This window comes from Amphibalanus amphitrite, unplaced genomic scaffold (genome assembly GCF_019059575.1).
Source record: "Amphibalanus amphitrite isolate SeventyFive unplaced genomic scaffold, NRLGWU_Aamphi_draft 002050F_arrow, whole genome shotgun sequence".
NCBI lineage: Eukaryota > Metazoa > Arthropoda > Thecostraca > Balanomorpha > Balanidae > Amphibalanus > Amphibalanus amphitrite.
In genome coordinates, this window is record NW_024883543.1 from 1 (window position 1) to 71,391 (window position 71,391).

At 49.1% G+C, this 71,391-nt stretch overlaps 1 protein-coding gene and 1 long non-coding RNA gene across 2 annotated transcripts; one reads left to right on the forward strand and one right to left on the reverse strand.

Moving 5' to 3' along the window:
- Window positions 1-119: 119 nt before the first annotated feature.
- LOC122376197 lies at window positions 120-51,864 on the reverse strand (the record flags this gene model as incomplete). The annotated part of the gene is made up of 5 exons (XM_043355971.1): window positions 51,735-51,864; window positions 46,711-46,719; window positions 43,049-46,470; window positions 37,337-37,685; window positions 120-268 (listed from the first exon to the last, which is right to left on the reverse strand). Coding segments are annotated over exons 1-5 (4,059 nt in total), but the record flags the coding sequence as incomplete, so codon positions are not given.
- Window positions 11,573-15,465, forward strand: LOC122376198. Its single transcript, XR_006255553.1, has 2 exons — window positions 11,573-11,642; window positions 15,350-15,465. It is a non-coding gene; the product is annotated as an uncharacterized LOC122376198 (long non-coding RNA).
- Window positions 51,865-71,391: the final 19,527 nt, after the last annotated feature.

Consider the following 71,391-nt stretch of genomic DNA (forward strand, 5'->3'; position numbering starts at 1 on the left):
CGCAGATGCCCGAGCAGGTGCCTTTTAGTGCATGTGAATGTCTGCGGTGTTTGCGAGTATTGTTTTGTACGTTTGCGTCTTTGCGTGTGTTTATTTCTTTCTTTGAGGAGAGGACTAACCTGACAGTGTTGGGGACCCGAGGAACGCGGAGGACTCAGTGGCTTGTTGGGAGTCTGCTGCTGCTGCTGCTGATGTGGGCTGTGTTGTTGCTGCTGCTGCTGCTGCTGTTGTCGTTGGCAGTCGATCTTGGTAAGCTCATCCAGGTCCTCTGTAACAGACAGCAAAAGGAGCCGTCATCAACATAGCGAATTTAGAGTCTCTCGTGCAGAAGTATCCATCACCATTCACCTACGCATTGGTTCACTTTTCCGTGTTTTGTAATCCTCTTATACACACGACACGATCGTCGGTCTAAAGGTACCGTCAAAAAACTAGCAAATGAAAAAACAAGACTAATTCTACGCATATTTGCCGCTTCGCTAACATTTCTGCTTCTTTATACTTGCTCAGCAGAAGCCTACAGTTTTCCCAGCTCAGTGCGGGCCAACAAAGCTCACTCAGAAGGTGAACCTTCCTAACAGCGGCCCGCGGCCGCCGGCTAAACAATGCCCCAGCCACTAACAACGTTAGCATCGACCGGCGAGCATTCAGAGTGGTTAAACCCAAGGAACTTCCCAGCGTGTCTCGTCCTCCAGCACACGAGTGTGTCGCAGATCAACTGGGGGGTCAAAGGTCAGCCTTGGGTCACGGGATAGCTGGAGGTCACAAGCCGCAGAGCGTTTTCGGTCACGGCTAAGGGTCGTTATCAATCCACGTTCAAAGATCGCAGACGTCTCTCTCTAGTCCTGACTATACTCAAGGACGCATCAAAACGTAGGAAGACCTCTAGTTTTCCAGGAATAAATCGCAGTAAATCGTTGTATCTTCAGCGGAGGAGCGCTGCTAGTCCCGAGAAATGGAGCAATTAAGTGAGCCGAATAGCGGTCCGACAGGGGGTAGCAATAGCAGCACAACACAGCCATTTGGGGAGGTGTGGATCGGCCCGGGAGCGATTACAGTGGCTCGGACGGAGTGGCGGGACCCGACGGCCCCGCGGTGGTGAGACGGCGCCCCTGGTCTGCTCCAGTGCCGATCTGGCGGCCGGACTGGCACACTGATGGCCCCAGTCCCACACGCCAGCATGGATTTGATGGGTCATGATAAATACAAATGCCACATTTTTTATGAAACAATATTGGAATTAGTCAGATTAGCTACAACGTAAAAATAAAAATGCCAAGTTCCAAGCAAGATAGTGAAACTTATCAATGTCTCGTTTCAAAAAGTACAGCTTATAGCGAATATGTAAGTGCAAAAAATGTCCTAGTATGCGCAATGCATGAAATTGTCCATTATTCAAGATTGCTAATCAAACAAGTGACAAATTCAATTATCATATCATTCGCCCTCAAGAAGACTCACAAATAGAACAGTCTTTAGTCATGAAGTCGTGATTTTGAATATGAAAAGCATACCACCCAGTCGCATAGTATCGCGCTGGTAGCTGCGGATCGTTATTCCATCAGCGAAACGAAGTTTGATTTGTTTGAGTTCGAGCAAATGGAGGAATGATATTGACCGTGCCCGCATTGGAGTTGTAGAAGTTTACAGTGCGACGCAAATAGTGGTTCTGAAACCCTCGTCGGCGAACAATTCCAAGTGTTCAAACATTCTTACAGTTGGCATCGACTTGTCTGTCTGCATCTGTTTCTATCCCTTTCTTTCTCCTGCTCTCTCTCTCTCTCTCTCTCTCTCTCTCTCTCTCTCTCTCTCTCTCTCTCTCTCTCTCTCTCTCTCTCTCTCTCTCTCTCTCTCTCTCTCTCTCTCTCTCTCTTTCTCTCTCTCTCTCTCTCTCTCTCTCTCTCTCTCTCTCTCTCTCTCTCTCTCTCTCTCTCTCTCTCTCTCTCTCTCTCTCTCCCTCTCTCTCTCTCTCTCTCTCCCCCTCCCTCCCTCCCTGCCCCTTTCATTCACTTTCTCCTTTAACTCTCCTTATTCACGTATAGTATAAGGCTGTGCTATTTAGACTGCTAACGCACAAAAAAAGACCTGTTGCACTCACGCCCTGACCTAGGCCTGTAATTTATCGTGCAGTGGGTGTTCGGATTTGGGCTGTCGCCACTTGTGACAAACCGGCATACCCACAACAGATGTAGCGGGAAATCCTTCGGTCTCTATACTGAGCTCACTACAGAAACCGCCCTAATCCCCGGGCTTCCCGCTAGTGATGTCAATTACGGAAAATCGGAATACCGATACCAAACCAAATACCAACCAAAACCACGGGAAAATACCGAAACCAAACCAACTTGGGAAGCTGAGGGAAATACCAACTTTTTACCGATTTCTTAGCCTCTTATACATTTGTGAGGGCTTATGATACCAACAAAATACCAAACACATTACGATTGAAATACCAAATACCAAGTTGGTATCGGTTTGGTATCGGTATACCAAAAAGTTGGTATCCGATTGACATCTCTACTTCCCGCCAACCGTGCCCCTCGGAAGTGGTAAGCCACACCGGGGGGAGCTACTAGAGTCATCGTTTGCGCCACCGCGGTGTCGAGTCAAATCGGTCGTACCCGTGATCAAACGTCCTTTCAGCCGGAGCGGCGGTGACATGGGAGGTCTTGGCCTGATATCAGATCCGGTCCCGGTATTGGTCGCAATTTCAATATCGTTCTCGAAATTTTGGTCTACGTATCTGTCTCAGATCTCTACGCCAGTTTTCATATTGGTCTCGGTCTCCATGTCAAGTCTCCCAGGTCCAGGCACGGGCGTGGTTTGTCGAACAATTTACTTACGTTTCTTTCCTGGTCGCGCGTTCCTTGGCAGCTGGGTCAGCCTCTATCCCTTCCCATCCGCCACTGGTCTAGCCTCTGCCCCATCCTATCCGCCGCTGGTCTAGCCTCTATCTCATCCTATCCGCCGCTGGTCTAGCCTCTATCCCATCCCATCCACCGCTGGTCTATCCTCTATCCAATTCTATCCGCCGCTGGTCTAGTCTCTATCCCATCCTATCCACCGCTGGTCTAGCCTCTATTCCATCCTATCCGCAGATGGTCTAGCCTCTATCCCGTCCTCTCCGAGCAGCACCGTGGCGGGGTGAGGCCCGGCGTCTTCTATCAGCCGTTGGCCGAGCGGCCAGTCCAGTTACTTTATCATCAAATGGCCTCGCTAAACCATGGCACAGGGCCGATACAAAGTCCGTAACTGGCTATATAGATGGCGGCTGACAAAATGAGACGTCAAGCGGTGCCGTTTTGCCGGAGCAGAGGAGCAAGTGGTGGTGGTGGTGGTGGTGGTGGTGGTGGTGGTGGTGGTGGTGGATTCACGTGCCATGTGATGAGGGTAAGCAACTACACATGCACTCGTTCATTTAATTAAATACTTTCGTATTTCCATGTCTTCAAAAAGGTTTTTAGAAGTGAGCTTTTTCAAAAGAGACTTGAAGTGGCACATGTAAGACTTCTCATTTTATCGAACTTGAGATGCATGTCTCGGTCCGGCAGACGCTGAACATGACGATAAAATGGGAGACGAACGCTGTAAAACGGTTTATGTCTCATTCTGTCTCGAGCTTCATAGGATCCTCTTTCTTACGTAATGTTTTCTGTGCTTTCGCAGTCCAAAAGTGCCCTCGGCCAATCGTAAAAAGTATTTTGAACAGAAGGAGCACGATGTTTGGGAAAGAGTTTCAAAGCAACAAAGAAATTGGCTTTGATTGTTGTGCTACGTGTTTTCAGATGAGCAAATTATTAGATGGTATTGGTTGTTACCCCTGCGGCGAGCTTTGTGCCGCATGATGCGAACTAATTCGCTGCGCTAGATGCACCAGTTCCCAAGATTCGGTGCTGCTTACGTTTGCGATGCGACGAAGGCCATCTATAGAGTTGGGACCTTGTTTTATGTCGTATGCAGCCAAATCTTAAATCGCAAGCATAACACATACAACAAATAAGGAGCAGAGAGTAGTTGAAAAGTTTGCGATGCGTTTGTGATGCGACGAAGGCCATCTATAGAGTTGGGACCTTGTTTTATGTCGTATGCAGCCAAATCTTAAATCGCAAGCATAACACATACAACAAATAAGGAGCAGAGAGTAGTTGAAAAGTCCTTGAAACTACAGAGCTCGTCCCAGCAAGTGTCCTAAATTTCCCCATAATGCCCACCAAGCGCTGTCTTTCCCCGTCTCAGACCACCATGGGTGTTCTCGACCCCACTGGCTCAACGGACAGCCCCTCCGCGATCAATAACACCTATCCGGCCGCTTCAAACGGACCCCGACAGCGCAATCAACGCACAAACGTGTCGACGGGGCCTCTTCTCGGCATGGTGTGAGGGGGTATGGGAAATGTCACACAAGAAGGTCAACGGCAACTGGGTTGTGATTTCTCGGAACAATAATTTGACTGCAGAGTTTCACGACGAATGATTTGTCTTTGCCTGTTGTCTTTACTTTACCTTTGTTATACACCACTTCTTGATATGCCTGCTTTCGGGCTCAGCTGTACATATATTCCAGCATCTGGTTATGATACAAACGGCCGATTTAGTTACGAGGCGCACCATGCAGCATCTCTTATTGCAGAACGCACTGGCGGCTCTCACAGGTCACGGCAACCACGAACAAACATCCCTATATTTCTCCGTACTCAGGAGACACTGGCCGAGAAATCATTCGGCAATCGCTGCCAGTAAATCTCAATAGAGCGCGGTTATCAGTCATAGGTGTCCTCTGGGACAGACCATCGCTGCGCAGACTCCCTTAGCCAGCTAGCCACTCGAGCTAAAGATGAATTGATATAAACTTCGAACGTCATAAATTGTGAACGGGTGGCGAGCTGCATGACCAAATTGCCCGCCTCAAGCACTGTGATAATTGAAGCCAGAATTATGAGTTGGAGGCTGGAGGGAATGCCCTCGGATCCGAAGTGAGTCTTTTCAATTTGATGTTGTCAAGCAGTTTAGTTTTCAGTCGCACAAGCGAGCACGAAAAGCGAGCCAGCTAAAGCAACAAGAAATATGTAGATGCTTGCGGAGGAATGGAGAAGCGGACGCTGATTTACTGATCATGACGCACGTAAATACGTACGGCATGTGTAGAAAAGATACGGGAATGCGTAAACTTATATAAAGTAACATAGCAGATAAACTAATAATCAAAGCAATGAGCATCAACGGTATTTTTACGGATATGGAAATTAAATTGTATAGGGACGGAAAAGTGCCACAATGAAGCGTATTTTATACCATCAAACTTGATGATTCGTTCCTAGACGATATCTTAATGTCTAAGTGGTTGCAATAGTTTATTGAAAATGCCGTTTGGGTATGCGTAGCAAATAGAAACTGTCTATTTCAATATCAGACCGTCAAGAACCGTGGCACGAATTCCTTCCTCAAATACTAACCCGGAAGCGTCGTCCGCCATTACGCGACAGCTCCATTAAGGAGCCCCAAGCAAAATTAATTATTCGCGTCACAGTGGAATCAATGCCTTTCCAGGGGAGAATACATTCCTGATTGCGCAATTACATTTGCCCTGATTGCATTCAGCGCGCGCCCTTTTGGTCCCAGGGCGGTTGTAACAGATGAGACGGTGCCGTGGGGGGAGTGGTGAGGGAAGAACCTGCCTATCTGGTGTCTGCCCTGGTGTCTGATGCCGTCATCACCAGCCTGCACACGTCTTGTGTCAGGTGATGGGACGGATAGTGATTCTGGTGACGAGTGGTGATTGACGGTGACTGTCTTCTGGTAATGGTTGCCGTTTGGGAAGCAAAGGTGGCGATTGGTGATGGTTGGCGATCTGTGGAGACTTGGTGACAGCTAAAAGTGACCCATAGAAACGTGTGATGACGGTTGGGGACATGTGGTGACGGCTGGTGATGGCTGATGACGTGTGGTGTTATGTTGTGACAACATTCGGCTACGTATTGTGACCGTATGTGATTAATTGTGGTAGACGGATTAAAGGTAGTGTGCCAGCTTTCCTGGACCGTATGGAGTTAATGGCCCAGGTAAGGAGAACCGGATTTTTAGAACTATCCATGCCTTCAAAACTCATGGAAACGTCTTAAATTCTTCAAATTTTGAGTACCCCAGTGCGAAATTCGCCCCGACGGGTTGTCGGTCGTACCCCAACCACATTTCACACCACTATGAACAATAAATGCACACACTGAAATCGCTATTACCGATATGCTCATCCAATCAAGTTTCGATAAACTCGTTCATCATCATCTCCTGCGGTTTCGAACACGCCTGTTAGGTGGTGCGGTAGACCGCGCCCAAAGCCAGGGCCCCGGTAACGTGAGGTAGCCGAGTCGGGGCAGCGTGCGCTGACCCAAGCCGGGGCCGCGCGTCCTCCCGGTGTCATGTGATAGCCTGGGGCTGCCCGCGGGGATGCGGTAGACCGCGCCCAAAGCTGCGGCCCCGGCTTGGGTCAGCGCACGCTGCCCCGACTCGGCTACCTCACGTTACCGGGGCCCTGGCTTTGGGCGCGGCTTCTGCTCATACTTTGTGGTGCGGTGGTGGTGCGTCGGGCCGCGCGCTCTGACTTCGGCCAAGAAAAATGCGTCAGCTGATCATTGTCATTTCTGCCACTTTCATGTGGTGAGATGGGGTCATAACTTTAGAGACGGCTGTTTCATATCAATTATTTTACATAAAATAATATTTCAAATCATAAATTAATGTTCGACGGCCAAATTAAAGAAACAATACCAATACAGGCTTACAGTTTTAATTCGACATTGTGTTGTCTACGATTAGACAGCTGATAACTCATTCCCGTACGTCGTAACTCTATAATGACCTTTGCTTATTGTCACATGTGCGCCGCATTCGCGATTGTTGCCGACGCCTGTTTGCAGGTCAGCCCACTACAGTTGGTATACATATCGAAAAACCGATAAACTTTTAGGCGAAAAAGGCACTATTCCAGGCCCATTTTTGATTTTTTTTGCGATATTAGGTAAAAACAGAAGCTTCTTATCCTAGGAAAAATAAAATGGGAAATCTTTCAAAGGTGGCACACTACCTTTAAATTATGTCTGGTTGAATCTGCTGATTGTTGTTTGGATGTAGTTACCACGGCGGCCGTAGTGCGAGCCGTGATACCACCGGTAGAACTGCGGAAGTTAGTGCATCTTGATGAGTTGCATTAAGTTGGGATAAGTGGAGCGTCCACGTAGGGTGATTTAAAACATCGTTTGCGGTATACAAGTTGTCTGGTGCTTTGATGCTGTCTGCTTGTGGATTTGTACGTCAGCAGTGCTGATCTTCTGTGGTGACAGCTGATGCCACCGACTGTCACCGACTGTCAACAGCTGTCAACAGCTGTCACCGGCTGTCACGCACAGGCAGCGGTCAGTGGATAAGACCGACAAATGCCGCATCTCCGAAAGCCGACTGATCCACTTTACACACACATGTCCCCGACCTTGCCCGGCGATTAGACCGAACTGCGGACTGTTCCACTACGTCTCTGATCGATTCGACGTCTGCTCTCTGTTGAGGGAAGCAGCGCCAAGGTGGGGATGGTGTGGGGTGAGAGGGACCGGGGTGGGTCCGGTGGTCCGGGGTCGAAATCAACAGTCGGAGCACACAGCGACTTCCCGGAGGGGAAGGGGAGGGCAGCGCGCAGTCTGCATATCTCCCAGTCAAGAAAAACGGACCGAGAATCGGTGAATACGGCCTTCCCGGTGAAGAAGTTCAGGACGAATCCTCCATATCACAAAAAAAAGATTATTGATATGGTATTGCAGCAGAATTAAATTGAAACTTGATAGCCACAGACTAGGTACATTCTTCTTCAATATCAAGCATCAATGACTCGTATAACTTGTGTTTCATAACTTGTTAGCATAAAACGACCATCCAAGGTTTAACCCTCGCCGGACCTATTGGTTTTCTACATACGCGCCGGCCGAGGGGGGGGGGGGCGGGTACGACCCCCCTCGCCGTTTCGCCCCTGGTGGAGCTAGCGCGTCGCGGAAAAAACGAGCGTGTGCGCCGTTACGAGACGCAGAGATTGGTACCCGATTTTAAGGTCCTAGGTCAACCAGTGACCTCTGAGGTCAGGTCAAGTGCCACAAGGTACGGTTCAGTTTTTGGTGAATAACTTCGCAAAAAACGGCCGCAGAGCGCCGATTTTGGCAGCATCGTGTTCGTCTCGCTCAGGCGCGTCGAATGATATACTTTTTGTCCGGGTCAGGTCAACTTGGGGTGTTGACCTCAGGTCAAGGTCAGGTCAGCACCCCCAGGTCACGAAGTTGGTCGAAAGAGGTCATGTCGCATATCATTCGATTCGGCAGGTCTTCCTGAGTCCATTGGTGCCTTTCCCGACTCGCTAGCTCAATTTGATCAAGAGTTATTGACGAAAAACTAATATGACCTTGATGACGTCATAAATGACGTCACGCAAGGTCAACATTGCAAAAGTGACGCATCTAACCTTGCAAGGAGTGCATAAAATCACGATTCTGTGTGCTTGAGATAGTTGGAGATCGTTCCCGGCGCCAGAATAGCAGTTTTCATTTTTCCCCATTGACTTATAATGGTGAGGTCACGAAAATGACCTGACCTCATATGACCTTTAGGAAAAATCCGAGATATACAAGTTGTGGGACTCATAATGGATACTAGATCCTGCAAGTTTCATTTCCCTGTGACATCTCCTCTGGCAGTGAGGGCGTTGCGAAGTTGCGACATCTGAAGACCGTGCAGAGGTTCACTTATGACGTCATAGGTCAGTGACCTGACCTGACTCAAAAATGCGGTTGGTGTCAAAAGATGCGGCTTGGATCAAAGGTCAGGTATGCCAAGTTTCAGCTCTCTATCGCCAGCGTGTTCGGAGCTATCGCGAAAAAACCCTATGGGGGGGGGCGGCACCCGCCCCCCCCTCGGCCGGCGAGGGTTAATATCAAACCTTGACTTTGTCTCACGAAACCTGAGCTCTCTTGTCTCATAACTGACGACTCTGTTTTTATTTGTTTGCTCCGCCACGGTCTTACCTAAATGTAATTTTGTTTTTGTTCTTATTTAGCGGATGACTGACTCCTTGTGCCCGGTGCTCAGTGCGCTCTCATTGGAGCAGCGAGACCGTTTTTACCACCGACCGCGACCGTTCTTGTGCCGGTAGCATTAGCGTCGTGTCGTCTGACTCGCGTTCGTTCAGCTTTGATCAATACTGCTAACTCTAATGGCGCACAAATCGGTGGCGTCAACGCCTCAAACCACATCCAAAACACGCCGCTCGCTGCGACACGATAATGGCAAAGCTCGACACCGCCCGAGCGCGTGCCGGGGACAATCAATATCACTCACGGCACACGGCACAGAGCGCACACGGCCAGCTTCGAGCCGTGTTTGTTACTGCACTTCAAGACACACGTGCCGTCAGGTGTGTGCCGAGAATCGCTCAGGATCTTCCCGAGTGTCTTGGAAAAATAGCGCAGGCACGGTCTGTCTCTCACGGTGACAGAGAGCACGGAAAGATTCATTGTTTCGCTCAGAGGAGTTGAGGGATTCTTTCATAACTGAGGGTGATGTAGATGGTTAACGAGTTCAGTAAGTTTTCTCATGAGTGCCAGGTCATTTGTCAAGTATGAAGCCGATCACGGTTCAAAGAACGCATTCTTCATCGTAATAAGAAAGAAGCAGTCAAGCATCACACTTTGGAACTTGAAATGCAGACTAATAAGCCCAAGAGAGTGTCATTCCTGGATCGTATACCTAAGGAGAACCAATAAAGTTGATCCGTTTCCCTACTAGAGATCCTTTGTTCAAATTATAGTGATATGGCATTCCGCAGAACCGCTGGAATGCAACGAATAAAGGTTCATGGGCTTAGAAATACTTTCTTGTACAGTACTCAATGCATACCTATTGTTCAATACAGGATGCAGGTATTTGCCAGAATAGTCGCTGCATGACGAAGGAGAATAGGTGAAAGTTTTCGTTCCATGACTTCTACTTTTTTAGAATAGCTTGGCACTAACTTCTTCGACGCTAGTTTTTCTTCCTGCGTGGCAAAGAAAATATGCGATCACACTTTACAGGCCAGATGTAGTTTTATCACTTCGTGCCCACCGTATGTGAGCAGGCTAAGTTCTCAATCAGGCGGTATACACCATTTTCGAACCAAGTTAAGACAAATGAAGCCCAATTTAAAACTGTTGATTTTTGAATTAAAACAATCGAAAAGTGGGTAAAAACACGTGCCATTCAGCTTAACCCTAGAACGCCTAGGGGGGGGTTGTATCAACCCCCCCCCTGAGGTTTTTTCGAAGTGCACGCTAAACGGCTTGTCGTAGCGGGCTGAAATTTTCAATACCCTCTGGGGCAACCTTTGCGCATCTTTTGCCGAAAAAAAATTGATCGGGTCATGTCAGGTCACGGAGTTATGACGTCATAAGAGGTACAGCCTCCGGCCGGATTTTCACAAACTGAGTGCCAACGCCCGAGGTTTCCTGCCGGTGGTACGGACATCGGTTGATGGATCGTGATGAAACTTCCCATGCATGTTGGGGCAAGTATTGGCTATCATATGGTATAAGAAATTTGACCGGGTCAGGTCAGGTCACGGAGCTATGACGTCACAAGAGGAACAGCGTCCGGTACTATTTTTGAAAAGCGCCCGAACCACTATTTTGCTAATTCTTGTCACCTCAATGGGAATATGCAGCAATATTAGCTTCTATAGGGAGCAAATGGACCTCCCAAATCCAAAAATACAATCAGATTTCAAAAATTTAACTTTTGATTTTTCGAATTTCTGCCGCCGACTGTGACCTTGCCGACTTCCGGCGCTCCCAACGCGCCATTTTTAGAGCTAGGGAAACGAAATACATACCAAACGATAGAGAATTGATCAAGGAACACGATAGTGAAGGTTTCAAGTCGATATCTCCCACCGTTTTGCCGCAATCGCCGCCGAAAGTTGAAAAAAGTCTATTTTTCCGAAAATTTGACCTTTGACCGGTCAAAAGTAGGTCAAATGTTGACCTAGGACCAAAAAATATACCACCAATCGCGAGATCTCGTTGAGAGCAATCCGTTGGTTTTTTCCGCTAAGCTCTACGACCTTCCGTTTCGAAACGCCAAGGGGGGGGGGTCGTAACAACCCCCCCCCCTGGTCGTTCGTGTTATGAGAAATGGCCTGGTCGTGCGAGGGTTAAAACAACTGACACGCGAAACCACGTGTTGGTCGTTTTAAGCTGAATGTCACGTGTTTAAAAAAAAATCGATTGTTTTAATTAAAAAATCAACAGTTTTAAATTGGGCTTCATTTGTCTTAACTTGGTTCGAAAATCGTTAGGGTGCAGGCCCCGTGTAAAGGCGGACATTTGGCCAGATGGGGATTAGAAGAAAAAAAAACATGTTCTTGATATTATCAAGAGCTTTGGAAACTGCATACGTTCCATGCGCTTATGAGACATTTGTTGCGCAGTGTGTCCTCCCTGTACAGTGTATATTGCCGCCAATTTCTCGGCATTTCCAGCGGTTCAAACGTTTCTTCTGAGTTTTCGTTATTTGAAAAAGGTGTTTAATCGCCCGATCAATGTAGTGGAAGGGGTGAGTCGGCCAGTGATGTCGAGGTAAGCCACCAATTAAGTGCAGCCTGCTCTTCAGTCTTCATGGACTAGACTGAGATGCTTTTTATTTCTGAGTATAATTATAGCCCGACTGGTGTGACATCATTCCTCACTTGTTGCAACAAAATTTGTTACTTCTTTATCCATTCATATTCTTTTCCTAAAGCTGCTGTTATTTTTTCGCAACTTGTTAGGTCACAACCCTTTCACTAAGCCTTTACGCAAGCCCTTCGTAACCCTTTCGCAGCCTTTTTATAACTTATTCGAAACAACCCTTTCGTAAACTCATGGTAACCCTTTCTCAGCCTTTTATTAGTTTATTCACAGTAACCCTTCATAACTTATTTTTAACTATGTGCAATATTTTCATAGCTCATTCAAAATAACCCTTTCGTAAATTATTTGCAACCCTTTCGCGACATTTTCCTGACTCATTCGAAAGAGGCTTTTCATTAACTTATTGTAACCCTTTCACAGCCCTTTCATAATTCATTCAAAGCAAATTTCTCATAGATTATTTGTGACCCTCTGACAACTTTTTCATATCTCATTCATAAAATCTCTTCATTAACTCATTGTAACTCTTTCGGAACCTTTTCGTAACTCTTTTGAAGGAACCCTTTTGCAAATTCTTCATAACTCTTTCACAGCCTTTACATAACTCATTTCAAACAACACTTTTGTTAACTTGTTGGAACCCTTTGGCAAAATTTTCATATGAGTCATTCGACACTGCCCTTTTGTAAAATATTTGGAACCCTTTCACAACATTTTTATAACTTGTTTGAAGTGATCTTTCATAACTACCTTTGACATCAGCTTCCCAAGTATGTATTGATCTTCCCTATTTAACATTGATGTAACAAGCAGTGCCTACTAAATTTATTAGTATGCCATTACCACCCAATGTCATTACAACATGCTGCTGAAATCAGAACATGTGTCACTCATGTGCAGTTTCAAGAATTGTTGTGGTGGCTCTGCAGTCTGCAACCCACTTCATTAAACGGCTGCTTGTTAACTCCTCAGATAGTAGGCACATGCTTCTAAGTCTAACCTGCATATATTAATTCAGGCTGCTTTGAAAAATTGACTTACTTTCTTTGAAATTGGTATCCCATTTGTCAAGTACCTAGGTAATATGCTCTTTTTTCTGGGCTGATTCATAGTAGTGGCAGTGTCAGTTATCAGTTTGTATTTATTGTTTTACAAATTAGAATATTACCATCAGGCTGCTCAGTGCTCACGCATGAATGTGAAGTTTCACTGGTGGGGACCGAAATTCCTCATAATATCTATTTACTAGGGTGGCACTAAAACGGGGCTAAAATTTCGTTTTGAGAATTTTCAACAGGACGGGCAGCCAATCTGTTCTACCACCCGAGAAAACGTTGTGTGTAAAATATTTTTGAAAAATATGTTTATTTAGTGGTAGCTCAACCAGGTCAAAGTTCACATTTTTGTGAAAAAACACAACTTTGCCGAAATTTTAATTTCCACGTGTATTTCTGATGTTCACAATGACATTGGACGCTGCCAAGACTTTATCGAAACGTTTCAGCATCTAAAGCTCAGATATATAGGTACATATGAGGCACATAATTCTTTTGAAGGTATGCATAACTTACTGCATAACTCCATGAAAAGAGAAAGCGGTATCATCCGAAATCAGCCAACACTTGTACACATCATTCGTCGGCTAGTCTTGCCTACTTAGAAGCTACGATCGCCTTGCGTATGTCAGAATGCTTGCGTCTTTGCTCCTCGACGACCTACAAGAGGAGCTGCTGTTAGTCTTTATCCTTCGTGGGGGTCAGATCGATTTCCTGGCCATCAACAAAATGCCTCGTTCCGCGAAGTCGTAGAGGCGTGAAGAGACCTCATGTAGCGCATGGCGGCGTTGTAGAATGGCTTGACCTCCAACTCCAAGGAATCAGATCCTTCAAGAGGAAGTCGGTGTCCATACCGAGGATGCTGAAGAAGCTTGTGAAGCCAGTTGTGATATGACGAAGTCTGCCGTGGACTTGCTAGAGACTGAAGCTAAAGTAAGTTCAACGTGGGCTCGACGGGGGGGGGGAAGGGTTACTCGGCCCTCTCCTTCTCTCGTAACGATGCAGCCATCTCACGTTTAGTAGCAGCGATCGTTATCTCCTTCATTAGAAGTTGAGGGCGACCAGCCTCTCATTTAGATACCAGAGGTGACGGCTGAAGGCAATGGCTATCGTCTTGGACACCAATTCGAACACCAATTCGTCCAATTCGTACTCCAGGAGGGACTTGAGGAAGTCGAAATCTTGCGCTGGTGCAGACGCCAGAAGCGGTGCATTGAATCGAGCCGAAAACTACGTTATTCCTACAAAGGTCACGATTTGTTGGAGGCTCTTCTTCTTAGACGTAGTGAGCCGGGATTGTGCTCGGAAGAGGTAAAACTTCATAGCGTAAATGGCATTGGTCAACCAGCACACAAGGAGCATATCGAGGCGAGCGATCTTCATACCTCGTTTCGGAGCACCACCGAGGACAGTGATGGCCAGCTCCAGCATCTCACGGTACGACCGAACTGTGCAAGAGCATCACGCGGGTTGTGGAGGTGGGACATGTCACAGTTTTTGAAGGTTTATGGCTTCGTTCTATCTAGACGCCCACTTTTTATGGAAGCGCTTAAACAAAACAACGTCTAGGCCGCTGGACGGGCCGAGGCAGGCTGAAAATGTCTTTATAGAACAAACTCGTAAATGTCGTGGCAGGTCAGGTGGAGCAAGTCCTGCTCAAGCCGCTGCTTGATGATCGTGCAGGCTCCTACATTGAGACCGGTATTCGATGCACTTGTGTCAAAACTGAGCGCTTTCACTCAATCATTCAACTCTCACTCATCGAGGGATTCTTGAACAGCGTTTGCTGTGGCCTGTCAATTTGAGCCTGGCTAGCGAAAAATGTTCTGAAAAGGCTTAGCAAAACAGTCAACTTATCTTTTTCACGTGCACGTCTTCTCCCTGACATCACGAAGACACGGAGACCTGCCCTGTGGCCGTACACTGGCAGTGTCCCCTGCGCATCAGTAACCGGGGATATACATCAGCAGAGTAAATGCGTATTACAAACGGATCACAATACTCAGCAAAGAAAAACCATTCCTGATACGCATTTATTTGCTCATGTAACCCCGGTAAGTGCCAGCAGTCTTGTGACCCTTCCCAACCATCGTAATACGAAAGAAGAGCTGAGGTTGCACGCCTGGCAGCGGGCTACCGTCACCGAACAAAATAAGCTAAACTACGCTGAACGGTCATTGGTTGAATCACGCATTGCGTCACAGCGCGTTTGCGGCGAGAAACACTGTGGTTATGAAACAAATAGAAAGGCATCTATCATTCATTTAAACGTATTACAGCTCAAATATGACAATACTTGGAATGGCGCGGCACACATCTGAATCCCCGTTCACAATATACGTTTTCTCAATATGTACTAAGTATGACCCCATTGAGCTACCTCTAAATATAAATATTTTTTTATAAAATTTCATACAGATCATTTTTTTCGTGAGGTAGAACAATATGGCTACCCGTCCCGGTCGAAATTAAAAAAGTCGAAATTAAGTGCCACCCTACTATTTACCTAGGGCTAAGGGGTTTTAAATATGAGCCTTCTGGTGAATGACAGTGACACTGAAGAAAATGTTTTTGTGACAATTTGGCTTTTCTTTCCAGATGAGTGCGATGCCTACGTGCATCAACGTTTAGTGGACCTAAAGGACATCGTCAGCACCGAGATTTGCCAGCTGGAAACGCAGTGGGGCTACACGCAATGGAGGCACGCGTACCACTCGTCCTAGACAAAGAAACGTCCTCCGTGCTTCCGACGAACTTCAATCGGCGCGAAATTCCTAAACCTGGAGTCACGAGTTCATTCAGAGTAAAATAGCATGGCGAGGAAAAATCACTGTTCGGGACGAAAAGTGGAGTTCAGCAATTTAGATAAAGCCGGCCGTCACAAAATCATATTGTTCTTGTTTTTGCCCTCCTGCCATGGATTTCCTCGGCCTCCAAAGCGGGATGCAGCTGCGACTGCTACTTCTAAAAGTGTGTAAAAGTCATGAACCTATCGGACGATAAGTCGTGATCTCGATTAACTTCGCCACGAGGTTGCGAACTTAACCCTAGAACGCCTAGGGGGGGGGGGGTTGTATCAACCCCCCCCCCCCTGAGGTTTTTTCGAAGTGCACGCTAAACGGCTTGTCGTAGCGGGCTGAAATTTTCAATACCCTCTGGGGCAACCTTTGCGCATCTTTTGCCGAAAAAAATTGATCGGGTCATGTCAGGTCACGGAGTTATGACGTCATAAGAGGTACAGCCTCCGGCCGGATTTTCACAAACTGAGTGCCAACGCCCGAGGTTTCCTGCCGGTGGTACGGACATCGGTTGATGGATCGTGATGAAACTTCCCATGCATGTTGGGGCAAGTATTGGCTATCATATGGTATAAGACATTTGACCGGGTCAGGTCAGGTCACGGAGCTATGACGTCACAAGAGGAACAGCGTCCGGTACTATTTTTGAAAAGCGCCCGAACCACTATTTTGCTAATTCTTGTCACCTTAATGGGAATATGCAGCAATATTAGCTTCTATAGGGAGCAAATGGACCTCCCAAATCCAAAAATACAATCAGATTTCAAAAATTTGAATTTTGATTTTTCGAATTTCTGCCGCCGACTGTGACCTTGCCGACTTCCGGCGCTCCCAACGCGCCATTTTTAGAGCTAGGGAAACGAAATACATACCAAACGATAGAGAATTGATCAAGGAACACGATAGTGAAGGTTTCAAGTCGATATCTCCCACCGTTTTGCCGCAATCGCCGCCGAAAGTTGAAAAAAGACTATTTTTCCGAAAATTTGACCTTTGACCGGTCAAAAGTAGGTCAAATGTTGACCTAGGACCAAAAAATATACCACCAATCGCGAGATCTCGTTGAGAGCAATCCGTTGGTTTTTTCCGCTAAGCTCTACGAGTCTCTACGAGCCGCTAAGTCGTTCGTGTTATGAGAAATGGCCTGGTCGTGCGAGGGTTAATGAAAATGTTCCTGTCGGTGTTCTTGTCCATGATCGGTCCGTTGTTTCTTCGTATTGTGATTTAACTACTGGGCGGGCAGAATCTATGCAAGTGTTTACCCAACAACCTGTTGAAAAACAGGACGGAATGCGACATGCCTTGACGCAGGACGGCCGGCGACTGTTGAAGGCAGCTAAAAATTGTTATGCGACTTGAATTGCGAGCGAATGTGCACCTATCAAAATGTTGGCGCATCAGAATCTGGTGCGTGAGCGTGCGTGTCAAAATGTGTTTATGTGACTGCATTAGATTTGTGATAAATGTATTGATATGCTACTTGCGAAGAATATACATTCTATGTGTACGCGACGTTGATTGCGTCAATATGACGAGATTGAACATGAAAATAACTGGCCCGCACACTGACAGGTATCTCCCATCGCCGCCATGCCTAGGTACCTACATGTTTGGATCATGCCTACTGATACTTTGATTAGGTAGTAAATTTTTAAGATAAAGTAATTATGTTCAGGTAAGTGAAGTTCTCCAATTTTACTCTTATTTGAAACGCTTAAGTAGCCAAATTTGAAAGAAATAGCTTTAGCGTTTGTCCCCTCACCTTAAAAATCAGTTTTGCCCGGATAAGGCCTGAGACCGCTATTGCACCCAGTGATTGGCAATGAAGACACGGGGTAAAAGCAGCTTAGGCTAGGCGCAATGGGGGTATGGGTACCATCATTCGAACAGCAATTAATTGCTGTTTGATTATCTACTGGGGCATTAACGTAATATTCAACTTTGACTGAGTTGTAAGCATTGAAATATAGTAAAAGTGTATGTTATATCGACCGATAACGAAAACAATCGCGTCAAAAGTAGCATAAGCCATCACTGACTTGTGACTACTATGCATTTTTAGAAACCTTACTTTGTGGGCTTTCGTATTCTGGTGGGGCATTTATCGAAGGTGTCATTTATTCATTAATTTTATTAGTTAATTATGGTGATACCACAATTTTGCCTAGTGCTTGCTTATCAAGACACGAGAAAAAAGTAGCTTAGGGTAGGCACCATTGAGGCATGCGTAACATCATTCGAACGGCAATTAATTGATGTTTAATTATCTACTGGGGCATTAACGTAACATTCAAATTTGACTGAGTTGTACGCATTGAAATATAGAAAAAGTGTATGTTATATCGACCGATAACGAAAACAATCGCGTCAAAAGTAGCATAAGCCATCACTGACTTGTGACTAACACACATTTTTAGAAAGCCTACTTTGTGGGCTTTCATATTCCGGTGGGGCATTTATCGAATGCGAAATATGTGCAATGATATTATTAGTTAATTGAAGTGATGCAATTATTTACTTATCAAATTATCCATTAAAATACCTATTTACATCGCGAGATGTATCATGAAATTAAGCTATAATACGAAATGCATTATTCTTAAATTTTCAGTAAAGGTTTCGTTGACGCATAACGTATCGTTACTAAATAATTTGAATTAACGTGCGATCCGTTGCGATAGTTCCGACCGCCCGCCGATGGTGGCGCTGGTGTCGCTCCGGCCGTTATGGCCGCGGCCGCCGCCTATCGTGGTGTACATAGAACAGGACCAGGGCAACATGCCTCGCTTAGTGAATGCACTTTTCTCAGAAATCTAAGAACTGAAAACATCGGACAAGAAGCTGAAAGAATAACAAGCTTTACCAGCACAAAAGGCACAACAATTCTCCCAATAGAAGGCCTAGCTAATGCTGGCTAGCGTAAATTAACGATGAGGAAAAGAAATTGAACTGGCCTGAACGTATTAATACGAGGGTTGAACCAAAAGCAGAAAGTCCAAAAGCATGGTTTTCAAGCACTTCGTCGTCATGAAGCGCTATAAGTTGGGTGAGAGATTCCATATGAGGGACTTATTGACAAAGCTTTGGAAAAGTCTCCCTTAATTGCATTTTCATTCACCATCACTTGGTTGAGGACTCATACCAAAAGCATCAACATGTACCACAATGATTAGTTGCCAAAAACACTGACTATAGGGTGACTTGAGTTGTAAGGCGTATCCACAATACATGCACGAAAACTTCCACCAATGCCTAACCACAAGTTTGAACCCAAACATCAGACCAGTATAGAAGAGAACCAAAGCTAGTGAGCTGTGTGGTAGTGACGGTGCCGTTTCTAGCACCCCGACCAGGAGGAGGCGTGCGCGGGTCGACGGCGAGCATTATTACGTGTGCAATTGGTGGTCGAGTGGGCAGCGGCCGGCGCACTGTGGTCTTCTTGATTAGTGTTTGCGTCGTAAGTCGCCACACTCAGTGGCTACAACGCGCGCTGACCGAGAGGGAGGGGGAGCAGAGCGGGCTGACCGCTGCTGCAATCACGCACACATAAACCGTTTTCAGGACGGTTGTTTTTGCTGCGTTGGTATTGTATTAAAGAATACCAATTCAGGCTACGTAGTACTAGGTGAGCCAAGACGTTGAACTTGAGCGAGAACATAAGCTTGAACATGCTTGAAAATGAAAGTTTTTTTCTTTGAAAACTGCCATGCAAATTTGGAGTAAAGTAACAACGCAGTTATGCTGCGTATGATCGAATTCTTTTCCGACGCCTTACAATTTTTGTTAGCATTTATCCAATTCCCGTTTATGGTAATAAACATGTTATAAGTATTATGAAATTAGATATTTGCTTTGATATAGTCAACACTGCAAGTAGGAAGCTGATGGGCACGATGTTCCCACCGAGCGTAAAAATACAGGTAGGAAGTATATCAGGTGGAATATGCCAGCCATCCCGGCAGCTCAATGGCAAAAGCAAGTGATATGTGATAACGAAAGGAATGGACTTTTAGTGACGAGATATCCTATTACTTTTCTGATAATTGAGGCAAAATTGCTAATAATGATAGCTGATTCAAATAATCAATGTAGTTACATACATATGGGGAGGGGCACATAAGTGACGTGGTATAACGGCGTAGGTGTTGCAGGTAAGCAATTGAGCATTGTAAGATTTTAAGTGAACGAGAGCATGACCTGAGTAGGCATAACATTACAGCACGGCCTGTGTTACATATACGTGCCTGTAATGATTAATATTGGAAAATCGTAAGGGTTTTTTGTTTTCTAAGCCCGCACGAGCAGTAAGATCGTAATATCGAAGATAAAAGCATAATATCTTGTGTATTTAACGTATTTAATGGTGGCAATATTTAACTTAGCAGAATTTTCAGAGCCTCATAAAACTAATGGCATTAGTTGCAGTGTTCAGAGCTTCTCACGGTTTCTCCCAATATCAAGAAAAAACAATTACAGAAACGTAGAGGCTTAGGTGTTTGGATCGGAAGGAAAGCAAATGACAGCCTGATGCGATAGATTAAGTAATGAAACAAAAAGAATATCCAAGGAAGATTCTAGCTTTCATTAAAATTGACGAAGAAAATATTTTTCGTGATAAAAAGAATGCTTCTCACAGTCCTTTCAACAATTATTCATGTATTCATCCTTCCGAAATACTATGCAGCACGTCAATCGTGGCGCACAAGTGGAGTTTCCCGTGAATTGCTTCAGTCCGAGTGACATTATACAAACATCCCAAAAGGCGGCTTATTGCGTCTCAGGCATTCGAAATGAACGGCGGTTGGCATTCACATGCTGGCAATACAATCAGGGCACTTTATTGTCGGTGCTGTCAGCGTTCCCCCCGGCGCACGGCTCGCTAAAATATTGGACTCGGGCCGCTGAGATGTTTGGAAATGATTTCGAAACAATAAGCCGGCCAGTCAGGGAGCGCGCCGGGCGGCCGTGGCGCCAGCCGGGCCCGCCTGTGACATGACCCGTCACACTGGGACGGCGTCATTTGCATGGATTGACCTCGAGCGCGCCGGGCCGCCTCGCACCGCGCCCCCAGAGCCTTGGATCGGTGCTAATCGGACGGGTGTTGATAATATAGATGGATCGGCGCGGTCCGGACAAATTTGACTCGATCCCGGGCGAACGGCAGGTGAAATTATCCCTATACGGCTGTTTGATGGCAGTGTGCGAGCGATTTGCTGGTGGGTGTGGGCATGATCATCACTAAATTAGCGATGACAGAGCACACCTGTCAATTCAGTGTGACGCCATAGCCGGGAAACATCTGCCGAAGAGGTGCATGATAAAATAAAGTGATGATGACATCAAAACCAAGAAATCATTTTTCTGTGAACTACTGAAAACGTTTTCTTAAAGCTTGTGAACAAGGGATTGGGGCGTTATAGATCACATACCAAATTTCCTGTTTTTGGTTAAGACCTCACCAAACAATCAGCATACCAAGTTAGAGTAATTATTGCAGACTAGCACCGCAGTATCGTAGTACAGCATGATGTTACGAATAGCTCTTGATTATTGGCATGAAACCAGAGCCACCCTCCCTTTGCTACCCAGCAGGGATAGTGGACAGTACCGCGACAAGCCCCGACCGGCAGCCTCTCACAGCCTGTTCAGAGCGGGACGGCGGCGCCTCTCCGCGCCGGCTTTTAGCGCGTCGTTTTTCTTGCCGAATGAACCGAGAACCAATCGATGGATGGAGGTTCGTCGACGACGACGGTCCCATAGAGCGGTGCTGTTCCGACGGTCCTCGTGTTACGGCTATATGATCGGTGCTGATAGGAAAGCGACGGGACTGCCGGCTCGACGGACGGACGGACAGGACAGCGAGGAAGCTTGGACTTCCGTGTTTTAATGGCTCTTCCTCGTCAGTGCAATGTTATCAGGGTGTATGGAAGTCAAGATGAGGAAACAGGTGGCGGCGTCACTAATAGGTATATCTGCGTTTATGCCTATATGTGCTGGTACTGCGCCACGATTGACATGTTGGCGTTCTGCAAAAATGCATAGCTCAAGGACATAATCAAGTTCAATTACACAGGATATGTTTTTTTCAGAACCAGTGGTTTTGAAATGAGCACTGAACATGTTTGCCAGTTTCAGGCTGCCTTTCGGTATAGTGGCATCATTTATTTTGTCTTTACCTAATCCGTAATGCCCACCTCCTCATTTATCCATTAGCTTGGCATATTTTTGTAGCGTAGCTAGTAAAGAGTCATAGAAAACGGACAAGCAGAGTATGTTCTGTTATTTTATCCCAGGCAAATCACTTATTGAGACAAGAATCAATTGCGCTTAGCGTTTGCGTGTGTCAGTTGTGCCAGTCTATGTGTATTCGTGCAGTTTGTTTCTGTGTCTGTGTTTGCGGATGCGTGATGTGTTTGTATTTGTCTGTCAGATGATCTACCGTGTCTATTATGTGAGTTTGTGCGTGTATGCGTGAAGGTTCTAGGTATGGGTGCACTGTGCGTGTGTGTGATCATCCCGGATGCGTACGAATATCTTTTTACCGTAAGCGAGAATGACGCACATAAATTTTAGTGGCGTGTCCACTGTGCGGCATCTTTTGAGTGCCGCATTCCTATTAGATATAATAATATCCTGTGGTGATAGACCAAAGCAGAACCTTACAGTCAAAAGGCCCAGACCAATACCGACCTAGCGCACCACACGGATGAGTATGATGGTTTGTCAAAAAGGTGATTTTTATCATCAAAGTAACCAACATCTTTCTATCAGGGCTCGGCCGCAGCGACAGCAGACTTCATGAACAGGGCCCAGGACTCCACCTTATCCGCCAGTAACAGAAGTAGTTTTATACAACAGCAAAATGATGCCGTGAAAAGCATAAACGTCTGAATTAAGCCATTTGCTAAAAACCAGCAGAAAGGGGGTCTTAATTAACCCGCACCAAACATTACTTGGCCGACGTATTCCATTTGATCTCCAATCTATGCTATCCGCACGGCATACATCTCGTACTCGGTATGCATTATTCCCGGCCTTCGCTGCCCCAGATTCTGTGTAGCCTCTCAAGCGAGGTGCAGCTACCAAGGCAGAATTGTAAGGTGTTGGGCGCCATATAGCAACCACACATGATGCCGCCGATACGCCGAAAACACCGAGATGAGGCCCGCAATCATCAGACGAAAACAACAAATGGTAGCTAGACATATCATCCGTCTGAAAAGCGATGTAACGTTTCTTGCAATTTGAACACATTGGTTACCCATTTTCCAACAAGCCAGTACGCCCGTAAACCAATCCCAGAATTCCTGAAAGCGTCACTTGAAAATTATTTAAGTACCTAAATGAAATGTGGGCCACAGAGGTCCATCAGACACTAAAAAGTGAAAAAATGGCAAAAGGAAGCTTATTAGGCTAAGAAGATATGTGTAGTTGATGCTGCAACAGTCAATTTTGTTAAACACAGGTTAAAGTAAAATAAATACATTAGAAAATAAAAATATACATAAATGTGAGCACCTAAAAAGCATGTAAATACGCATAAAAGCCAATAAAAGCCAACATAACCGTATACCTGCAGTGAGGGATGACGCAATTGTTCCTATGAGCTACTCCTATAGTTATTATCGAAAGTGATGTTTTATTTCATACAGTGGTGGAGCTCATGAACGTCCTCTGTTTTGCAAACATAAATAACCGGGTCATGCATGCTACAATTGCAATCCACAACAGCGAATTCGCCACGCTGACATTCTCAGACTGAAAACTAAATATTGGCCCGGCACAAGACATCTGCAGTTTAATTTGGTTGTCAGAGAGCAGAAGTGGGCAGCACCATTTTGTCCGGCCTCAAAGCTCGTAACTCTTCCATGTGCCCAAATTTATTGAAACATGATAGCGACCGTTCTGTCTGAATTTATGGACCAATCTTCTAAAATAAAATACATTTGGAAACATCATGGCAGATTAACTAACGGTTGGCTGCAGATGAAATCAGGTCTCAAACGTATTACATCATACGTCTCCCGGGGTCGCGGACGTATGTGATGTAAAGACGGTGACAGGGTCGAGTTTCGGGCCAGACAAATAATGGAAAGGCAATCTATCTTGAGCATAAAATTGTCACCGAAACCATCCATTTTTGGAGGCTTTTGTCAGCACACAACGACCAAAATCCGTTATATCGGTGAAATGTAATTGTAGACCCGTGGCGGCAATTCAAATACCAGTATAACATACTTGAGCATGCACTATGCAGGCATGAATGCCTCGCTCAATTACAGCACTGAACTTTGTTTTGTACAAATAAGGAACTCTCAAGCACATTAGATCGATATAAAAACAAACGTTTATCATCAAAAGCAACGACACATAAAATAGGCTTGAACAAGACTTACTCAATGCCTAATATCGCGACCTACCCCGACCTTGGATTGTTATGTCCCATGACCTACTGACCTGGATCGAACGAGAAGAACAGAGGCTGATCCGACATCCTCGGAGACCGATATTCCGACCAGGAGGGCATTTAGCGACCCGCGCGGCGCCGCAGGGCACAGGTCGCCGGGTCACGAGTCCACGGGTCAAAGGTCACGGATCGTGGGTCACTCGATGGCCCTCTCGGACGATTTGCAATCAGTTTGTTGTTGGAAGCGTGTCTTGTAGCAACAACATCAATCGACGAGAGGTCCGCGCTGCACAAACACGATAAAATCCGGATGTGATTTCCGTCCAGTTTTGGCTCTTCGTGGCAGCTTACGTAGCCAGCAGTTCAGCTCAAACCTGGCTCGCGTATAACACTTCTGGAAGAACACCTTGCCACCGTCAGGTATCGTCCTTCACTGTTCACCTCCTCGCTCCGTCCACGCAATCAACAAGCGTCCGCCAACCACAGCACGAGGAGCTTCGTCAAATTATCGTCAGCGAAAGTTTTCACGGCCACCACTTCACAGCACCGAACCGGTGAACGAAAACTAAATCGAGCACAGCGGCAGCTCAAGTCACGTGGTCCATAGGTGACATCCGGACGTCGAGGGTGACACCAAGTGACCTCAGGTGACCTCAGGTGACCCCAGGTGACCTCAGGTGACCTCAGGTGCCCCGGGCGAGTGCAGGGTCACGCGGCTGACCTGGGCAGGTCCCGGCGTCACCCCCAGTCTCGGCGTGCCTGGGGAGCGACACTCCGACGCGGCCGGCCGCCAGTCGGAGCAGGGAGGCTGTGTTCAGGCCGAGAGCGACCGACAGCGGCCATGAGACGGCGCAGGATGCTCATGACCCCGGCGCAGCCCCTCCCCCCTCCCCGACGACGCCGACGGCGTCCCCCCCCCCCCCCGCGAGGGGAAGATCTAACAGGGCAGGATTATCGGTGATTTTGAAGGTGGCGCTGGATCAGGGGGCAGGGGAGGGGCGTAAGAGTGAGATGTGGCGGAGGTTGCAAATCACTATCAGGAAATGTCAGAGGTCGTCACTGATGCTGAAAGGAAGGTCACGCAGAAAAGGTCGTCAGCATCAGCCGAACCGGCGAGTATATTGGAGTCAAATGGCTAATCAGCAGGGGAAGGAACCGTGGAATGAGTCCATACTTCCTGGAACTGCGGCCTAGAGCTTAATGATGCGAATGATTAATTAGCCCATTACGAGTACTGAGCTCATCCTTCAAGTTTTTGTGCATTTGTGTGCATCAAATGTTGACACGAAATCATGTGCAGCTTCGTACTTGTTACATGATGCCACCGCGGGGGGTATTAATGTCTTGACATACAAGAATCAAACTCAAAGTGGTTATCTGCATCGAAAACCAGTCTTTATTTTCATTCGGCTAGATTTGTTTTTCAAGCAGCCTTCCATTTGCGAAAACTGAAAAGCCATATTTTAGGAACTATACTTTATCGTATAGGGGAGACCCGGGAGGTATGGGCCCCCTGGAGGTATGGGCCATCGCAGTTTTGAAGAAGTGTTGCGTGTTTTTACACATTTGACCGCGTAAACTGGTAGCAGCCATTCCGTTATACAACCCACGTGATTTTCAAAATCTTCCTCAGTCTTCTTTGGCAATGAGCGGTGATAAAGCGTTTTTGCCCTCTTCGAGTAAAATACTGGACATACAGGAAATTTGTGATAGATTTGAACCACGCTCGTTTTATGATGCCAGACCAATGCTAACATTAAGTTTAAAGCATGCAAATTAAGGCTCGATAGAATATTTGAAGCTTTCTTGCAAGATTATGAGCTGAGATGCTACACAAATTCTGGCGTCCTAGCCGGGAGGTTCGGGCCACCCACCCCCGTTGACCAAAAATCAATAAAAAGATGCTTTCATGAAGTATCATCTTCAATGAGTTTTATTTTTGTCGCGCAAGGTTGAAAATCTAGCTTCAAATTTCATTCGAACTAAAAAATATTATATGCTTTATTTCATGGTGCATGAGTGAGTTTACCAAAATACATATGTGCCCAAGTGACCTCCATGAAGTAAGCTGTTCGCCGCTTTTGCGGTTCCTGGGCTCTAAGAGAGATCAAGGTAGATAACAGCTACGAGTATTGTTCTCATTGTCGAGAAAAGGATATGAAACATGGCACCGGCCCATACCTCCCGGGCCATGGCCCATACCTCCCGGTGTATTTTGAGGGATCGAAAAAGCGCATGATTTATTAAAAGTTATCTCGAGACAAAATAGTTGATCCCAGATGCCTAATATCAGGCACACTTTGCAGGCGAAAGGCAATTTTACGTGCACAGAGTGAAATACCGGGTGTAGTCACTGCCCACTGGAAGAAAATTGCCTTTTCACAAAACCGGCCCATACCTCCCGGGTCTCCCCCCTACTGTTCATTGTTATATGCGTGATAAGCATGCTCATGACATATAACAAACGGCGCAAGGTGTACGTGCTAACAGCGAGTAGCGACTAAGCAAAAAGGTTGAGTTATTATCGTAATTTATTCAGTTGATTTTCCTTTTGCTTTGAGTAGCTCATTTCAATTTCCCAAACCAATCGTGATGATTCTTTCGTTCTTTTCTCAATCCTGCTTTCAAGCATCCCCAGTTTTTTTCTCAAACGGGCCACCTTTTTATTTTAACGCAACAGCCAGTCTCCCTCTCAGATCCCGCCCTAGTGCCCCCGTGAAACAGTCCCGATACCCCTCCCCACCAGTCCCCACTATCCCCCTCCCCCCACACACACACGCAGTCGACGGGAGCGGCCACCCCTGCCCGACGCCAGCAGTTGTAAACACGGGGTTCGGACGCCGACAGCGTGCGTTCTGTTTACACCGACTCCCGTCGCTGCCGACGACCGGCTCCCGTCGCTGCCGACGACCGGCCTTCGTCGCTGCCGACGACCGGCAAACTGTGCCACCGGACGGTGCTGGAGAGAGGGGAGGGAGATAAGAGAGGGAGAGAGAGGGAGAGAGGGAGGGAGAGAGGGAGGGATGGAGAGAGAGAGAGAGAGAGAGAGAGAGAGAGAGAGAGAGAGAGAGAGAGAGAGAGAGAGAGAGAGAGAGAGAACGAGAGAGGAGGAAAAGTGACAGAGACGGAGACAGGGACAGACACAGAGACAAAAATATAAAGAGAGAAAAAAAGAAATTGGGGGTAAGGACTGAGACTAAGAAGGAGTAGGGAGCAAAGGAGCAACGGCTACTTCGCCGAAGAACAAAATCAGATAATGGAAGAAGGGCAAACCGTACTTGAGGACGAAGTAAAAAGAGCGTTAGCCCGAAGAAGAGAGCATCGACCAGCGCCCCCACCTAGCCCAAGAGACACTAGACAGTAAAATCTGGCCCAGTTAGGGCACCACCCCAGACGCCTGGCAGCACTGCCCACTACGACGCTTCTGAGAACGCCCTGAAGAGCCGTGTAATGCGCACGAGTTGGGTATCGTTTGACAGATGGGTTCCCAGTGCCGGTGGCACCGGTGCGCCGTACAGCAGCCAGGTCGGGCCGCAGTGGGCCGATTTCGGTGAACAGTCTACCGCCCCGCTCTCCCGCCCCGCTCGCCCGCCCCGCCCCGTCGAGCGGCTCGCATTCGGAGAGCTATTGGTACTCGAGTGTGCGCGGTCCCTAGCGGTCTGATTCAGTGTGTCATTACGAGAGTTAAAACAGCGAGGATTGGGACAATGTATCACGGACGCCGGCCACTCGGAGAGCGGGGTCGGCTGGCCGGTCGGCGGTGGCGGTCAATTTCACGCCGCTGTTAGGGGTCACGAGAGCGCGCCCGAGGGGTGACCAGCTGGATGAGCGGAACGGGTCGATAGAGGGGTGAAGATGTCAGCCCGGCTGGAGTGTGGCATATTACTGTGAGAACAGGAAAGAGGATCATCCTTTTCTGGCCTGACATTTTGTTCCACTTCAGGATGTTTTGCAGATGAAAAGGGAATCAGTAAGAGTGTTCTTGAAAAAAAACGTGCAAATTGTGATGTCGTTTAGAAAACTCCACGGAAAGTGCGGTCAGGGTAAGGGTAACAAAAAAGTTAGGAAAATTTCACAAAGTGGTAATTAAAGCATTTGGATTACAGTTAACTTTGCGAGGGTAGAATTTAATGAGCCAACAAAAAAGAACGCAGAGTTTCGATCGTCGCATCCGACAAATGAAACGAATATCTGTGGATGAATATAAATGATAAAAAGGACGTTCAAACGTGAAATCAGGAACAAATACAGCTGCATCTGACGTATGAAAGGAATCAGCGAGAGCGGAGCAAAATTAGTTTCACTCGGTGTTGTGTTACGTGTTCAAAGGTATGCTTCAGCAGCGAACAAGTTTCATCTAATAACGCCCTCTGGTTGTCAAACATTACTGCGCAAATGTAGATTTTATGTAACAAAACAAACATGCCTGATGCACAGTTTTCGGACCGATGAAAATAAAGTTTATCGAAATATATATCGAGCCGTGTAAACAACGCAAAAAAGTTCATTAAAACTGCAAGCACCACTCGGCATAAAAAGTCAACTGTGAACTGATTGATAAGGATAAGAAAATAGCCTTGCTGTGACTGCTAAAATGATACCATGAAAAAGGGGACGATGAAGGCAGACAAAACTCAATGACTTCCAAAACATTCACGCGACCGCAGCCGATTAATCAGCTGGCGAAAACTACCGGTGAGGTGGTGACAAGGTTAGCTAGGAAGGTCATATGTCATTTGAGGCTCTACAAGCGATTCTTGAAGCATGCCTGGTTTTAAAGCGACTGGTAGAAACATGAACCGATCTGGCCCGCTTTATGGAAGTATTTATTTTGCCTACACGATTTCGCCTCTCAGTAGAACGTTGCTATGTCGTTATTTTCATGAATGAGCGCAAAAATATATAGGCAAGACAAGACATAAAAAGCTGGCCGTCGAAGATAATATGCAATAGATTTAGATTGAACTGAAAAGTATAACAAAGCTATGCCAAATAGTAAATGCGCTCACTACGTAGACCATAATCATTGGCATAAATATGTATAGTTTCATAAATGGACATGGCACAAAAAGACAACAAGATGTTGGTCGACGTTTTGTGAAAGTCTAAAGATGATACTTATAATACAGCATAACACTTCTCAATAAGCATATAAATAAGTCATACAAGTAATGTAAAACCACAAAGCACTGCTGTATTTTCTCGATCACCATTACAGAAGTTCTCCGGGCCAGAAATTTCGACCGGCTAGCTCCCATAGGACATAACAGTCACTTAGCTGGAGTGTTCCTGGCTATATCCTGACATGCGGTCCCATGACATGTCGAGTTTCGCTCTCGACTCTATAACCGATGTTTTCGGCTGTGGCTGTCTCAAATCCGATCAGAAACAAATTGGAATCAGAAACCAATCACCGTTTGCCGGGCTGACCTCAGCAGGGCGCTGCGATGCTGAAATAAGACCTCTCTACATCAGCTGTCGTGAGCGAACAGCCCAACATTCCAGTCAAGGATGACCGCTGACTCTTTTAGTTCATAGAATCTGAGAATGCACCATCCGCATCTTGAACACCCCAAGGATGGAACATTCGAATTCACAAGCGCTCATAAATGACAGCATACCGCCAGCACACCACAGGTCGTGATTAATTGGTGAATAATTCAAAGTGGCTCCATGTCCTGTATTCGGCCTCCAGCTGCCCATTAACACACCATTAATTAGGGCGGCTCTCGGCCGAGGCTCGCCCACCAGAACTGCCAACAACAGTGCGAAACAAGGGAAAGGGAGGGAAGGGATCGGTGTCTATTTGTACGCTAAGTCAAACAGAATGTTGGCAGATCTGTCGTTAGGAAAGGTAGGTATGTGCTCATGCTGAGAATATCACTGAAAGGCCAATACATAGATTCTGAAGGAAGTCGGTAACAATCAGGATGGAGAAAAGCTGCCACCGGTAAAACAAAAAAAAAATGAATGTCCAAGAATCTAGTTGTGAGCGTACACAAATGTTGTTGGGATTTTTATAACACGATGGGTCCAGCGTTTGGTGAATGAGAGCTTATGCTCATATCACTTCCAATGCAGGATGTAGGCTGAATTTGATATATGTTTTCACTGCACATTAGCCCGATGAATTGTGTTACATTTGAAATGCAGTGCAAAGTAACATTCATCAGAATATTTGGCAGTTTGTGGCATATGTTCAGTATTATTATATTATCAATTGCAGTTTATATTATATTATAAATTGCACAGTTATTTGGCATAACTGTGCAATTTTACCACGTTGTTTGCCTTAGCTCAGTCAGATAGCAGCATCATCACTACCGCCTCTCGTGGAACACACGTGGGTGCGTCCCAGACCCACGCGCTTAACTTCGGCTCAACTTGAGCTCACCAATCACCGTCGTCAAACTCATCAGTTCTATGATCAAACGTCCATCTTTCCTGACGAAATTTGACGGTCGGCGCCGCGTCCACGCCGGTTCGAAAGCTCGTCAACTTCCAGCGTCATTCTTTCTTTCTTGGAAGACTGTTGTACGCTACTGTGATCTCTTTTCTCCGCAATTCGCTTCTGTTCAATGCTTATCCTTCTTATAAGCAGCCACCCATGGCATGGCCATCGGGTATTTGTTGTTGCCTGTGGTTGCCTGTGGTCAACCGTGGAAACCAGGAAACCATCCGTGTTAATCTGCGGTTAACCGTGTTAACATGCGGCCAACTGCACACACTAGAGGTCAGTTTCACTCACAATCACGCCCACTAGAGGCCACCTGCGGTCACCTGCGACTACCTGTAGTCACCTTTGGTCACCTATGTCAATTTGTGCTCACTAGAGATACACAAGGGTCACCAGAGCTCACCAGGCGTCACCACTAACCACTGTCGCTCTCACACTCCGTACGTCACGCCGCACCAGTCACCACTGACCGAGTGACGCACCGTGACGCACCGTGACGCACCGTGACGGCCGTGGCGGCCGTAACGCTCTGTCACGCTGGATAATCGGTTCGCCGTACGCCCCCAATTTGCATGCGTCGGTGATTGACACGATGGGTCCATGCCACCTGGCCTTACGATGAGTCAGAGAGGGCGGCAGAGAAGAGAAGAGGAAATGAGTATAGAAAAGACAAGGAGAGGGCTGGAGGAGCAGATGGGACGGGCGGTAGAGGTGAAGAGACGGCTGGATGAGACGGGGAGACGGACGGTAGAGCAAGGAGACAGGTAAAATAGATGGGGAGGATGACGGCAGAGCTCTGGAAAGAGACGGCAGAGACGAGAAAGGCGAGAAGAGAATCAATAAGTGCTGGCTGTCAAGAGTGTAAAAATGAAGATGCATGGGAGAGAGAGAGAGAGAGAGAGAGAGAGAGAGAGAGAGAGAGAGAGAGAGAGAGAGAGAGAGAGAGAGAAAGAGAGAGAGAGAGAGAGAGAGAGAGAGAGAGAGAGAGAGAGAGAGAGAGAGAGGAGAGAAGTAGAGCAGTGAGTCCTGCTTGCTTACAAGAAGTCAGCACTTAGACTTCAGAGGTGCAATTGACAGCTGCAAAGCGTAAACTCAATGAATGTCCAATGTCCGTCTCTGCGCGATATGTCCCTTTACCAGGTATGTACGGGTAGAAATGTATCGAGATCTGCCCGACCTCCAGAGCATCCAACAGCGCGGCGTAGGGACCGCACCCACCCTCGTTCCATGTTTACCCGTGCCAGCAGTACGACATCCTTCCAGCCGAAATATCCCCAGCTGTACGAGGAGGCGGCGGCGGCGCCCCGATAAGCCCAGCCTTGCCGCTCTGTCGGATTTACACTGCAGCCCGCCCCGCCAACTCGGCACTGGGAGACGGCTCAATCAGCGAAATATCGCGCCAGCTGCATTCTCAGTTTCATTTAATTCAATATTTTGCATAGCGGATGCATAAGCGATAAGGAGAACTAAGTTTCTCAACAAATAAAGAATATCAGCAAGTGTATCCGTGTGCTTTTATGCTTTGAAAGCGAAGCTGTGTGAATTATGGTTATAAGGCGGCTTGCATAAAAAGAATCAAATAAGCTAAACGCACACGGCACAATTACCTAAGGATTATAGAAAATCCAGAGTGTTTTCATAGAGTATGTGTATTCAGATGAGCCACATTACTCTTTTAACGCAGTCGTTATGCTGGCATTTCCAGCAATTCGCTTCGCCGAGCCTCCCATTCCCCGGCGACCACTGGCTGAGTGGAAACAAAAGCGGCTCCCTCCGCGTCCCGCGAACCAGCGGCACAAGCCTTCCCAGATGACGTCTAAAAAGAGAATCAATCTCGGCATAAGTGAAATTGCTGCGGCTGGGCACGTCAGGTTGGACGACTTGGCCTCGCAGACCCGGGCTAGCAGAATGTGCCGGAATGCCAACAGCTTGCTTTTACACTCGTGATCGCGCTGCTCCAATTTGGCTCACCGCCTCACCGCTGACGGCAAGGCATGTTAGTTACGAGCAGTGTTGCGCGCCGGTATTATAATTCTATGGCGCTTCTATCGGCGGACAAATCCAGGGGATTCATTGCCATCGACAGGGGTTTGAACGGAGTAGCGCCGATTGCTAGAGCCGGAGAGGATTTCTAGAACGTTGAGTACCATCGAGCAACAGAAGCGCATAAGATGATGGTCGCCTCAGTTATGTATTGATCTGCTCGATATTAGGCGGGTCTTGTGCGCCTCTCACATAACATCGGTCATTATATCATTTTCATGATTTGATACCGAGGAAAACATGCTCTCGCAACGCAAACCGACGCACATGATATAGGCAGAGGAAAATTGCAAAACATATAGCTCGCTACACTGAGTTTCCTTACACCCAGGTACTGTTTCACGGTGTATTGCTGACCATGATTGTGATAGATTATAAGCGCGAGCAGATGTCATATCAGCTATTCATAAATAATTCCAAAATAATCATGTTCTATCAATCCAAGCATCCAGAAACAGCCAGCCAGAAACAAGCCAAGCATCAGCAGCTGGTAGTCATGACAGGTATCTTGTTCATATACCGCCTAAAATTCCCCATTTATCACCTTCATTTAACATTTTGACACGAGACTACCTAATGTATCGAGCCCATTATAAAACACCCCAGCTCTGAACCATCCCTCCCCATCTCCTCATTTCCATGTTTGCGAGTAGTTTCCACCCCCGCTGACGAGGCGGGAGGTCGCATTTACAATCACTCTAGCTTAGAGCACTTCCCAGTTGTCTGCGTGAGTCAGCTGACCCCTGCGACACGCATCGGTGACCTCTCACCTGCTTCAGTCGACCCACGGGCCACGGCACAGAGAGACAACTCCGGCAGGTGGGCACTCGGCATGGTTACCGTCCTGACCTCGCAAATTGACGGTTGTGAGTCCCCCTGCCCGTCCAGCTTCGGTAGTTCTCAGTGTTTTGGTGATGGTCGTTTTCGTGCCATGGATGGGTGGCTATGACGGTAGTGTGGGCGGGGACGCAGGGGGAGGGGCAGACAGGTGATGGAGGAGGGGGACCCACGTGACCTTGTGCGATGTGTAGGGCCCAGCTGGCCTCTGACACAGTCAGCTGATTGCAGGTGCAAGGGTAACCCGTACACTGTGCAGTGCTTGACGGCAACGGGAATCTTGATAGAGATAAGACATGGGAGTTGTAAGGGTGTGTGGGCGGGGGAAGGGGGAGTGAATCGTGCACAACTGGTGTTTATGTATCTAGGTGTATGTCGTTAGCTCTACTGTTTTAAGATCAAAGGTCCTAAGGGATTAATATTCATAGATAGGGTTCCAGAGTCAGGTCTGCGACACATTGCGCGAAATCACCAATATTCAACCGCAAATACCGCCAAACTATCCAAAGGCTATCAAGTGAATTATTTTGTCATTAGTGGCAGCACCAGTCCGCAAGTGAGATTGATGTATGATGCTCCCTAATCTACCTTTACTGATTCGGTGACGTTATGTGTAATGCGGCAGATTATCGGGTTCAGCCCAGTGCGTGGGAACATTCACTGCATTTGACTCCACGATGTGCAGGAGTCAGGAGATAGCCAAGGTATCACAGGCAACCCAGTTATATCAGAATACAACGGCAGATTAGTTGCGTTCCTTACGTTTCAGCGTTTCACAACGAACCAAAATAATAAATGCTGCCCTAGAAATGTTATAACAGCTTGTACGCTCTCTTTTCATCCGCCAGGGTTCTGTAAACGACTGAAAACACCACGCTGCCCCTATTACGCTAAGCAGTTTCACCAGCTACAGCAAATATAATCGAAATATAAAGCATTGCTTTCAACATCCTTTCACAAGACTACAAAATAAAGCCCCGTACACTTCATTATTTTTCCACGGTAAGAGTGGAACTTGAATACCCTGCAGCTCCCCGATCCGCCCTCCACTAGCGGCGCCGTAGACGACAAATATTATATGAAGCACGTCGTACGAGCGGTGCGCCGCTCCTGGCCGGTGGTAAACTTTGCTTCGGAGAGGAGGCTGGCAGAGAATCGGGAAATCCTGGAGAACGCCCCAGGGAAAATGGGCCGCACACTCATCCGGCCTGTGCAATATCTCATGTGCACTGTGCACTGTGCAGTGTACAGTGTACACTGTACATTGTGCCAAGGCCATATATGTAAGCATTGTGCGATGCGTCCAGCATTCTCAATCCTATAGCCTATATCTTAGATGAAGCTATGTATTTACAAAGCAACAACTATTTTTAGACGAATCAAAAAGGTATCTTCAAAGCATTTTCAGTTTAAATCTTCAATAACAACATTATTCATTTAATAAAACCACATTTTCTTCCAGAACGTTTCTGAGTAAATCACCATCGTCAGCCCACCATTCACCATAAAGCAGTCACAGATACCTTCCTCACGCTCACGTGCCAGTGTGTGGGAGTCGCGACCGCTTCCCTCCCACACCTGACACCCGAGCGTCGAACGTGGCACAGAAGGGCACGCGCCGAGTGGCGGCGTCACTTCTTTACCGCAGCCCATGAATTGGTAAACAAGAGTCAAGGTGAGAGGTCAGAACGAGCTGGGCTGTCGTCGAGCTGTGATGAATTCGTGTTTCTCCGACGGCGAATAGTAATTCGCTGGCTGCTCGGCCTAGACGGGCAGGCGATGATCGCCCCCGTCACGCTTGTGGAAGGTGGGAGTGATGAGGTGCGGGAGAGTGGTCCCGAAGAAGCTATCGTCGCGCCAGGCACAGGAGCGACTGCGGGGCCCCGGAGCGGAACAACCGAGAATCAGAGCTTACAGTTTCGGCCGGTAGGAGCCGCAACGAGGACTAGTCAGCAGACTGTGAAGTGCGAGTGGCGAACAATGGTAATCACGCAGCACGGCATGGTAACATCTGACACCGTTCCGTGCTTCTCTCCTCAGGATACAGAAATCCTTTTCCTCCACGCCGCAACCCCCCTCCGGGCTGGACAGGCAACTTTATCTCATGCGGGCTGCTCCCTTGGAGCGGCACCGCTGCTCCCGAGGGAGCGCACCCCGTAGCCGGGTGCAGTGAGTGCCTTGGGGCTGAGTGGCTTGTCCTCTGGACGGGCTCAGCCCCGGCGACTCACTAGGGTGCCTGCCCAGACCAATGTCTCCCCCTATATCCTATCATCATCCCGGCTCTGAACTGGTCTAATTGGACCGAAAAGGCCTAACCCAACAAAACAAAACAAATAACATCTGACCCGACTGGAACCAAGACTGACGAATTCAAATACCCAAGCATTTAGTTCACAATGCAGGAACTGTATGCGCTTTCCGTGATAGGGAATGGGATGCCGAATGCACCTTGCCGACTTACCGTTGAATTATAAATGTGCCTACCTACCTGCCTTTACCGAACGGTTTTGCCATTTCTGTACATGATAGAAATTACTTATGATTGATCAAGAGTGACTTATGAAAATTGATGCAGCCTCTCTATGCAACTGAATTTCACCGACTAATTGTTAGCTTGATTTTGTCAATTTAACCGGCAACATTAACAACGCTCCTTCCATAAGAATGTTCCTCAGTGCCGAGGTGTCTGAGTTTAGTACATATAAAAAGCAATTCAAAATATACAACTTCTGATCTCAGTTTGCAATGATAATGTATGTTGCCAGGCGTACGCATGCTGAATAGTTATACTCACGTCGCGAAGGAGAGCATTGATATTGAAGCCGGATCGTGAGGATTGCAGTGAAAGAGCTTTAAATCCCACATGTAGCACCGATCCAACACTTGAGTGCCGATCGAAAGCCATCCCATCAGTGTGACATGCCGGTGCATTGAACAGGATTTGTTAGAGCACTGGGCGATGTAATCTGGTATCACCATCTGGCAATAGAATGCCTATAGCAGCTGCCACCTAGGGGCATTGCACTGATCTGTCGCTGGGTGCAAATATGTACTAGAGGATATTTTCTAATTTACTGTGGTACCTAGGTGGCAAAATATTGCTTAATAACCTGTTCCTCTAACTTCCGAGTGTATCATTGTAAAAAAATATTTATTATATATAACCGTTAAAAGATCACTTGCTACCACAAAAGTCAGCGCCTAATCATTTGACAAAGTAGTCGGCAACTTTTTGCCAAGTTGGAGTGGCGATATCGGAGAAAAGGTTGATAATCTTTAGAAACAATGCATTGAGCGCAGAAGCAGTGCGCAAACTTCACCAAATACCAAGAAAATTTAGTTGAAAGGTCGACACTGACCCCTAATAGTTGGAATACTCTACGCGTTGTTATAAAATGAAATCAAAGCTCTATTTGCACTTCACAAGCCTGCTATAGTGATTGTTCAAAAGCAGCAATATTTTATCAGCATACTGAGACCTGCAAATGCATATGGAGCAACTCCTGTGGGCAACTTTAAACAACAGGCCACAACTTCAGACGCAGACACCGCACCAGCCTATCTCTGTCCACGCATCTTTCCCGTGTGCCGGCTTGTCCAAGTTTAACACCACGTGACCAGAACACTTGCATTCGAGATGAGCGCGAGCACAACTTCTGCGGACTACTTTGCATACCGGCGGTGACTCTGTCCCGGATCTGTACCAACCAGTGGGCCGGCATCAGAACCTACCGCACGGCCTGACCTCTGCCACGCCCCTCCCACGTCCCCCTCCACAATGGACGCGACATTAGGACATAACCTATGGCACTCAAAACCAGACCACCCTGGTAAGAAACTATAACCTCTCAAAACTAAAACTTTTCACAGGGCCTCTGTGGTGCGTGTCATACAGCGAGTCAAAAATAACAACCTAGCACGTGTCTCCCTCTTCTTAGCAAAGGTGGTTGAATGCTGATGATTTTTTTCCAAACCAAACGTACTTTAAGAGCATCAAGCCCCGCGAGGCCTCACCATCGGGCAGGAGTGCCGCGGGGACTGACCTGATTCGTCCGACTGTTCCACCAGCTGCTGGGCCTGCTGGTAGGTGACCGTCATCAGGTCGAGAGCGGCTCGCGCAGAGTCGTCGGGCCCGATCCTCGCCAGCACTGTGGTCAGGCTGAGGCGACCTCCCCCCGCAGTGGACTCGTCCGACAGCACCGGGTTACGGTTGGAGTCGAGCGGCAGCGCCTTGGACTCGACCAGGATGGGCACACGCAGGGCGTGCTGAAGTGCCTCGGTGACGGCCAGAGTGTCTCCTCCGCCGCCTGTGTCCAAGATGAAGATGCTGCTGGAGGTGGGTGGGTCGACGGGCGCGCGCCGGTGGGACGCCGTCTCCGTCACGGTGGCCGCCTGCGGAGGAGACGCAGTTAGACGCTTTAGTTTAGGACGTGGTCTAGAAACACAGAAAGACAAGGAATCAGGTAGAGTGATGATGGGAAGAGTAGTGGGAAACGGCTAAAGGCAGGGACTGGGAGATGGTTGGTCGTCGAAATAGTAAACGGAAAGAGGTCAAACGCAGAAATTAGCTACTGCCTCGTATTTAGGACAACTGGATCTTTTGAAACAAGTTGTATCTAGTCGTAAGCTTCTTACATGCTTTACCTATTACTTTCGAAAAAAAATTGAAACGCACTTCAAACAAATTTGCATTCGAAGCTGTCCAGAAGTAAATAAAATTGTATCAAAGTTCTTAGTAAACCAAAAATAGCGCGCGACTAGAGTACATATGGGATATTTGACCGAATGGTCATGATCTCCGGCCGACACACGCAGCTCTCCGTTCCATACCAGACATCACCACCAGCCCTGAAATGGCGTGCACGGTTCACTCGACCATAGTAAGACAGGTGGCTACATTGGGACCGGCCCACCCCTCCATTGTCTGAGACTGGGTGAGGCGGAGTCAGAGCGTGCCTCGGGGGACGCACCGTTCAACCGTCGCTGTCAGGAGCGACGGTCGTGTCCTGAGCGTGCGTCGGCCAGCTACGAGCGTGAGTGTCGGCCGTGGCCGCCCATATAATCCAGTTAGACCAACTTTCGGCGCTGCAGGAGGCGTGATGGTCGTGTTTTTGTAGGGAGCAGAGATTTTCGACCGCAGAGGAGAGGTGCAGAAGAAATACGGGAGGGAGAGAGAATAGAGATGAAGAGAGAGAGAGAGAGAGAGAGAGAGAGAGAGAGAGAGAGAGAGAGAGAGAGAGAGAGAGAGAGAGAGAGAGAAGGAGAGAGAGAGAGAGAGAATGGAGATTGGAGATGAAGGGAAAGATAGAGACAGGGAAGAGACAGAGAAGGGAATGACGTCCTTACCCAAACGATGCAAGAATCATAAGAGTCAAATATTATAAAATTATTGAGTATTAGGAGACGTTAAGAAGAGCAGAGCAAAACAAGGCGTAATAGTTCACCAACACCGATCATAGCATCAGTTTGCCGACGCATACTACCCCTGACTAAACGTTTCTCTGACACAATGATCTATAATTGCATCTATCATTGTATCATTGTATCAGATACACCTATGATCGAGCCAGATGTTAGCTGGAATGGGACCAAGCCAGGCTGCATTCATCTAATGCGGCCTGCAATTACCACTGCAATAAATATGAGATAGTTGCATCGGTATGCGTAAAGAAGATAGGTCGTTCACACGAGTAATATCACATGAATAGTTGGCTGGAATATCGATAAATGAACGATCAGAGAGAAGCGGGATGAAGACCGTGCACAAGTTCGTCTTATTTTCACCGGCCAATGATTTACGGCACAACGCTTCTGCTGGCAACGAAGAACGCACGCCTCCAAACTGACAAAGCGGGACAGAGACGTGCCCTCCATTTGAAACAACTCTGATTGGAGCCAACTAAGGTAACCGAGAAAAAAATGTCGGGAAAGAGGGGAGAGCATGATGATCCAGTCAATTCTTGTATTCTGCTTGGAGCAATTAACAGTTATATACTGACAACGCTTCACGATAGGCGTTATCACAAGTGTATTCGCGGCCATTGGGGCGACGTAAGAAAAGAAGAAAACAACTGGCTCCAGGAACTTTAAATTATCAGTTAGCATGCATCTTTTCCTTGATCTGTAGAGAATTTATCATTAATTGCTAGAGAAAATTGCATTTTAAATCTTCCATCTATGCTTTTTTCATCGTTTGCACAATATGTTCTTTTATTAAGCTAGAAATACTAATTAGAAATAGTTCCCGCATCATCAAGAACAATAGGGAAGGCTTGAAGTGAATACAATAATCTAAACGGTGTTGTAATCTATGAGAAGACACTTCTAAAATTGCCTGTAGAAATATTGAAGGCAAAAGTTCAACTTTTTCACAAGACGGATGTCTATAAACCAATTCAACGTGTGACAACTCAGCCGGTATTTCGTCGCCTACAGCCCAGCTTTCCCTATTGACCGATAGAGGCGCTGCTATCGATGTCCGCCCGTGCCGCCTAACGATTATTTACCAGTCCATCCACCGACTACATTTCCCACCACTTCAATCAGACCGGACCCACCTTCCCCAGGACCCTGATCCGTGCACCAGCCTATATCACCAGCCCCAGCACGGCGAGGGCTCGTTTTACGGACGTGAAAGCTCCCGTCGCGCCGGAGAGATTGTCCGGTAATTGTTTACAGCGAGCGGCCAAAGGGCTGCACCCACGCACCGTGTGCTTGTTTGCTGCCACTCGACGAGCGCTGGGTCGGCGAGCGCTCGCCGACGTTCGCTATTTCCCACACACATATGGGCTGATTCTGAGCGAGGAACTGCCGAGCGTAATGAATTGTTTCTTAATTGGTACAAGGTCGTGTATTTATGGGTTGTAAGGAATATAGCCCATGATGCGTGCGTCTAACTACGAGTACACTCAGTTGTTGCAGCTCTTAATTAGGTTATATTGTTTTGATCAATCGGGCTTCTGGCAAAAAAAGTATTTCTGACGCAAGACGACCTGTGGTTTTAAATCGGGAAAGAGTTTTTTTGTGGTTTAAAAAAAGCGGGAAAGTGGTTTTGAATGGGACTACTTCGGAGCGAGAACGTCTATGTAGTTGAATGCATGTAAATGCATCTTAAACCAATTCAAGATGGAATAGTCTAAGATAGTGGTAAGTGCAGTGTCGCCACGTGTCCTCTGGTATTTCACACGCCAACGACACTTATTTAGCCGGATGATAGACAAGGACTGTAGGAGAGCGATGGGTAGATCAGGATGGTGAGGAAGACGCCAGCCGCTGCCCGATTCCAGCCTCTCGATGGCGAGACCACTGTAATCGGACAGATCAACCGATACTCCGGCGCCTCGATGGCAAGGTTAGCCGGAGCCGACTGGTCGCACCCCTGTCTGAGCGGAGACCCCGCACCCGAGCCTCGATGGCAAGACCCGGGGAACGAGTTTAAGCTCAGTGACTCGATGGCGAGACACTGTGGCCGCCTCCCTCACACACCCCGGAAGAGGCCGTGTTATGAGTCCCGGATGAAAGGAAATGATCGGCTACTCGCACGCTGAGAAGACTCGCTGCTGTTCACTGTCGCGTCCCCTTTTCCACTGGTCCAGCTCCTCTCCACACCAGTTAAGATATTTTCACTTGCTGTATTGTGCACCACCACCACACCACAGCCAGAACACCACTTCCACCCACACAGCGAGCACTTCTCCGCCGAGCATCCAGAACGAACTACCCTCAATAACCGCGCGCTGACCCGAGGTCACCTCGCATGCGCCCCGAGGGCAGGAGCCCACACAACCAATCACAGGGCCGCTTACAATGAGCCAGCTCAGTGCCGGCATAGCCCCGAGCGCCACGTGGTCGGCCGGCCGCCGCATGGCCCGCTCGGTGGTCCCGGGTGGCCCGGCCTGCAGCCGCCGGTGCTAACATCCCCCCGCACCGTGTTGCACTGCAGGGCAACACTCACGAAAGGTAACCGGCGTGCTGCCGTACTACATCGCGTCGCTAACACATATAAACCATTTCACATTCCAACAAAAGCGATGCTATTTCTTCAAACACCAGCAAAATACAACATGACACAGAAAAAAATAAAAACACTTCCACTTCGTTAAGCAAAGATTAATGATGGGGATCAGTGGTATATCCCCACCGACGCACCAAGGCGACTGGCGACGTCGTCGCTGCTAGACGAATCGCTGCCGCCCAAGCAGAAACCGCCACATCCGAGGAAGCTACCGCCCGAGCTGGTGTAGCCGAGGAGGTAGCCGCCACCGGTGCTGAGGCGGCTGAGGAGGCCACCGCCACCTGCGCCGAGGCCGCTGCAGCGCTCGCGGAGACTAATGCCTCCCACGCTGGAGATGGAGGGACGCTGGAGAGCCTCCAGACTCAGAGGACCCTTGGTCCTCTAGTGCTTGATAGCGATGTGTCAGGATCGTGTAAACCCCGCTGGTTTATCTCATGGTTGCGGAGATGCCGATGTGTTGTCTCTCCCAGCCCCTCGATGGCGAGGCCACTGGGAGCAGACGGAAGGGTCGATGGTGTTCGGCCTCTCGTTGGCGAGATGACCTGGGCGTCACTTGATTCCGACGCCAAAGTCACTGACAGTCCTCTTCTAGGAAGCATAGCTTGATTGCAGGTCTGGCGTAGATTCTCCCGCCAGAGGTTCTCAGTTCAGCAGACCTCACTATGCCGTCTTCTCCAGGAAATACTCTTGTGATACGAGCCAATGGCCACGACCCCCTGGGCATATTTGTGTCTGTCATGAGAACCAGATCCCCCTCGCGTAGGTTTCTGGTTTCTCGGTGCCACTTGCTTCTGCGCGACAAAGTAGGCACGTATTCTCGCGTCCATCTCCGCCACACGTGCTCAGCGACTGCTTGAGCTTGTCTCCAACGCCGACGACTGCTCAAGTCTCCCTTTCTTGTCAGAGCTGGCGCTAGATGATGAGAAGCGTGACCCAACAGAAAATGATTGGGTGTGAGCGCCTCGGCGTCAGTTGGGTCGGAGCTTACGTAGGTAAGCGGCCGACTGTTCACCATGTGTTCAACTTCTGCAAACACGGTCAGCAGAACTTCATCCGTCAATACCTGTGAGCCGACTACAACTTGCAGGCACGTCTTTACAGATCTGACCATGCGTTCCCACACCCCACCCATGTGGCTTGCGGCTGGTGGGTTGAAGCGCCAGTCAATTTCGTAGGAACTCAGTTTCTCTGGCATCTGCGCCAGAACCCCTCGGAGCTCTTGACGAAGCTCACGGTTGCTGCCGACGAAGTTTGTCCCACGGTCTGAGAAGATGACTTCCGGCTGCGATCTGCGAGCAAAGAATCTTCTGAGGGCCATGATACAACTGTCTGTATCTAATGAGTGGGCCACTTCTAGATGTACAGCTCGCGTCGCCAGACAAGTCACCAACAGTCCGTATCGGGTCTCTGTTTTCCTGAATCTCTTCACATGCAGCGGCCCGAAGAAGTCAACACCAGCGTTTCGAAATGGCCGTCCAGCTTCGAGTCTCTCCCGAGGGAGATCAGCCATCCGCGGTGGCACAGGGGCGGCCCTGCGACGGCGACAGAAGGAGCAGTCACGAAGCTGCGCCTTGATGGCTGAGCGTCCTTGCGGAATCCAGTACTTCTGGCGCACCAAGTTCAGCGTGTGCTCAGCTCCTGCATGACCATGACGAGTGTGTTCGTGCTTGATGACAAGCCGAGCCAGCTCACTTTGCCGTGGTAGGATGATTGGGTGTTTGGCTTCCTCCGAGATGCATGCCTTGCCGATGCGTCCCCCGACTCTGATCAGGCCGTCCTCGTCCTGAAACGGGGCCAGAGGAAGCAGAGAACTGGACGAAGGCAGCGGCCGTTGCTGCGTCAGACAGCGCACTTCTTCAGCATAGGACTGCGCCTGTTCCCTGGCAACGACCCACACCTCCGCTGCTTGCAGTTCCGAACGTGAGAGTGGTCCGGTGGCCTTCGGCAGCTGTCCTGAAAGACACGCCTTCATGTTGCGCGTAAAGCGCATCATCCATCCAACGACTCGCTTGAACTTCCCCCAGGATGAAAACCTCGCTGGAATCGGTTCCTCTGATGTGCACTTGGTAGTCGTGAATATCAGCGCGTCCCGCATCTCTTCATCCTGTGCCAGCTGGGCTAGCTCCTCTTGAGGTGGCCACTGGCTGACGTCCTCCCTCAAGAAGGTGGGACCCGTCAGCCACCTGCCGTCCTGACTGAGCATGAGCACCGAAACCCCTCTGGAACAGTCGTCAGCGGGGTTGAGCTTCCCAGGAACGTGGAGCCAGCACGCGTTATGGGTCAGCTCGTGAATCTCAGCCAGTCGGTTGGCCACGAAGGTCTTGAACCGTCGGGTTTCATTACCAAGGTACTGCTGAACGACCTTGCTGTCCGTCCAGCAGAAGATGTCATCCGGTGGCTGAGTGATCTCACCGAGGACGGTAGCCACCAGACGCGCTCCAAGAACGGCTGCTTGCAGCTCCAGACGGACAATTGATAGTCGCTTCAGTGGAGCGACTCGGCACTTGCCGATCAGGAAGCGACAGTGGTGTAACCCATCGCTCGAAGTTGTCCTCCAGTATGCCACAGCGCCGAACGCACTCTCTGACGCATCGCAGAACACATGAAGTTGGCGTCGCAGTGTCCCTGGGCCGCTGGGGTTCACGCAGCGTTGCATCACGACTTCGTTCAGCTTCTCTGCTTCACTCAGCCACTCCAACCATTGGCTCAGCTCAGGTTCGGGTAGTGGCTCGTCCCACTCCAGATGTTTCCACCAGAGTCGCTGCATCATCATCTTTGCTCTCACGGTAACAGGAGCAGCAATCCCCAGAGGGTCAAAGATTGTTGACACTTTGCTGAGCACACCACGCTTGGTTGCACTCACTTCTTTGGCTTGGAGACGAAACCCCAATGTGTCCTCGTCTTCCTTCCATGCGATGCCCAGCGTCTTTTCAGCGGTGTGCGAGCTCCTGAGACATAGGCTCGCAGAGGCGCTGGCTCTCTCACTCTCTGGAACACCTTTCAGCACAGCGGGGGAACTGCTTCTCCACTTCGTGAGGTGAGATCCTCCTCTTTCCAGTGCCTCCTTCACGTCAGCGTACAACTGTTTGGCGGCGTCTTCCGTCATGCAAGAGAACAGGCAATCGTCCATGTAGAACGACTTTGCCAGTTGCTCGGGACTTCTGCTGAGAACCTTGTCTGTCTCCACTCCATAGTCCAGAAGTGCCTTTCTCAGCACGTAGTTGGCCGTTGCCGGTGATGACTTCGCGCCAAAGATGACCACCTCCATCAGATAGACGTCAGGCTTGCGGTGTCGCTCCATATCTCGCCATAGAAAGCTCGATGCAGGCTGGTCTTCTGTCCGGATCCTCACCTGATGATACATCTGCTTGATGTCCGCTGTCACAGCGATCAGACCTTCCCTGAAGCGCATGATCACCCCAGGAAGGCTTTGTAGTAGATCTGGACCTGTGATGAGCTTCGAGTTCAGTGATACACCTTGGTATGTTGCCGCAGCGTCGAAGACGATTCTCAGCTTCCCTGGCTTGTTCGGGTTCACTACTGCGTGGTGTGGCAGATACCAACGCTTCTCCTTCGGTTCGTCCGCTTCTTCTGCTGAAAGCTTCCTTGCGTGACCATCCTTCACATATCCGTCGATGATGGCTTGGTACCTTGTAGCCAGTTCTGGCTGCTTGTCGAGTTTCCTCTCGATGGACTGAAGACGTCGGTACGCTTGGTTCCAGTTGTCCGGCAACATCGGTTCGTCTTCACCCCACAGAAGTCCAGCTTCATATCTGTCCCCCACCTTCCTGGTCTGCTGATCCAAGATTCGCATAGCTCTGAGATCTTCTTGAGATCGTGCATCAGAGCTGTTGATCATGGTGCCGAAGGCCTCGGTCGTCCACCAGTCTTGGACCAACTCTTGCAGACCCTCCAGAGCGTCTTCGGGAGCACGTTGACGCACGAACATGACTTGCCGCATTGTGCTTGGAATCAGGGTGGATATCGATCCCGTCAGGGTCCAGCCAAAGTCTGTCCGGATAGCGACGGGCATTCCGGGGCCTCCCACCCTGACCTCTCGCTGCAGCACAGCTTCCAGAATGTTGGCACCAAGTAGAAGCTCGACGTGTGCGCCGTTGTACTGCTGTAGGTCCAGGTCCTGCAAGTGCTTCCAGCTGCGAAGCTGCTTGCTACTCACGCTGGGTGGGGCCACGTTCAAGCTTGGCACAGACCACACCTCGGGCACGACGATTCGATTTCTGCTGGTCGCTGTGCTCAGAGGACTGACCGTCAGCTGAACTCGAAGAGACGACTGTCTGGTACCACTTCCTTCGATGTTCTGTAGCTGCAGATTCTCTCGGACTCCTGGAACCCCAATCTCTTCCAGGACATCTTCACAGCAGAGCGATGTCTGCGCTCCCGGGTCCAGCAGTGCTACTACGTCTCTCTCCCCGTTTGGGCCGTGAATCCGCACCGGCACCAACTGCAGCAGTGTGTCTGTCGTCTCTGTGAGAGCCGTGCCAACGATGCGACTTCCTCCTCGTGCCTCTGTTTTTGGTTCTGTTTGGTTTTCTTTATCACCAGCAGCGCTTCTGTCCACATGTATGAGTCGGTGATGAGATGCATTACATCCATTCAAGTTGCATCGTCTTGCAGAGCGGCAATCCCTCATGAAGTGGCCCTTGTTCAGGCAGCCCCAACACAGCCGTTCCTTGCTCACTACGACCAGCCTCTCCTCCACCATCTTCGACTTGAACTCCGTGCAATCCTGAAGCTTGTGCTGTTCCTTGCACAGGACACAGAACCAGCGACGTCGGTTGTTTTCCGTCTGGGAAGACGTGGCCGACGTAGTCAGAGTTGTTCGTCGCGCCGAGGTCTCCCGTGCACTCGCGGATGGCCTTTTTCTTTCTGGATCGCGGTTGTGGTTGGCCGAGTTTCTCAAGATGGCAGTCTCTGTCTCCAGCCACTTGCTGAAGATCTCCAGATCGGGCTGCTTGGGATGCATCTGATGCACTTCTCGTCCCCACTGGTAGGACAACTCCGCAGGAAGCTTCAATGCTACTCGACGCAGGTTCTCGATGGCTCTCAGATCATTGTAGTGGTTCAGAGCGCGCAGCGTCAGCACAGTGTTGCTGACAGCTGAACTGAACCTCTCCACTGAGGCGATGTTGTTGATTGAAGGAGCTGGAGTCGTGAACATGGAGCTGAGATATGCTTGGCTGATGTCACCTTCTCGACCAAAACGCTCGTGCAGCCTTGCCAACGCCTGGTGATACATCCTGCCATCGAACAAGAATCCCTCGATGGCTTGATGGGCGACTCCATCTACTGCTTGTTGTAGATGCGCCATCCGCTCCGTGTCAGAGAGAGACGCCTGATCGTGAACCAGTGCTCTGAAGAGACTGATCCAGCGCGGCCACTCACTTGGTTCGCCTGTGAACCGCGGCAAATTAAGACGTGGAACACTGTTGGTAAAAGCTGACATTCCAGGAGGTGGATGCCCGTGCTTCTCCTGCTCTTTGCTGTTTGATGTCCAGTTGTCTGGGTTCAGAAATGAACCATCCACCTCCACTTCCGGAGCAGCTTTAGGTCCTTGTGGTCTTGGACCAGGCACATTGTCGGGTACGCTCGTGCAATGCGGTGGTTCGGCGGCTTGATCTACCCCCGCACCTTCAGCAGATCCCTTTCTTCCTTTGGCAGCTGCTTCGTCGAAATCATGCCGACGATCCCAGTTCAATTCGTCTTCCGCAGCCTGATACATGTGTAACTTCCGAGCAGCTCTGTCGCGGGCCTCTTCGGCTATTCTGAGCTGTAGCACCCTGTTCCGCTCCTCCAGAAGACGGCTTTCTTCCAGCTGAGCTCTGATGTCATGCAGCTTCCGATCAGCATCCTCCAGCTCCACAGCAGCCTCTCTGGATCGAACTGACACAGCGGTGCCCGCTGACGTGTGTGACTTGGCACGACTTCGAGTGTGACGGGAGGTGGCAGCTGATGATTTGGCTTCATCCAACTCTTGAAGGTACAGCTGGATCTTCCCCTGGATCAACAATTCCTCTTCTTCGAGGCGATCGGCATATTCTTGAGCTTCTTGGAGTTCGTCGTCTCCAAGTTTGCTTTCATAAGTCTGATGCACCTTTCTCAGGTCGGCGAAGGCTTCTTCCAGCCTTGTGCTGATGTGCTCGATACGATCGCGGGTCGCTTTTCTTGACAACTCGACCTCAACCGCTTTGCTGACCCTGGTCGCAGCAGCCCTCTTGCAACCACGCTGCCGGCGCAGATCAGCAAGCTCCTGCTCTCTGATATCACTAAAAGCTCCATCTGCAGTCGGATCGGGCCGTTTAACATCCTTTGCCTCTTCTTTTTCTATCCCCATCTTCTCCTGTTCAGCTCACTGGTCGCAATCCGGCCCGCGGAGGACCAGAAATGTCGCCACGTGTCCTCTGGTATTTCACACGCCAACGACACTTATTTAGCCGGATGATAGACAAGGACTGTAGGAGAGCGATGGGTAGATCAGGATGGTGAGGAAGACGCCAGCCGCTGCCCGATTCCAGCCTCTCGATGGCGAGACCACTGTAATCGGACAGATCAACCGATACTCCGGCGCCTCGATGGCAAGGTTAGCCGGAGCCGACTGGTCGCACCCCTGTCTGAGCGGAGACCCCGCACCCGAGCCTCGATGGCAAGACCCGGGGAACGAGTTTAAGCTCAGTGACTCGATGGCGAGACACTGTGGCCGCCTCCCTCACACACCCCGGAAGAGGCCGTGTTATGAGTCCCGGATGAAAGGAAATGATCGGCTACTCGCACGCTGAGAAGACTCGCTGCTGTTCACTGTCGCGTCCCCTTTTCCACTGGTCCAGCTCCTCTCCACACCAGTTAAGATATTTTCACTTGCTGTATTGTGCACCACCACCACACCACAGCCAGAACACCACTTCCACCCACACAGCGAGCACTTCTCCGCCGAGCATCCAGAACGAACTACCCTCAATAACCGCGCGCTGACCCGAGGTCACCTCGCATGCGCCCCGAGGGCAGGAGCCCACACAACCAATCACAGGGCCGCTTACAATGAGCCAGCTCAGTGCCGGCATAGCCCCGAGCGCCACGTGGTCGGCCGGCCGCCGCATGGCCCGCTCGGTGGTCCCGGGTGGCCCGGCCTGCAGCCGCCGGTGCTAACATGCAGAATGAACAGGAAATATCAGAACACAAAGAAAATCCCACCACATATTTTGTGCCTGAATATGTTCAGTAGCGTTTAGCAAAAACAGGAAATTGCAAGCCGGCAATGCAATAAGCCAACATCAAAGACGTACGCTGAATAAGCTTTTCAACGCCAGCGTGAGATGTGGACTCCTTTGAACTGAAAATATCGAAATAACATCTCATCAGAGTCTGCGGCATTCGGGACGAGCTTCCTTATTTTGGCCTTCTCCGGCAAATGGTTCGCATGAAGCGGCGGCCGGAACGGATGGCTAAGCATCTGTGCACTCACTACCAATCTCGCCAAAGGACCGTGCGTAAGTCGGACCATTCGTTTGCGGCGACGAGGAGAAATGGCTGCGAATTCGATCCCATCTAGCTCAACGCAGCACCCTATCTCTCACGGCGGCACTGTCGATTTGCGGCGGCCAGGTTCCGCGCAACAACACTGCCTGCTGAGAAAGTCGCGAAAATCCCTCCGGTGAAAGCCCAGATAGGGATGCGGTGACATCTCTGCGCTGAACGAGGTAAAAAAACAAAACAGTAAAGCGTGTAACAAACATAAGGCAAAAGATAGCATGCATTATACTCTTGTTAGAACTCAGTTAATTTAGTTATCGTCTTTTCGCCCGCTTGTGTCGGCTCGGCCGCCCGTATTTCTCCTCGGCCGACGCGCGTCCGCTGTATTGCGGCACAGCATTTCTCGCGGGAGCGGGGCTGTGCGGCGCGGACTCGTGCAGTGATTGGTCGGCTGCTGACCACGTGATAATGAGGTGAGGTCGGGTGAGGGCGCGCCGGCGGAGGGCAGTCGGGCAATGTCTGTTGTCGCGGCTGGTGCGTTGGGACCTCGAATGTTATATGCGTTTGCTGGGGACGTCGGCAGACTCGTCTGAGAGGCTTGCTGTCGGCTTACTCGGCGACGCATATACATTCGAGGGTCTAAATCTGGGACTGAGTCTGTCCGGCTCGTTCCTCATTCGCCTTTTGGCCCCAACCACCGATAGCACAGCGCCGTGAATATGTAAGCCTTACTAGTCTGAGCGGCCTGTTCGGCGAGCATATTCACGGAGCTGTTCGTAAGATTTGAGCGTGCCTTGCAAGGTCGCTATTTCACACGGCTGTCGGCCTATTCATGGGCGGTATTTTCTTGGGTTTCCTCGAGCGTCTCTCGAGATTCACTAGCATATTTCTCCGCCAGTTGCGATTGGTCGCTGTTCATATCGAGTCCCTCATAGCCGGGTTTTTTTGGCAAGTGATCATCTTGTTTGTCTGGGTTTTGTTGACCAAAAATACATCCGCCTGGTGTATTTATACCGTTCTTTAACTTGGAATCGCAACATAGTCCACCGGGGCCAGATCATTTATTCAGTGGAGGACACAGTCCCCATGGCTACCGGACATTTAATTTGTTGAGTCCACTGGGTAAATTGATGGTTTGTTTTGAACATACAGTCCACTTTGTACTTTGATTTAGTTCCCATTTCACTCAAACATGGAGGAGCTACTGGCTGCTAGGTCGCGTCTCCGCACAAAGGCTACTAAAGCGTGCAACGATCTCCGAGCCTACAGGGAGGGAGATCGGAAAGCGCTAGATCAGGACCAGCTTGCCCTCAAACTCCATCATGTGGAGAAAATCTATGCTGAGTTGCAGGGCTTGCAGGTCCAGCTGGACAAACAGGGTCAAGCCGATGAGACAAATCATGTTCAGACTCTGGAGGATGAGGCTTTCCTCGGTTCTCGCCTCTTGACTCGCCTCGAGAAGGCAGAGGAGGCCCACTTCAGGGCAGAGTCGATGAAGGCAGCTGGTAGCGCCGGTTTGAAATCATCTCTCACCGTGGCGATTCCCACATTCGATGGTGATGTGATGAGATGGCCCGAGTTCTGGGAACTGTTTTCGATTGCTGTGCACGACAACCAGTGCTATGCCAGCGTGCAGAAATTCGTGGTCTTGAGGTCACATCTTGCCGAAGCGGCATTAAGGGCCATCCAGGGCATCCCAGTCACGGGTGACGGGTATGTGCAGGCGGTGTCGGCTCTGAAAGCGCGATTTGACCTCGAGAATGTGCGACGGGAGACTCTCTTGAAGGAGCTGATGAACATGTCATCAGTCCGCCACGGTGACTTGAAGGCCATGCGATCCTTCATAGATCACCTGTCTGCGCACACGAGAGCTCTCAGCACTCTGGGTGTCTCCTCAGAGAGCCTATCCAGCCTGCTGCTGCCCATGGTGAAGGGCAATATCCCCGAAGACTGGCGTCTGGAGTGGGCCCGGCGATCGAGTCACCGCTTTGATGACTTCCTGGTGTTTTTGAAGGAGGAAATTCGGGTCAGAGAGCTTGCTAGGGGCCCGAATAGTGAATGCTCTGCTGTTGACCCACCAGCAACGTTCTCGGTGACCACCAGAGACCTCGACTCTGAACACCTGGCCAGGGAATGTCTGGGCAGTCCGTGTGCTGAGCGTGGCCGCCAGCATCACTCGCTGCTGCATGATACAGGGTTTGTGGCGCAGCGCTCGTCCTCTCCAGCCTCCGAGTTGAGGCCTGAGGCTGAGCCACTGCCGCCTACTGGGCCTTCTGCTTCTGAGTCTTGTGCAGAGGCTCAGACGCACGGTGTTGAGCTGCCCAGTCGTCACCGATATAATGTCAGTTCTACAGGAAAGAGCTTCTTGCAAACCGCTGCTGCTGTGGCAGCAGGTCCCAATGGCCGCACGCCGGCACGTGATCTCCTTGATGGAGGATCTGACGCCTCCTATGTCAGGAGCTCCCTGGCTCAGGAGCTGGGACTACCTGAGAAGGGCTCCGACACATTTGTCTGCATCGGGTTCCATGAGAGAACCGAGCAGCCTTGTACCAATGATCGAGATCAGGTTGACCTTGAAAGTCGTTTCGGTGGACCGTCAGTCAAACTCGACATGAAGAGCACAGACGCGCTGTGCTCACCAACCCCAACTGCTCAGCCGCCTCGGTTGCCGTCTGAGATCCAGACGGCTGATGATTTCCGGGGCGGTGAGGTTGACGTCCTCGTAGCGGCTGATGACGTGCATCAGTTCGTCCTACAGGATCAGTTGGAGGCTGATGGGCTGAGAGCCATCGATACTATTTTTGACTATGGGCTGAAAGGTGGAGACAATGATGGTCTCCACACGAGCCAGTGCCCTTCTAGTCGGCCCGATGCTGCTGACTGGGACGCGAGCCCAACTGGCATTCATGACAATGAGCTGAACGACTCTCGCTCCAACTCACAACTGATGTGGAGTGAGAAGCTCCACGAGCCGCCCCCGATCTGGGGCTCTGACGAGAGGCCGACATATGGCCGCCGCTCCCGGCCGTCGTGGTGCCGTGAGGCGCCCTCGATCGTCGGCCCCCGACCCATCCCGTCGGTGCAGAGGAAGCACCCCGGCGGGATCTGGCGGTGGCATCGGTGGCGCCGTCGAGGGTGAACCCACCGCAACGCGCCCCAGTGAGGTTCATCCCCGAGGCTGTCCCATGGTGGGGAGGCTTTGGGCAGTGATTCGTGGGGTCTGAGAAGCATAGTAGGTTAACTGTAGGATAAGCTTAGTTAAGTGTTTAGATTATTTGGTCGCAGGAAGACAACATAGGCGGTAGCAGGATGGCAAACTCAGTCTGTCGGCTGAGTGCATGGCAGCTTGGCAGCGCCATATTGCCGCTGGATTATGCGATCTGCTGTTCTCGCTACTCACGAATCTTTCTTGTCTTTTTAGTGTCACCGTTGACGTCCTGGAGATGCTTCAGAAGGACGACCACCGGTCGCAGCGGGAGGCCGTCCGGGTGATGGTGATCCTGAACCTGACGTCGGGCGGCTCCCAGGAGCTGGTGGCGGAGCTGTGCCGACTGGGCGCCGCCAAGCCTCGCTGTGACCTGCTGGCCGCCGGGGACGCCAACCTCATCACGGTCTTCCTGGACGCGCTGTCGAACGTGCTGAGGTGCGCCGAGCAGGTGGACCGGGAGGGCACCGTGGCTCTCCAGGTGGATGAGTGCGGCGGCCTGGACCGCATCGAGTCGCTGCAGACGTACGAGGACGAGCCGTCCTCATCATCGGCAGGCACTTCGACGATGACGACGGGGAGGACGCTGAGGTGGCGGCGCCCGCCGCCGCCGCCTCTGGCTTCCAGCTGAGCGTTGACACAGACGCGGCCACGGCCGGTGACCTCTAGTTCTACGGCGGTCTGCGCAGGACAGTCATGGGAGTGGTGCGCCGGTGATGTGCTAAAGCGGACTTTAGTTATGAAAATGGGGCAAGCCCCATTTTGGTGGGGAGTATGTTAGAACTCAGTTAATTTAGTTATCGTCTTTTCGCCCGCTTGTGTCGGCTCGGCCGCCCGTATTTCTCCTCGGCCGACGCGCGTCCGCTGTATTGCGGCACAGCATTTCTCGCGGGAGCGGGGCTGTGCGGCGCGGACTCGTGCAGTGATTGGTCGGCTGCTGACCACGTGATAATGAGGTGAGGTCGGGTGAGGGCGCGCCGGCGGAGGGCAGTCGGGCAATGTCTGTTGTCGCGGCTGGTGCGTTGGGACCTCGAATGTTATATGCGTTTGCTGGGGACGTCGGCAGACTCGTCTGAGAGGCTTGCTGTCGGCTTACTCGGCGACGCATATACATTCGAGGGTCTAAATCTGGGACTGAGTCTGTCCGGCTCGTTCCTCATTCGCCTTTTGGCCCCAACCACCGATAGCACAGCGCCGTGAATATGTAAGCCTTACTAGTCTGAGCGGCCTGTTCGGCGAGCATATTCACGGAGCTGTTCGTAAGATTTGAGCGTGCCTTGCAAGGTCGCTATTTCACACGGCTGTCGGCCTATTCATGGGCGGTATTTTCTTGGGTTTCCTCGAGCGTCTCTCGAGATTCACTAGCATATTTCTCCGCCAGTTGCGATTGGTCGCTGTTCATATCGAGTCCCTCATAGCCGGGTTTTTTTGGCAAGTGATCATCTTGTTTGTCTGGGTTTTGTTGACCAAAAATACATCCGCCTGGTGTATTTATACCGTTCTTTAACTTGGAATCGCAACAACTCTAAAGACGATACTCATTTGAAACAAAGGTAGGTATAAGAAAAATAACTAAGTTTATAGGCAATCCCAGGGCTAAGTTAAAAGCCTCTAGGATCTATTGGACTTTGCAAGCAAATGTGAATGTCGCAGCAACAAGAAAAAACGTTTCATTTAAGTTGTCAAGCTGGGAATTGCGAATTAGGCGGCTTGAAACAGCTTCAATGCTCGCCAAGCGGGGGAGGGATTAAAACTGCCCCAACTGGCAAATATGTAATGGTGAAAAAAACACCGATTACCGAAAACAGTAATTGACTGCCTAGCCTGTTTTTGACGTTTTCAAACATGGTCTGCTCGCATATCCAAACATCTCCAACTTTGCTTTATCTCAAAGTTCCAATGATATCCCTCCCCCCGTCTTTGTTTTCTCAAGTGAATTTCATCACAGCGCTCCAAGTCATAATCAGCCGTGAACTCTTAATGAAAAGGTGGGTGTTTACCACAACACATCAGTGGGCTGCTTCTGCGGGGCTCCGCGGGGAATTTCTTCCTCAAAACATCTAGGAGAGCCTCTGCTCTATTACAGCTGGGAGAGATGATAAAATGAACGAAGGAACCATCATTGCGCAGACATGCACTTATCCTACTCTGAGACCTCCTGGAAGGCCACAAATGTGTGGAGCTATTAGATCTGCTATTTAACATGCCATTTTGTGGCCACCTGTTGTACTGTGCATTGCGCTATCTATATGTCTTAGTCAGTTTGTAATATTTCTACTAATTAGGATGTAAGGCAAGTTGCTTTGCTTAGCATGATTTTGACCTTCCTCTAAAAAATCAAATAGCGTGGTTCTTTTAACTTTGCTTTGCATGTTTCGAAAAAAAATGCAAAAATCGTTTAAATGCTTAGGCGTTCCTGGCATCATTGTCCGTAAATGTGAAAGCAAAATGAATCTTAGAAATCATGTCAGTGACTTAAAGAACGTTCTTGGCTCACCTGATCGGAGTGAACAGCCAGAGGCCGTCTCCTTTCTGGAGGGTCGAAACGCAACCCGGCCACCTCTGAGACAGACCCACTGACCGGCTTACCCACCACACTGACGTCACGACATCAGTGACGTTATGCTGCTTCTGGCGTTTTTAGTGAGCTTGGCTTATCCAATTATCACACACTTGATTCTTCACTCATCGTAAGCTACACCACCACTTCTCAGTTTTTCAAACGGTCTCGCTTTAGCTGCTGACGTAATGACGTAACGTCATCAAGGTCATTGATGATCAGCCTGATGCTCCAAGGCTTGTTTGACAGAGACCTGTCACCACCGCACGCGCAAGGAAGCCCCTGTTCTAGCTTATCACAGGATAGATGTCACGCATCTGTAATTCGGTTCACACTAGCTAAAGTTAGAGATGAAGATGAGCCACTTCAACGACGAAGATGAGCCATGGTAAGGTCGTTGTCAGCATCATGGATCCGCTCACTGTATTCGCTGAGCAACCACAGCCGTGTTCCAGTGCGTAACTTTTTCAGAGAATCATCTCATCACTTCTAACATCACCCGAGCACATCAACATTGCTTCACACAGCTGCACGCAGCTTCTACCTCATAAGTCAAGCTCACTGTTCATTCACACACTACGGCATGCCGACGTAATTTGACATATCGACCTCACTCCAGTGACGTATCGATGACGTCCCATTGACGCATCGATTCAGTATCGATGACGCTTGGATGACGATCGGTTAGGTACGTCCGATGCGCCGCGTCGCTCGTAGCACTGACCTTGACTCGGAACAAAGCCACTCACGGCACCCTTCGGCTCATGTGCCGTCCCTCCAGCACTGCCGGTTGTGCAAATCACCACTACGAGCGCACAACCCTCTCACTGCTCGCTGCTCCTACTCCCAATCTGGCAGCGCGTTGCCAGATCACTGGAGCTAACGCAGCCACATGTGACGTGTGGCCCGCGATAGGCCATGCACCGGTCGCCCCCGGCGTGCCCTGCGGCCATCACGTGACTGTGACGTAAACAGACGAACAACTAGCCCCGCCCCCGCCGCCGGCTGACAGCCCGCTCATCCCCGCACGCTTTGTGTGTGTGGGGGAGGGGGAAGGGGAAGGAGCGGGAGGTGAGCATTAGGATGATGCTTGTGGGCCTGTTGTGAGGGGGGAGGGGTGGTGGGGAGGGAGAATGAGGGTGATGTTTGTAAATCTGTTTATGGACGTGTTTATCCTCCAGTGCGTCGCGTAGAGATATCCTCGGTGAAAGACCTATAGGCTATACCAACACCTCATGGCCAGGAACTCGCCACAACAGATCTCAAGAAGCACTGTTAGCAAGGTGCGATTTGCCGTGCTTTATGTTTATGTGACAACTTAACCCACCTGGCTAAAGGCTGAGTCAGATATCCTCGAGCTTTTAGCTCAATATTGCTCAATGGAAGGGAAACGCTAAAGGAGTAATATTGATAGAAATGAAATAACCAAGGAAACACGAGGTCTGAGGAGACCAGGAAACACTGAATGCCCACCTATTTCCTGACCAAAAACTTAACATTTGCAGTAAACAGCTAGAGAGCGAAAGCCCCAAGCTATGAGCTGAAGAGTATTTCATATCACGATTTAATTATCCCCATCGACGTTCCACCTGCGCGACTTCTCGAGTACAAGTTGCGCGCCTCGGGCGATATACAACTCCTCGCCTGTGCGCTGGTGATTATGCTCGGTTGTTTACCGAAGCGAGACAGCAATAACGCCCACATATGGCACTGGGCACGCGAGAGCAGCTTCAACAGTTGTGCGCCTGCAGCGGTAGGCCATGGCGGTCGGCGGCCAGCGAAAGAGGCAGTCAGTGCAGCGGCCGGAAGAGGCAGTCGGTGCAGAGACTGGCTAAGGCAGCCAGCGGTCGGCTGGGGCAGACCTCAATAAATATCTACGCATGTCCAATGTCCATGCGTGCCTACATCAACAAAACTTGACCTTAGAGATCAGTGAAATGGTCGCAGCCAGTCGCAGCGTGGGGCCCGGTCCTTTACACACGGTATCTGTAGAGCCAGTATAGAGAAATACATAGATATGATATTAGCCACATCACAAAGATGCGGGCGGTCGATAGCGATGGGCCACGGAAGGCTAGTCACAAACCTGCCCTGCAGTCCGGTTAACACGATTGGCGGCATTCAACTATCAGCTGCAGTAGAAACTGCATTTGCGGAATTAGACAGACAAATTGCACAGGCCTCAACTGGAGCACCGTTGTGGAACCACCGATCAGACAAGAGAAGTGTCACCGCACCCTCATTCTGTAATCCTCACGACAGTCCCGTCCGGCAGTCGAAAATGGTGTCCATCCAGTAGAGCTCAGCCAATTCCATATCCACACTCCGGTTGTTTACATATCTATTGGCCTTCGTCGCTTCCAGTATCCAATCAGCATGTCACATTATTAGCACATCACCAATGGCGCAATATACCCAGCGGCGGCAATTAATTTACGCTGACTTCCATATTCCAACCAGTGAGGAGCCCCATGATCACTCTCCAAACACCCCTGCTTAACTCTATCGTATGATCGCATTCAACAAACGTTTCTAGCTTTCCAATGGTTTCCAGCGAGGATCAATCCCCAATACACTAAAGCATCGGCTGTTCGTGGTAACGGTCTGGGAATGGCTGGATTCACAGAAACTATGGCTAGGTCATCGGTACTTCGGAAGCGATGCCGCTCAAAAGAGATGGTCAAATGGAAGGAAATAGAAAGGGGTGGCAGAGACAGAAAGAGAGGGAGGAATGGAGGGAGAAAGAGAAATGGAGAGAGAGAGAGAGAGAGAGAGAGAGAGAGAGAGAGAGAGAGAGAGAGAGAGAGAGAGAGAGAGAGAGAGAGAGAGAGAGAGAGAGAGAGAGAGAGAGAGAGAGAGAGAAGAGAACAACAGCGAAGACGCAGCGCACAATGAGTATTACCCTCGTGGGAACAATGCTCGGGTAATGGGAGGAGACCAAGGCCAGGGTACTACAGTCGGGAAGGGGAGGTGAGGGACCGGCTGACGGCGTGGTGAGTCACCGTTCAGTTGTGGGAGCCTGCTGCATGCGTGGAATTTCCGATTTACCTGCAGTATAGCTGCCATTGCCATCGAGCTTAGAGGGCAAACTACTAAGGACAGCGGCACTTGTCGGTACTGTAGGTAGGGCCGTGGCGGTACTGTTAACCCAATAGGTATTCAAGAAGAAAAACTGGATATGCTGTTTTTGGGGGGGGGGGATATCTTGACTCTGTAATGACATTGGAACAAGATTTTGAAAAGCAGAGCATAACATTCCAAATTACGTCCAAGGGAGTCCAGGTTGAGAAGAGAAACCATTTTAGTCATACTAATCGACTAGGCTGTATTTTATAATACAGTAGGTTTTGTCCTATTTTAAGAGAAATAACACCCTTATTCGCACAGCCTTCAAGTCAAAATGCACCTGAACTCTTGCAAGAACGATCCTTTCCTTCCCTCTCCATCCCGCCGTCCCAGTGGGGCGTGCTCCGATGTCAGGCCCTCCGACCCTTGTCGGTCAATAGACGATCCCCGTGGCGCAGTTGGACGAGCACACGTGACCCGCCCATGGGAGCCGCCGAGGACGCCAGAGGTGTCCGTGACGGTCGGAGGACCTCGGTGCCACGTGTGCCGATCCAACTCGGCTGGGAGACAACCGGCCAGACCGAATCACGGAGAATAGAAGATCTGAGATTACGGACGGAAAGCGTCGCACTCGTACATGGCCAGTGTTTAAAAGCAAACTAAAGAATACCTGCCGTTTCGTGAAAGCTAACTAGACCTGATGGCATGCTCTCATGTTCGCTCCCTGCCACACAGGACGCTGCAGAAGTGTAGAGCTTTGATTGGAATTATCGAAGTATCCCTTAGTCTAAAATCCTATCAATGGCCTCTTCATAAGTATTAAGCAATGCTGCCTTCAAAACGTCAAGCATGCACCAGTTATGGATGTGGATAAGTTAGGCAACGGGTCGCTAGTTCCATATACCAAGTAATAGACCTGGCGGGACGAAACATCACTTTATTATGAAATTGTATGATGCATCTTCATGGTACCTCAAACTTCAGGTAAAACTGCTTCAAAGCGGTCACGCTGTGCCGGCAAAGTCCCTCAGTAGCCATCTTTTATGTCAAAGTAAGTGATGTTTGATGAACTTGGCTGAAGTCGGCCACCCTCGCCGGACAAAGACAGGTGGCTGGACCATCGAGAAGAGGCCCTGGAGATCGTTCGGCGTACCGCGGAGGGCGGTAGCCGGCCCGGTTCCAGGCACCACGGCTCGGTGCGTGGATCGGGGTGATCCTCGAGGACCGCTCTACTGGACTGGGGCCCGTCTGATGATAGATTAACCCCGCCGCCTCTCGGTTCGCAGAATATTCCACCGCAGACGTAACGCTGTCGCTGCTGCGCAGACCACACATTGCTTGGTTCACATGGCCCAAGCAGCACTGCCACGCATTCTTCTCCGATCCTACTTTTTAAATCGTGCCTGTCCTTTTCGAGCTATTTTTTGCTCGGCCTATATAGGAAACCAAAGATGAGTGCAAGTCCCATGACTTTTATTTTTGAAAGTCATTCTTAGTAGATAAATGTCGCTTCCTAAGGGTGAAGCTCGAGTGGGAGAGTAGACTCTCTTTGTTGCATCAAACCGCCCACGAGCCCTGCGCCCGCTCCGTGAGCTCCTGGGAAGCGGCCCGCGATATCTGAAGCCGTCTAATGACGACCTAATGGCCCCGTCGGCCACGTGGAGTCGCCATCGATTGCACCATCTGTATCAGTTTATAACGCGCTCGGAGGCAATCATTCCGGTAGTTAAGCCACTCCACCTCCGGCTCCGTCCACGTGCGGTGGGTGGCCCCGATTTGGTAGGTGGTGAGGCGAACGCAAACATCCGCCCTCCCGGATACGCCCAGTGCTTCAGTGACGGTTTCTAATAAAAGAGCAAGTGGCATGTAATTAATTTGAAGCGGTTAAATCAGATCAGTTATTACTTTTTCAAGACTGAGAAAGAATGAAATGCTCTTGAGGATATTGCAAGAATTTCAAAGATAACGCTGTATATCACACGGAACGCATCCGCGAAAATAATTACCTGAGCATCGGAGAAAGACGCATTCTGCTCCACATTTCCGTCAGCAACAACAGCAAAACGTTTTTATCGTTGTGAGCTGGCGTTTATATACTGTGAGGTAAAAGCAGTGCAGTGTATCCGCACAGTCATTCTGAGCAAAGACTGCTCACTGACGCCAATATCGTGGTCCCGTACGCTACACTATTACATCGTCGGCAATACCCTAGGGATTTCTATCTCTGGCGCTGCAGAGAGCATGCGGCAGTCGCTGCATCTCGCCTCGTCCCGCGCCGATCAGGAGCCCCAGAGATCAGTTGTGCCATTGAGTGTCCATGCCATCACCTTGGCCGTCTCAGGCGTCGCCGAGTCCCGTGACGTTTCCTTACGTGTGATTGACGCGGCGACAGCTCGTTCCACTGGCTGTTGACCCAACAAAGGGCGGCCCATCGGGCTGGAGACGAGCATCAGCGAACGAGCCGCCTCAGTGGTCTTTGTGTCTCTGCTGGATGTCGTTCAAGCTGAGATTTTCCTCGAGATTGTCCCCTGATGGCGCAAATTGCAGAGTGGCCTGTCGCCAAATTACAGGCGCTAGGAATGAGAGGAAAGTTTTTGGCGAACGAATGGAAGTTTTCTAGAGCGTCCGTGGCAATCGCCTTTTTCATTCGTTTGCCTGCGTCCAATGATGTCGTTGACTGTCACTGTGATTGTTAGGTGACAACTGACAGCTCAGTGCCTGTGTTGAAGTTCCTGATTAGACGCCTGCTTCTTGCGATTCTTGCATCAGACCCAAAATCAGTTTCACAAGTATGACGCAAGAAGAAAAGCTCTAGAACTGCATTTAAGTGTACAATATTGAGCGTTGAGCATAACTACATAAATTCAGTCGGAATTTTTGATGGTGAGACTTCCTTAAATAAGTGAGCTTTGTATAATAAAAGATATACTTTTTCAATCAGGACGTTGTGGCGCAGACGGAGTAACACGAAGCGAGTACCTACAAAGTTGCATGGAACGCATATGAAGCGCGTGTGGAACACATTCTAGACGAATAGCCAGAGGGAATACGAAAACGGAGAGCATACGAACCGTATGCGATGAGCGAATACAGAGCGAATGCAGAGCGCATCCAGAGTAAATACGGAGCGAATACGGAGTAAATAGTCGGAGCGGCTCCGTGCTGCACGGTCGGCGGCCCTGTTCAGAGAGATGACAGCATTGGGTGTCTCCGTGGCTGACTCGGGGGCAACGGGCGCGCTTCAGACGATCAATACGGGCCCCGGCAAGTTCAGCCAAATGGGCGGCGGCGGCGGCGGCGGCGGCATCAGCCAGCAGATCAATCTTCCAGGAAGACGGCCGATGGATGATGGCTTAATCCGCTCCCATGTACAGGCCATCGCGTCGGCTTCGTCGGGTGACGTACTAGTGCGCGCTGCTGTGAGAGGGGGTCCATGGGGACGTGTGGAGGTGACAGAAAGAGTCTGAAGGTGGCTCGAGTGGCATCTCCAAGGCTTCACTGGAAATCTCGAGCTGACAGAAAAGGTGTGAAGAGTGAGCTGAGAGTTTCATGGCGGTCGTTTGTCAGCGGCCAGTTGGGAAAGGTTTGGTATCTGTCGCCCACCAGCAGTGTGGCCCAAGGCGTGAGTGGTTAGTTTCAAGGAGTGAAGTTGGAACTTGAAATGAAGTTGACGTAGAGGATAATATGTTTGAAATGTCGTCTAAATGGCTGCCTAAATGGACCCAAATTAATTTTACAATTGAGCTGGCTATGCGGGGTGAGAGGAGTATTCGCTAGAGTGGACTTCATTTCATTGATTTCACTCTGTTCACGTGTACTAAACTAATTAGCCAAAGGGGCTAATCAAAATCAAATTAGCAAAATATACACTTTATACAGCTTATCCCAGCACAGAGACAAGGGATTAGAAAATGTCTTCTAACTATACGAGGTAAGAAATTTACGCCCGGCGAACGTCAGGCATTCACGGGCGTTCTGGCTCCCTCGCTAATCGCAAGTCACATGACTGCCCGCGGCGCGCCCGTTGCAGATCACGTGACCATGCGGCGGGCGCGGCGCGGCGTGGTCAGAGTGCTGGCCGCGCTGGGTCAGAGGTCAGATGGCTGCGGTAAGTGCAGGGCACCGCTGCTCGCGTGCTGCAACTAGCTGAGTGTCAGGTGATCGTCAGTGACCACAGAAAGACGCGAAGTCCTGACCGGCAACGAATGGCTGTTATGCGGTCCAGCACTCCAAAAAGAACGACTAAGGCAACAGGCACTCAGCACCACGTCTTCCAGAGCTGGCCCGTGCCACGCCGACTCGCATATTCCCGCCCACTTTAAGCAAAGAAAATCTCTGCATTTTCCTCATCAAAACCTCAGGCCGGAAATTTATACCGTCTAGACAGCGGCCATTTGGGTCCTAGAGAAGGCTGAGACAGCCACTGGCAAGGCGGGGCACACCGCATTCAAACGAGCGACGCCTCCGATGCAAAATGCGAGTGGCTGTCGTGCTCTGAGAGACCGTCGTCTCGCCCGACCTTTGTCCCGGGCTTGGACGTGCGGGTCGGGCCGGGCCACCGTGCCGTCAAGCACGTCTGCCACGCCGTGCCGCGCCGGCCGTGCCAACAGAGTGTGCCCGCAGGGGGGCGACTGAAGAGCCGAGCTTGGTGTAACGTCCAGTGGCCCGTCCAGGGGCGATGGACGGATGGAGTGGAGTGGCTAACAGTGGACTGGACGATGTGGGTGGGTAGAGAGAGGTTAGGCGTAGGGGAATGGCAAGGACATAAAATCTTGTGACATTGTTGAATACTGATATCTTTTCATCATTGTTCATCATCATTTTAACTTTCGTACATTTTTCTAGCTGCTGTCCTCCATCCCCTTCTAAAGCTCCATTTTACTAAGCCCGTTCAGAACCGTACCCAATCACCCTTAAATGCTCCCCTGTCCATCCCATGTCGCTCCACACGCGCTGGAGTCCCACGTCCGTCTAGACGGACGTACCGTACCGTGGCTCGTCTAATCAAAACGAAGATTGGTCGTCCAACCACCGGGAAGGATCTCTTTGGCTAGAAGAGCAGAACGCTGGCGCTCGCCGACCAAGACACATCACTCATTTGACGCTAGACCCGCGGCGTTAAAAGCGGAGTAAATGCGAGCATTAATCTGAAATGGTTCTGTGAGTGCCGTTTCGGTTCTGTATATTAAAACATGTCTGCAAGTGCTTTAGTGAGATTCTGTGAGGCAGAGCCTGATTGTGTGGAATCGGTAATTCAAACTATCCCTTTCAAAAGACCCTATATCTTTGAAATGAGCAACCGTGGGTATAGATCGGTTACAATGTTGTCATCAAATTGCAATGAAATATGGTTCCATCAGTTAAAAAGAGCCTCAGCAAAGAATCAGGACCGCTGTTGAAAAGCGGACCATGTCATCTTGTTTCATTTACCTATGCATAATGGTTACACCTATTTTCATAATCACATCTGTCCTACATAGCCTGCAGTAATACACATTGAAAAAGTCCAATGCCTCAGTTCAGACTTTTCAGCATTTTTGTTTGGAATTACAGTATGGTGGACGATAAGGCACAGCTCAGGTAACTCCGTTTCTACGTCTACATCATGGACGTCTTTTATTGGGGATGCTTACTGTCCTGCAAATGCGATGACATGTAGCGCAGCAAGTTGGACATCTGACTGCTGTTGATGTCCTTACCACGTCATTATCTACAAGACAAAAAAAAAACGTACCATAGCAGGGACTGCAGGAATTCCCGAGAACTGCATGCGGTGTCTCCGATGGGAAGACCTGGAGATAAACCATCTGTACCTATGCCATTGTACCTATGCCATTACCTATACCATTGATTAATAATAATCCATTTATTTCGCACCGATATTTCACGGTACATATTCAACACATAACAATGCACACCAACACAACACACGAACATGCAGACATAGCACAGCTACGTTTTACCCAGTCAGGCATCTAGGTCATTACATCTAGGTGGTCCCGCCTTGGTCCCGCCTCATCATGCGTTCATTGACTATACGCTCAATGTTCGACATAAATATGTTTTGCAAGTCAAATGGAGTTATGGCACTGAAATCCAAGCCTAGTAGGTCGTAGCGTTTCCGTATTGCGAGGCTAGCTTTCGCAGATAATCCATTACGGCCTATTACACTATTTCTAATACACTGGACAATACCATTACTGCTTTGATTGATGCGACGGTGAAACATGAGCTGTCTTTTAGCCAGAAGCATAGGACAAGTAAGTAATTTGACTCGATGACACAGTTCATGATTTCTGGTTCCAAGGGGCAAATTCATAAGCTTTTTAATACACCGATGATACGCTACATGCATTTCACGAAGAGATCTCTGATTGGTATCAACATTCCATAGTTCACATCAATACATATGTGTACAGTATGACTTAAATAATTTTATAAGTAAACTCTTATTAGCATGCCTGAGCTTTGCATAAAGCATGTTGGTCATATAGTACATTGAACGCTTTACCCTTCGAATATCGGGCACATCACATAAGTCATTAGAAATGATATGGCCAAGGTATTTAAATTAATGCGCACAAATACAAGCTATGTTGCCAAGGTAAAATGTTTCAGGTTGTATCCACATAAAGAAGATGACAGATCACGGAGGAGAAACACTTCTTATTGAATGTATCCAGGCTAGTAATATTTAACGAAATCATTTTTTTTTCCTATAACATGATTGCGCATTAATGGTGTTGCCAAGATTGAATAGGCTGACGATGTTGATCGAGCTTTTATCATATCCAGAGGCATTGTTCTACTGTTTCAATTCCTAAACAAAAAAATTGTTTTTATTTTCAAAATTGAAAAATGATGGCGCTGGAAATTCAGACAGCACGCTCCAGCTACCCTTGAGAGGCGCTTTCTCTCCATCTGACGAGCAGCATTTGCGCAGCATTTCCTTGACCGTGTGGCCACCGTTCTCCATGTCACCAGGCGGCACCCGTTCAGTTGACCGGACAACGCGGCGGGTCGGGCGTCTGTCGATGGCAGTCCGACTGTCGGGCCACCGGCACCGTCCGCTTCAGGTGACGGCTGGTGCCGGCACATGATAAACGATAGTCTCATCTCGCGCATGGAGACATCGCTAGAGTCACTTAACGCATGGTTCTGCGCACACGCCCTGAAAGTCAACGCTTCTAAAACTCAACTGATGGTATTCGGTAGCCGACAAAACCTACGTAACCTGCCTCGCTTCAAAATCTCTTTCCGTGACGCTGAGCTCCTGCCGTGCGCGCAGGTGGGAAACCTGGGTGTTGTATTCGACGGCGCACTCACCTGGGAAGCACACGTGGCCGAGCTGAGCCGTCGCTGCATGGGCGTACTGATCGGCCTCTCCCACGCACGACACTGCCTCCCAGACGGTATCCTCAAAACGATCGTGACTGCACTCGTCATCTCGCGCGTCCAGTACTGCCTCACTGTATATGGAAATGGCTCCCAGAAAAACTTCGACCGACTTCAAAAAATTCTAAACTTTGCAGCACGGGTCATATTCGGCCGCCGGAAATTCGATCACGTCTCTGGCCTCCGCGATTCACTCGGATGGATGCCTCCGAAAGCTATGGCCGATGTTAAAACCATGGTAACTGCGCAGAAAATAATAAGCAACGGCGAGCCCGAAGCACTAGCTGCCATCTTCACGAATAACAGTGACGCGCGAGAGAGGTCCACCCGGCAGGACCACCTTTTCCACCTTCCACGCTCGCGGCTCGAGACTGGCAAGCGACGATTCGGCTACCGGGCCGCGGCGCTACTAAACAGTCTGCCTCCCGGTGTCATCGAACAGCGCCCCGCCCCATTCGCCCGTGCGGCCAAGGCTGCAGTCTGTCCGGCGATGGCGACCGCCCGACGATGACCCGTGTCAGGGGAAGGAGGTGCGACATCCGTGTGCGGTGTGCTGTCTGAATCGTCCGTTTGTATATAGAGAGAGCGAATGTCAAGCGATTGAATCTGTATGCCTGTGTTTCTTGTCCCCGCATGTTTTTGTTTGTGCCCGACTCAGACTCTGGACTGTAATCGCCACGCCCCGCGTGGATTGTCCATGAAGGTAATACAATACAATACAATACGATAGCCGCCGGCCATCGCTCCTCACCGGATGACTGAGATTGATGGCGTGGTTGCAGGGGAAACCAGGCCCATTTGCGCCGGCGCCGACTGAACGACATCTCGTCACTGAGTGGCACTGAGCGACCGCGCGCCGGGATCTCCATGGCCGAGATATTCGAAGAGACAGTGGGACTGTTATGCGTGGTGAGATATTACCGAGAGAACGTCATTTATGTGTGGTGAGATGCGCCAAGTCATGCTAGTCGCTTGAAGCTGTCTGTCAAACAAGAAATATAGTTGCTGGTTTCATGGTCCTTTATTATCCCGTAATTTCAACGACAGTTAAAATTGGCATGTCAACAAGATATCTTGGACTCTGGTGCCTATCCTTGCATTGTTGCCTGCAATATAAAACGTCTCTGTTCAGTATATCACAAAGCCGGTCGTAAGATTGTTCTTTTCCCGCTTTTGAATTTTTAATTAAAGCAGCTTACCGTCTCTGGCAAACATGGGTCGTGCCCCGAGCCAGCGATCAAGGCTGAACAAAGTGGGCTTATGCCCGCGGCGAGGCTGTTCAGACCATCAAAAGTCTTCAACTTTGGGCAATAATTTGCTGCCAATATGCTGCAGCTCAGAGCCGTCTTGGAGACCTGATGTAATCAAGGGATGGCCGTTTCAAACTTGAAGCAATATCGTGGCACAAACAGTCTGGCATCATATTGATTTCAGCAATGAAAGTTATAAGACAAACAATGTAAAAGGATTCTAGTGTATTTTGATCAACACCAAGCAACCGTAATGCTTTGTAATGTTTTTCCTCTTCTGTCATTGGAACACAGTGATGTTTGTGATATAACGTGATGAATCGTCTTAAAGTAATATTAAATTAGCAAAGCTCTCTATCGTGTCTAATTCAATATTCGCAGGTCGGATACATTTTCTCCACTACCTACTCTGTCTTTCACCGTCGTAGCTGCAGCGTCCATATTTCCTAGCCAACCCCGGTATAACTCTGCTCTACCCTTTCCATAATCCCCATCCACTACGCCCTCCTCCAATACCGTAGTTCACCACTCTGCCAATCTCTGCCTCAAGCAGTGTACCACTCTGCGCACACAATACGACCGCCCGGTAGTCGACGCAACCAAATGAAAAACACCTGCCAGCCGCTCATTACGCGTGCTCTAACCACTGGCTGCCCGCTCCCGCGGCGGCGACGCTGCGCAAAAACAGCGCTCATTCCGGACCGACGAGAACCCGCTCTGAAAAGCAGTGCGCTTTTTGTAGACCGCGAATTACGCACAAAGGGAAATATAGTCCCGATCAAAACAAAGACGCCACCGACGCGATGGTCGACGCCCCAGCGCGGCGGCCGGACTGGCACACACAGGAGGGTACTCGGGCTCGATCATACGCCAGGCTCGAGTGGCGACCGTCGCGCGAGCGTCGCCGATTATCGACAATTACTTCTGGGAAGATAAGTGCCTGTTGTGCTTCCTTAATGTGGCAGATGACGGCCGATAAGGCGGCGTGAACAACAGGCGGTTACTGCGGACGACTGGCGACAACACACACACAGGCGCGCATACACGCATACAAACAGAGAGAGAGAGAGAGAGAGAGAGAGAGAGAGAGAGAGAGAGAGAGAGAGAGAGAGAGAGAGAGAGAGAGAGAGAGAGAGAGAGAGAGAGCGAGAGAGAAGAGAGAAACAGAGAAACAGAGGGATAGAGAGAGTATGGTGGAGGAAAATGAAAAATGCAAAAAGGGAAGGATGTGAGAAAGGGAAGAGAAAGCGATAGGACGGAGTGGTTCACAGACAGAAACACCGATGGACAGTTGGAGACCCAAGGGATGCCCTCGGGGGATGATATTATGACTTGCGATGGATGCTTTCTAGGTCAACAGACAAGACTGTTGTCTCAGCGCGGAAAAACACGGGTTTATTGGCAGCGCTAAACAATTATGTAAGCATGACCAGTGGAACGGTGGACAATGGAAGCATATTGACGCGTCATATGTGTCTCCTGAGAGCTGCGCTAGATATATGGTGCTTGAAAGGTAGATCTGTTACATCAAAAACAGTCATTGATATTAGAGTTGCAAAGTTTTCCCAATGGGCTGCTACCGGCACCGCCCCGCCCCACAAAAATTTTCTGGGATACCGGCATGCTACCACGCCCCAAGCAAAAAAAAAAACGCCAAATTACCGGCATACCAAAAAAAAAAAACTGCATTCTTGATTCTGGCTTACCCCTACATGAGATGCCACATTTTGGCAATTTCAGTAACCGCCCCACCCAGCAGCCACCCATTGTCCAACCAAAACTACCAGCAGCCTGATGTTGGCTGAGTTCGCCCCACAAATACCACAATTTTGAAACTCACTTCCAGTCTACAGCTGTTAAAATATCACCTGTAATCAAAAAGGTATTGCCTACAAAAAGCATTAACACATTTATCAAAAAAGCAAGGACAAAAAGAACTTGAATTACTGAAATGTGTTTCTGAAGATTGCATTGCATTTACCACAAGCGTTCTTATTTTCCACATTCTCCTAAAATGTTGCAGGTACCAACCAAATAATGAACTATAGATAGTCACAAATCACAATATAAAAACTACAGATTCGGCCATGTTCCTAACTGAGGAAGCGATATCAACATCAGCTTTTTCCCATCCGCCAAGGCCATCCTATCAGCCATGGCTTGCTGGCTCGTGAGTAAGATACGAATCATGTAAGAATATGTGTTAATAACTCACTTGTCCTGAGATGTCACCAAATAATAGGGGAGATCCGTGTAAGACGCCCAGGGTCGGTAAGAGGCCCCATCGCTTTTTTTACCAAACCAATGATGTTATTTATTTTTAATGTTCTTGTAAAGCAGAAGCCCTCTTGAAACAACAACTCACGAAACCTGAGGTATCAGGTGCGTCGCAGCGACTTTTGGTAAGCCTGTTTCTGTTTTTGCCCCTTTACTTGCTAGATATATGCATCTTTATCACCCTTATATATCTGAAAAAAACAATGGCTATCGAATGCAATCTTATCTCATCGAAATTGTCACATGTTAGCTTCAGAATAGACCATGTTCTGGTGCGCTGCAAATGTCTCATAAACCATAAATATTGTGACGTTAAAACACTGCATTTTTTAAGAGGCCCTCCCTTCGAGGACGATAAAACGCCCCCCGATAAAAAAACGCCCCCGATGCTAAAACGCTTGCACCTGTGGCAGGCGTGACATTCTTTTTCAAGGAGTTTGTTTTTGTTTCTTTTTTCTGTTTCCTTTCTTAGAGGTAATAGGTACAATTTTCGTTGGTCATCAGCGTTTGGTTGTGCTAGTTTTCGCATTGTTCGAGCGCTTTGGAAGTGTTATCGGTTTCGATAACACCGTATTTGCTTAGCTTTTCGAAATAAAAGGCCTTGCAGCTGTGTTCGCAAAGCGTCTTTTACAAGTCGACTTGACTTGTAAAACGCCCGAGGGGGGGGGGGGGCGTCTTACCATACCCATAGTGTAAGAGGCCCTTTTGCAACTTTTTCCAAAATGTTAAAGTTTACGGTTTGTGTACCCCCTAGATTCATTTTGAATGCAAATATGTATGGGAAAATGATGCATGCTCACAGCGCATGCACACGTTAGCTCTTAAATATTATCAGTTGTCTAAGAATAGCAACTGAGCTTAAGGGGGGGCCTCCTGCACCACTCTCCCCTATGTATAAAAACTATATAATATCCTCCCCCATCTCAAACGCGGGAACAAACACAAGGTTATCGATTTCGAAACAGATGCGCCATAACACAGTTTTTAACCTGCTGCTTAAAACACTGCAAAAAAGGTTTTAGGACTGCAAACTTCTGCCTCGTGAATGATTTTATTGATAAAAATCATCCAACACGATATTGAATTCCAATGAAATCAACACTGTGAGTGTTTTCACTACAAGAAAATTGATTTCTCTTGAGTGATTCAACCAAAAGGGCATATGAATAAATATTACGTCATCAGCTTACATCCTTTCTTTAGGGGACAGAGGATCTTAAAAGTCAATCCTTGGTTGCCTTTGCGCCACATTGCGCCACTTTGCATTCATTTCGTCTGCATGTTGTGTTTTCTTGTAAAGATAAGACAAAATGCCAGTTAATTTCATTTTCATTTCATTTTGGGACCAAAGTTAGGCTCAGAGCTACCTAACACCTGCCTTTTCAGCTGGATTTTCAGTGTCAAATTCTTTGTAGAGTATCTCAGACCACATCTCAGGACTCAAGGCCAGTTTCCAAACAATGTGTTTTGTGTTGTTTTGATTCTGCCTTTTGCCTAGGGAATGTTGCCATGAACATTTATTTATTTTAGTTATTGTATATGTATTATGCCTATTACCTACCATTAGACTTACTAATTGGTTAGTGCTTTTGCAACATGAATCTTTGTCTTCCTTTGATAGACCACAGTAGATTCTTGACAATTCTAATTAGAGCCAAACCTGTGAAATGCTGAGGTTCATGTGTTACCCCTACCCTTGGCAATGGAACTTCTACCACAAAATGTATTTTGCAGTGGCTAAATGCCTATTACCTACCATTAGACTTACTAATTGGTTAGTGCTTTTGCAACATGAATCTTTGTCTTCCTTTGATAGACCACAGTAGATTCTTGACAATTCTAATTAGAGCCAAACCTGTGAAATGCTGAGGTTCATGTGTTACCCCTACCCTTGGCAATGGAACTTCTACCACAAAATGTATTTTGCAGTGGCTAAGATTGCTGTTATTACCATTCAATAGCCCTTAGTGTCCAAAGTTTGAATCATATACTGATAATTTTTTTTGTGCAAAATCAAAAATACCGGCATGCTACCGGCAAGACATGCCAGATACCACGAAAAAAACCTGCGGTAGTGAAAAATTACCGGCATGCCGGTAGTGCGGTAGGGAAATTTTGCAACTCTAATTGATATGAAGAGTGGACATATTTTTGTGATTCAAATTCAGTCTCATTTAATTATATACACTTTATTGCCGCCATCAGAAAAGTATCTACCCATCCTACAGCAGTTATTGACTTACCTATACTCTAAACTCACCACCGTCATGGCTCATGGTTGACAAAAATGAGGCCATGATCCTGGTTATTCTGACCTATATATGCAGGCCATTTCAATTATCCAGTGTACTTACCATGATACAGTCAGCGGCGTCAGCGCTGTTCGACTCTCCCAGTACCAGCGCGGCCCTGATCGTTCAACGTCTGCTGGTCGGCTGTCAGCACTCGGCCTCAGTCCGCCAGCATTTCAATGGAGAATTGAAAGAAGAAAAAACGATGCAGAAAGCAGAGCCACTATTGATCTACGTCGTTCCGAGCTCAGAATTGAAAACAGCCTGCGTCCTCGGCCTACTGCGCACGGTAAACGAAAAAGTTTAGCAAGTTCTAAGTCGGAAACAAACAAAATCGGGTAAAAACGTCGCAGCAGGCGGCATTCGTGCAAACCTGTGCTGGAGGCGAGGATCGTCGGCCCCTGGTCAGGGGGGAGAATTGGGATCTGTGGCTTACGGAGCGGGCTTGCTGGACACGTGACAGCAGTTATCGGGATCTGGGTGCATACGTTGTACCTGGACCAATGGACTGACATAAAACCACCATGGAGAAGGCAGCCAAGCGTTGTTTATCTC